This window comes from Procambarus clarkii, chromosome 94 (genome assembly GCF_040958095.1).
Source record: "Procambarus clarkii isolate CNS0578487 chromosome 94, FALCON_Pclarkii_2.0, whole genome shotgun sequence".
In the NCBI taxonomy this organism is placed as follows: Eukaryota; Metazoa; Arthropoda; class Malacostraca; order Decapoda; family Cambaridae; genus Procambarus; species Procambarus clarkii.
This window is the reverse complement of record NC_091243.1, coordinates 11129136-11201224: the sequence shown is the minus strand read 5'-3', so window position 1 is coordinate 11201224 and position 72089 is coordinate 11129136. Positions and strand designations below refer to the sequence as shown.

Genomic DNA, 72089 nt, shown 5'->3' with positions numbered 1-72089 from the left:
GACTTCCTCCGGCCCACAGCAATAGGTGGGACTTCCTCCGGCCCACACACCAACACATGGGACACAATACATAAAATAACACAACATGTACAGCGATAGTGAGAGAGGAAATGACATGGCTGGCTGGCAGATGAAAGATTTCCATTATTTCCTATCTTTTACACCCTCCTTCTCCTTCTCCTTCTCCTTCTCCTTCTCCTTCTCCTTCTACTCTCTACATCATCTTACCATTCCTCATATCTTTATCCTCGCTCTCTTCCACGTCAAGGCGATGATACCATCGATAAACAAACTTGAGAATCCATAGCGAATCTTAAAGTAAATATAATAAATATAATAAATATATCACCAAAAAAGGGTGATCAACACAGGGAGATTAACGCACAAGAATGATAATAAAACGTTCGTTGACACGTTAGATAGAATTAGAAGATTTACAAGACTTGAATTACATGCATGAAGGAATAATTACATTATTATGGGGTATAGCCCTGTTACTTAGCAGTAAATAGGTACCTGGGAGTTAGTCAGCTGTCACGGGCTGCTTCCTGGGGGTGGAGGCCTGGTCGAGGACCGGGCCGCAGGGACACTAAAGCCCCGAAATCATCTCAAGATAACCTCAAGATATGAGAAGACAAGTACCCACATGTGTAGCTAGACAAGTACCCACATGTCTTGTGTTGTGTGAGTGTTCCTTGGTGGTCACTTTCATCGACCAGAGTGTTCCTTGGGTGTCACCTTCATCGACCAGAGTGTTCCTTGGTGGTCACTTTCATCGACCAGAGTGTTCCTTGGTCTCACTTTCATCGACCAGAGTGTTCCTTGGTGGTCACTTTCATCGACCAGAGTGTTCCTTGGTGGTCACCTTCATCGACCAGAGTGTTCCTTGGGTGTCACCTTCATCGACCAGAGTGTTCCTTGGTGGTCACCTTCATCGACCAGAGTGTTCCTTGGTCGTCACCTTCATCGACCAGAGTGTTCCTTGGTGGTCACCTTCATCGACCAGAGTGTTCCTTGGTGGTCACCTTCATCGACCAGAGTGTTCCTTGGTCGTCACCTTCATCGACCAGAGTGTTCCTTGGTGGTCACCTTCATCGACCAGAGTGTTCCTTGGTGGTCACCTTCATCGACCAGAGTGTTCCTTGGTCGTCACCTTCATCGACCAGAGTGTTCCTTGGTGTCACCTTCATCGACCAGAGTGTTCACGTTCGTCAAACGGAACAACCTTGAAGTAGGCAAAAAGTTACTCAGCTCAATATCTTTCAAATTTTAAGGTAATTTATCATTTCGATTGTTCAAAGATTATTATAAAAAAAAAAACAATATATTTGACATATATGATCCGGGTCCATTGTTTAAAGCAAATCAAATTGTATTGTAATTGATTCAGTTATATATTTTATCCATGAATGAATCATTTATCTCTGACTGGTAACTTTTTTACCAATACCTGTGTGAGCAGCATTTAATTAACTTTGTACCACCTGTATGTGGCGGATAATTAACTTTGTACCACCTGTATGTGGCGGATAATTAACTTTGTACCACCTGTATGTGGCGGATAATTAACTTTGTACCACCTGTATGTGGCGGATAATTAACTTTGTACCACCTGTATGTGGCGGATAATTAACTTTGTACCACCTGTATGTAGTGGATAATTAACTTTGTACCACCTGTATGTAGTGGATAATTAACTTTGTACCACCTGTATGTAGTGGATAATTAACTTTGTACCACCTGTATGTAGTGGATAATTAACTTTGTACCACCTGTATGTAGCGGATAATTAACTTTGTACCACCTGTGTGTGTAGCAGATAACTTGCAGATATTATTATTATTATTATTATTATTATTATTAGTAGTAGTAGTAGTAGTAGTAGTAGTAGTAGTAGTAGTAATATTAATATTTAAGCCCTAGTCCCCCTGACCTGGTCTCCTCCCTCTTTTCCAAGGAACGACTAATAGCTAGTTTAGGCAAAACTTCCTTATCAGTCTCTTAATATCTATGGTATTTCCCGTTGGTGATAAGGGCTTGTAAAGGGTGCTCGGGAGGCAGGTATTGGAGCACGATCTTCCTCTTTTGCAAGATCGAATTCCACTTAGATATGATATTTACCGCACGTTTGAATCAATGATGATATTAAATTTATCAATGTAACTAGGAAATGTTTATATATATATATATATATATATATATATATATATATATATATATATATATATATATATATATATATATATATATGTCGTACCTAGTAGCCAGAACGCACTTGTCAGCCTACTATGCAAGGCCAAATTTGCCTAATAAGCCAAGTTTTCCTGAATTAATATATTTTCTCAAATTTTTTTCTTATGAAAAGATAAAGCTACCCATTTCATTATGTATGAGGTCAATTTTTTTTATTGTAGTTAAAATTAACGTAGATATATGACCGAACCTAACCAACCCTACCTAACCTAACCTAACCTATCTTTATAGGTTAGGTTAGGTTAGGTAGCCAAAAAAGTTAGGTTAGGTTAGGTTAGGTAGGTTAGGTCGTCGAAAAACAATTAATTCATGAAAACTTGGCTTATTAGGCAAATCGGGCCTTGCATAGTAGGCTGAGAAGTGCGTTCTGGCTACTAGGTACGACATATATATATATATATATATATATATATATATATATATATATATATATATATATATATATATATATATATATATATATGTCGTACCTAGTAGCCAGAACGCACTTCTCAGCCTACTATGCAAGGCCCGATTTGCCTAATAAGCCAAGTTTTCATGAATTAATTGTTTTTCGACTACCTAACCTACCTAACCTAACCTAACCTAACTTTTTCGGCTACCTAACCAAACCTAACCTATAGAGATAGGTTAGGTTAGGTTAGGTAGGGTTGGTTAGGTTCGGTCATATATCTACGTTAATTTGAACTCCAATAAAAAAAAATTGACCTCATACATAATGAAATGGGTAGCTTTATCATTTCATAAGAAAAAAATTAGAAAAAATATATTAATTCAGGAAAACTTGGCTTATTAGGCAAATCGGGCCATGCATAGTAGGCCAAAAAGTGAGTTCTGGCTACTAGGTACGACATATATATATATATATATATATATATGTCGTACCTAGTAGCCAGAACGCACTTCTCGGCCTACTATGCAAGGCCCGATTTGCCTAATAAGCCAAGTTTTCCTGAATTAATATATTTTCTCTAATTTTTTTCTTATGAAATGATAAAGCTATCCATTTCATTATGTATGAGGTCAATTTTTTTTATTGGAGTTAAAATTAACGTAGATATATGACCGAACCTAACCAACCCTACCTAACCTAACCTAACCTATCTTTATAGGTTAGGTTAGGTTAGGTAGCCGAAAAAGTTAGGTTAGGTTAGGTTAGGTAGGTTAGGTAGTCGAAAAACAATTAATTCATGAAAACTTGGCTTATTAGGCAAATCGGACCTTGCATAGTAGGCTGAGAAGTGTGTTCTGGCTACTAGGTACGACATATATATATATATATATATATATATATATATATATATATATATATATATATATATATATATATATATATATATACATATATTGCCCCAAGAGGGAGTATACTAGGCAGCGTCACTCATCCATTGAGTGAACACACCGCCATAGTAGCCTGGTATGTTGCTAATGTTTTTTTTTCGTGAATGATGTCGAAATATTATAAATTGAGGGGAATTTTCTTTTGGGCTGGTTCTTCGGAAGTCCCCGGCTACAGAGACGAAGAATCGCTACAACTAGCGCTCGACGCGCTAGTTGTAGCGATTCCTGGAACTGGAACAGGATAGCAACAATTGCCTTGTCAGCTGACTCACAGCAACCCGCGCACCTTCGGGAATACCAGCATGATTTATGGGTATTCGCCTCGCAACTGTCGCCCACGGTGTATTGGGGAGTCTCGGGGGGGGTGTATCCCCGCGGGTCTTCCGGTGAAAATAACTCCGGTTTGTGTTGGGGGGATTTGTCTTGGGAACTCAACCAGGGAGTTCTTGGAACTGTCAGCTCGGGTGTCATAGCGACTGTCAACTCCGGTGTCATAGGGACTGTCAACTCCGGTGTCATAGGGACTGTCAACTCCGGTGTCATAGGGACTGTCAACTCCGGTGTCATAGGGACTGTCAACTCCGGTGTCATAGGGACTGTCAACTCCGGTGTCATAGGGACTGTTAGCTCCGGTGTCATAGGGACTGTCAGCTCCGGTGTCATAGGGACTGTCAACTCCGGTGTCATAGGGACTGTCAACTCCGGTGTCATAGGGACTGTCAGCTCCGGTGTCATAGGGACTGTCAACTCCGGTGTCATAGGGACTGTCAGCTCCGGTGTCATAGGGACTGTCAACTCCGGTGTCATAGGGACTGTCAACTCCGGTGTCATAGGGACTGTCAGCTCCGGTGTCATAGGGACTGTCAACTCGGGTGTCATAGGGACTGTCAACTCCGGTGTCATAGGGACTGTCAACTCGGGCATGCTGGAGATCCACCTCTCCACATCCCCACACTTCCGCTTAGAGCCGTCTTATCTACGCTTGGGTCAGTTCCTCAAACTGATATCGTTTATCACACAATATCTAAACCATCTTGGACCATTAATACACTTGGCATCCGGATCTAAGTCCACGAGAAGACGGGAGACGTCACTCTGTCCCCGTGAGATACAGTAGACCCGATCTTAATGACCAGACTGGAGGAACAGCTATAGAGTAACCTTCGGTTAATCGCCTGCAAGGCTAATCACCTCCATATAACACCCTCCTCTCCCCTATGTCCTCCTCGCCTGGGTGGACTAAATATCAGTAGCTAAAGTACAGAATCGTCTCGCCAGAAACATACCGATGTTGTTTTGTTCCCTGATCGAGCGCGCTTCTCTAAGAATCGCTAACGAAAAGGAAAGTCATGTCCCAGGAAATGCATCTGGCTGAGTATACTTGGAACCGCTAAAGCTAGCAAATAATTTATCAGGAATGTAGGCGTGGCAACATTAACATTCCTTCAAGTAGCTTTATAAGAGAGTCGTCAGTCATTGGTTGTGGGAGCAGGTTTGGTCTGATAGTGGGGCTTAATGGCTAGCTATATGGCTAAGGAATCCTGGAGGGTTGTTATGGCTACCAAGATGGCCTTCTGGCCAAGTGCTGAACATTGTCCAGGACTAAAGTAAACTCAATGTGTACACTCAGAGATGCTGAGTACATTCCTCAGTGTGTATACTCAAGAACTGCTGTGTACACTCCTCAGTGATATATATATATATATATATGTATATATACCACAGTGGTATATATATGTGTATATATACCACTGTGTGTATTTAAACCTCCTGTTGTAATGGTAATGTTCCTAATAATTCAATGATGTCACCTTCTGATTGGTCTACAAGAAGATAATGTTTTCCTCCCGTAAGATCACCTCCTCTATATAGACTATGATTTATTTTAATATAATTCGTATTTATAAACCACAATGCTCGTTCCATCATGATAACAGCCCATATTTTATCTTCGATAATCGCTGAAAAAATCTTGATAATTGTCATGAGTATTTCAATAACTTTTGTTTATTTTTTTTATTATGAATGGTGTTAATGGTCTGGTATACAAAAGTATTGTCACATCCCCAAAAAAACTTTTTTTTTCCTTGTCTCCGGATATTCTGTGTATTCTGACTTGCCGGTTCTGCTGCGCAACACTGCTGAAAGTCTGCTCGGTGGGCGCACGTTCTCTGCTGTCTGCAACTGGAGGTCTGCTCTTGTTTCTAACGTCGTACTCTTGTTTCTCTGCTGTCTAAGACCGAGGGGAACTCTTATCTACAGCTTTGGGAGTGTATCTACGCTATCTACAACGTGGGGGAGTGTATCTACGCTATCTACAACGTGGGGAGTGTATCTACGCTATCTACAACGTGGGGGAGTGTATGTACGCTATCTACAACGTGGGGGAGTGTATCTACGCTATCTACAACGTGGGGGAGTGTATCTACGCTATCTACAACGTGGGGAGTGTATCTACGCTATCTACAACGTGGGGGAGTGTATCTACGCTATCTACAACGTGGGGGAGTGTATCTACGCTATCTACAACGTGGAGGAGTGTATCTACGCTATCTACAACGTGGGGGAGTGTATCTACGCTATCTACAACGTGGGGAGTGTATCTACGCTATCTACAACGTTGGGAGTGTATCTACGCTATCTACAACGTTGGGAGTGTATCTACGCTATCTACAACGTTGGGAGTGTATCTACGCTATCTACAACGTGGGGGAGTGCATCTACGCTATCTACAACGTGGGGGAGTGTATCTACGCTATCTACAACGTGGGGAGTGTATCTACGCTATCTACAACGTGGGGAGTGTATCTACGCTATCTACAACGTGGGGGGAGTGTATCTACGCTATCTACAACGTGGGGAGTACATCTACGCTATCTACAACGTGGGGGAGTGTATCTACGCTATCTACAACGTGGGGAGTGTATCTACGCTATCTACAACGTTGGGAGTGTATCTACGCTATCTACAACGTTGGGAGTGTATCTACGCTATCTACAACGTGGGGGAGTGTATCTACGCTATCTACAACGTGGGGGAGTGTATCTACGCTATCAACAACGTGGGGGAGTGTATCTACGCTATCTACAACGTTGGGAGTGTATCTACGCTATCTACAACGTGGGGGAGTGTATCTACGCTATCTACAACGTGGGGAGTGTATCTACGCTATCTACAACGTCGGGAGTGTATCTACGCTATCCAAGAGCGTGTACTTGGGTCAGACGAAGGGAGATCCCAGCAGTGTGGAGCTGTAGACCCAGGTCACCTTGGCCAGACCTTGGTCCTTGGTCACCTAGACCTTGGTCACCTTGACGACCCAGTAACGTCATGATTTAAGAGCCAACATTATTGACAATATTTGTTGGATAATGCATGATATTGTTTACTGCCTCTATGCATATGTATTCTCTGCTGCCTCTATGCATGCTATGTATTCTCTGCTGCCTCACATTTTCTTGAGGGGAGGGGACTATCAGGGGAAAGCTCCAAGCTTTCTTGAGCTTCGTTTAATAATAAATGTTCCTGCTTTTTCGTTTAATTTTTATTGTTGTAAAATTTTATAGTGTTTCGGGTCAGTCGTGGGAGTATACCTGGAGGTGGTATACTACTGGCCATGGGAGTATACCCGGACATATTGACCATTGGCAGTGGGAAGGAGAAGGGAACTATCAGGGGGAAAACGCCAAGCCATTACGACTATATTACACTGGGAAGGGGGTCAGGATAAGGATTTGAGATGGGACGGGGAGAAGGAATGGTGCCCAAGCACCTGGATGAACGGGGATTGAACGCCGACCTGCATGAAGCGAGACCGTCCAGTATACCCAAGGATAATAGGAAGTTTGACCCCATTTGTGTTGATGAAGTGGTTTCAAAATTCTGTTTCTTCTGTCTAATGCTTAAAAGTTCTACCTTTTTTATTTTTGATATCCAATCTATAATTGAAAATGAAGAAACGATGACGCTTTGGTCCGTCCAGGGGCCAGATTCACGAAGCAGTTACGCAAGCACTTACGAACGTGTACATCTTTCCTCAATCTTTGACGGCTTTTCTTACATTTATTAAACAGTTTACAATCATGAAAACTTGCCAATCATCTGTTGTTATTGTTATAAACAGCCTCCTGGTGTTTCGGAGCTCATTATCCGTTTAATAATTGTAAACAAACCTGCCAAAGATTGGGAAAAGGTGTACAAGTTTGTAAGTGCTTGCGTAACTGTTTCGTGAATCAGGCCCCTGGACTTCGGACGTATTCCACCGTGTTTCTGACTTGATAATGGTCCACGACCGACCGAAACGTTCCTTCATTTTCAATTATAGATTGGATATCATAAATAAAACGGTAGAACTTTTAAGCATTAGGCAGAAGAAACAGAATTTTTGAAGCCATATCATCAACACAAATCAAAGCAAGTTGTCAAGTGGGTGCATAGAAAATAGAATTAATATTTTACACGTACTCGGAATTTATCGATAATGAGTATAGGCTTTCACCGCAATAAAGACTGTATCATACATAAAAACATCAAGGATACAGAAAATTCAAATCACCTACATCAGAATCATTAATCAGAGAACACTAGAGGGCTGCAGATGCGATTAGATTACTCTGATAGCCAAAAGGTTATATGAGAGAGTGGAGTTGTTTTGCTGGCCGCTGCTTATGTGATGGACTATTTCTTAGGGCTGATATGTTCCCCAACCTTGAGAGGCTACGTGAGATCTAAGGAAAATCCTCATCCTAGAAAGAGAGGCTACGTGAGATCTAAGGACAATCCTCATCCTAGAAAGAGAGGCTACGTGAGATCTAAGGACAATCCTCATCCTAGAAAGAGAGGCTACGAGAGCGACACATTATTCAACTCGACCACACATTACGCTTGTCAAGTTTATTGTTAATGTGAAGAGGGTTGGAAATATTTTGCCCAGAAGCGAAGCTGTGATGGGGGAGGTGGGGATGGTATTTGGTGAGTGGGGAAGGGTAGGGAGTGGTGGGGAAGAGTAGGATGTTGGGGGGGAGGTCAGGGAAGGGTAAGAAATGATGGGGAAGGGTAGGCATTAGAAGGAAAGGGTAGAAAGTGGTAGGTAAGGTGCAGTGATAGATAAGAGAGAGAAGCAGTCCGTATGTCATCATAACTCCCACGACTTTCCCCATTTGTATAACGTTTCCTTCCCTGTACCTCTCAGAGGTGTAGGAGGGAGACACGTTTCGGAGAACAAACGCCATTATTCGTGGAAAAATTATATATTTTTTTCACATAATTAATCAGCAAAGAAATAGCTTTAAATCATAAACAATAAAGTTCATATATTTATGGAAATCAATATCAGTTAAAAGACTAGAAAAAATACAATCCAAATCAAAAGACATACAAGATAAAGAACAGAAAATATATGAAGCGTGAAAAGGAACGAGCAATTTCGAGACATCAAACTGTCCTCAGATCAGGCTCGCTGCAGTCTTGGCCGTTCCTTAAGGCACATTCATCAATTTTAACATAGTGTATGCAATAAAGATAGGTTTATTCTCATATGCAAATTAATATTATTATATATTAAAATTCTATGTATAGTTAGGCGTAGGTTAGATTATATTAGGCGTTTAGGTTCCGTTAGCGATTATTCAACCCGTCCTCGACTCAAGTCCATTACATCCAGTGGTCGACCCCACAGACGCATTCATAAATTGTTACATGCTGTTCATTCAAAACAGGAATTTTCTTAAATATGAATTAATATTATAATATATTAGAATATTGTGCATATATAGGCATTGGTTAGGTTAGGTGTTTAGGTTCTGTTGGCGATTATTTGTATTTGTAGTACGTGGGTGAAGCATTTACAGCGTTGTGGTTCGAACAAAATTAGTCAGTGAAGCACTTGTTCCGGAAGTGTTCGAACGAAATCAGCTGTAAGTCGTGTGTAAACCGTTTTTCATTCATAAACAGGGGGTTTGGCGGGTCCATGGAATCACTTTTGGGTCTTTGTTTGTAGGACGGGCTGTTGTATTGTGTACGTGGGTGAAGTATTTACATCGTTGCAATTTGAGCAGAGGACGTGAGCGAAGCTTTGTTCGAGAAAGGTACATACGTCATCAGTTCTGAGGCGTGTTTTAAACCGTTTTTCATTCATAACCAAGGGGTCTGGCGGGTGCATGGAATGGACTTTGGCCTTTGTTTATGAGGACGGGGGTGCATAAACAGGGGGTTTGGTGACTGGATTAACAACCATTAGGCTTTTGTTGTTGAAAATGGGCAAAGAAAACTATATTTATTCCCTAAACAGTCGAGTTGAAGACTCGAAGCTGTGTAACTCGGGTCTCATTTGATCGATGTAAATAGATTCCAAGACGTTGAGATCAAGTCGATGAGAACTGGACGTCAGTACAATGAAATTGTTGTGAGTGAGAGGACGGCTCCCTGCTTGCTTCCCGGTGATCAATAGCAGGAGCGGACACAGCCTGCCTGAGGGGGGGACATTCCTGGACGGTAAGACTTACCTGTATGTACACGGATAAGCTGTTTAAGGCAGCGTCTGGGATGCTCTTGGACGTAGGTTCGAATTTTCGTCACGGCCCTTGTGGATTTTTTCATAAGCTGTTTAAGGTATCGAGAGATATTCTCCACATTTTAAACGGTATATTTCGAGCATATATAAAGATAAACAACAGCAGATCAAAGCGTAAAGGAATTTCTTATATTTAGAATAGTTTACAATATTGTGATTATTGGTATATGCAAATTGAAAGCTAATTCCATAGGAATGGCGAAAAAGTTGATGTAAACACCTGGCAGGACAGGTTTTCCTTGATTTGTATATAAAACGGTAACTCGTCCTCGTCAACAAATGCCAAATGGTCGTTACTCCAGCTGCCAAACACCTGTTACTGATTGGAAAACGGTTTACACCAACCAGTCAGTCCCCCGGCCACGCTCGTCAGAGGATTCATTTTTTATTGTTGACGTCGGAGGCGGCTAGTTTATTGTGCGCCCCATACTCATCCTGTGAGCGGTAGCGCAAAACAGGATTACGGAAGGCACAAAAGATCTTTATCAGAGCTCAACGGAAATTATTACATTAACAACTGTTTCATGGGGCTCTGGGTGGATGTGTGTCTTGTGTTATGACAAGTGCATCTAATAACAATTTTGTCCTTGCTAGTGAGAACTCAAGAGTTGCATCTGGGGTGAGACTTCAGTTATCTCGCTCTTCTTGTACCTTCTTCTGTATTTATCACAAGCAACTATACCACCCTCAACACCAAGCATACCATATACCCATCCACAATCGATGGATGATTGTCGATCCCATCATCATCGACAATCATCTTCCTAATTCACCCACACCTTTCATAGTCACTGTTAGATTCATCATTACCATTGTCAACATCCTAAACGATCTTATCCATAGCAATCACTCACTGATGATTACCCCTTCACTGAGACTCGACACGACCTCCCTCCACACCCACACACACAATCACACTTTTATCTATCAGTAACAAGGTACTATCACACCCACACACACTTCTCGTCACTCGATCACCCTAGTGTACACCAACACCTACACTCTGTCACCCTAGCATACACCTACACCATCTACACCCTATCACTACCTTGTCCTCCTGGCCCCTATACATTACCCTGTACACGTGACCCCTTCAACCACCTCTTAAAACTGACCGGCATTATTACTTTATTCCCTTAAAACAAAATAAAAACCTGTCTCGTTCCACATTGACTATCATCATCTCAGACCATCTCCCTATTCCCCCTACACACTCCTGTGACCCTCACCCACTTCCTCTGACCCCCAATGCACCCCCCAGAGTGCCCAAGCAGCTATCTATCAGTTCCTGGAACAGCTCTGCTAACAATATGCCGGTATCATGGTCCCTTTTCTTGGAACTGTTATCTGCGCAAGATTACCAATCACTCCACCGGTGCTGGCCCCTCTGCGCCGCCTTTGGGCTCGACCTTTACCTGTGTACCTTGACGGGTGGAGTGCCAGAGCCAGGAAATGAAGGGATAGGTAATGAGGAAAAGGATAAATGATTTGGGAGGGAAGGTGATCTTACTGATGGTGTAAGAAGATTCTGTGGGCTGGTATATACGTGTCTATAGAGGTAGGTGTGTTGTGACACATGTGTCATAGCATTTGGGCTGTGGCAGGTGGTGTGACACGTGTGTACCTAGCAGGTGTAATTAGTGAAATGATCTCGTAGAAGGTAATTAAGAATAAAAATACAATAATACGTAGTTTGTATCCAGTGACGTGGCAGAGGTGCTCGAGGCAGAGGTGAGGCAGTTCAATGTTTCAACATTATGATTTCTCCGAATATTCTTATGTCACCGCTCTAGTTGTCTTTAAGACCTGAAGATGAATATCAAGTCTCAAGAGATTATAACAGGTCGACTTTGACAAAAAGCTTGAACAAGGAGTTTCAACAAGGGTAAGAGAGGATATAGTAAGATTTTGATTCATTTGTACCTTCAATATCAAGCTGTGCCAGCTCATTTTGTCCCTAAATATTGTCAATAGTCTTGTTTTCACTTTGCTTTTGAATATCTTGAAAGTTGTGATCAGGTCTCCTCAGAGATTTTCCGTTTTCCAGAAATGGGAGTTTTATGAGAATCTGTAGTATGGCTTGTGTCTGCGGCGGCCAAGAATGCTGGTTCGATGCCGTCGTCTTCCTCCAAACATCTTCTCCGATATATCCCATTATTATAATAATCATTGTGTATGGGAGCTTTATTTCTCTTGATCTCTCCTCACACTCCAGCTTTCGTGGTTTGCCGTCCAGGGCTGTCACGTCTAGATTTTCTCAATTTGCATTTGAGCTTTAACCCCTAAACTGCGCAGCGGTTTAAATTTCTAGTCAAACGCACCATATCAAGGTGTGTGTGTGATTGGAAATGGTTAACAAAAAGGGGAAAAAATCGCATAGGGCACTTGGACACAGCATAAGGAGTTCCATGCCGGTTCCATACACTGTATCATTGGTCTCGTACGTTTTGTTTTTTTCAATGTTCTGATTGATTCCTCATGTTCCTAAAGGATGTTACTAAATTATCTAGCTTCTCACAAAGCAGGAGAACATAACAAAATAGACACTGGATTAGGTTGAATCCTACTATTGTTTCGTGGAAATGTCCAACCAAATTAATCTAGCAGGACAAGGCGAGGAATGTTCAAGTCACGGCAACTCTTTGTAAAGAAATTCAACTACATTAGTGTCAAAGGTATCCCTTGTGGGCCTTACAAAGGGTGGCTAAGGTTTTGGAAAGTGGCGGCCAACTTTATCAATATGTGATTATGATAGTTCAAAGAGCATTTTTGAGCTTTTGAGGTAAAGACCATTAAAAGGTTCTTAATACATTTCATCACCGCTACAAAGTTGGAACTATTGACACTACACATAATGCAGCCTTCACCACAGTTGTCTAACTCCTAGATACTCATTTACTGCTAGGTAAACTGTGACATTAGGTAAAAGAAAACGTGGCCACCCATTGATTCATTGTTGCCGCCGGAGGCGGCTAGTTTATTGTTCACCCCATACTCATCCTGTGAGCGGTAGCGCAAAAAGGAATACAGAGGGGCACAAAAGGTCTTTATCAGACTTCACCGGTGATGATTACGTTAACAATTTCATCTATCCTTCACACCTTATAATTATAATGTCAGCTAGTTACAGAGAATGTTCTAATTCAAGAGCTATATATTTACTGTTAATCATTATATATTCAGTTGTAGGTCATATCACTAATACGTAATTGTTTTCTCCCGTCCGGGAATCGAACCTGGGATCCGCGAATTTGAGTAGAGATCAAAGCTAACTGTACTAAGAGGCCCTAATTTATCAATATAAACATTAAAAAATATTCGCTTAATTAATGGAATTTAGGCCACTTTATTTCAAAAACAAAAATAAATTTTAGTATTCCAATAATTTAACATAAATTCTGCTTTTATCTCGGACAAAAACAACCTATTCATACTTTTTTTGCAAATGATAATTACAAAAAAAAAAAAATTAATAAGACCCATCAATAGAAACATGTTATAAAAGTATTTTGTTACAAGTTCGGTTTTCATCATAACAAAAGGAATCTAGTATATCTAGTGTCAGGTTGATTTGGTTCATGCTGACATTATTATGAGGGGCTATACCAGTCGTCAGCACTAATATACAGGCCAGTCTGTGTATATACCAGTCTTCAGCACCACTTTGTTCCACAACATTGGAACAGTCTCTGTTTCAAACCACTCCACTTCCAGCTCTCCTGATTCCATCACTTCCACAGCAGCAACTTGTGGTGAATTTGCTGAAACAAAACATAATACAAATGGTGATTCTTCACACTCGAGAAAACTGTCAATATTGGGTAAAAATTGTATGGTATTTTGTGTATTTTTGTTACTAAATACTAAACAAATATGTATACAGCATATATATATATATATATATATATATATATATATATATAATATCTCAAAGTATATTTTATAATTGGTAAATATAATTCACTGACATACTGAAAATTAGGATATTGAAAATTATGACATATATTCAAATGTAAGTATTCAATCCTTTAACCAATATAAGATGAATATAAAACACAAGAATACACGTTAAATAATCACAAATTAATAATTGTTTACACTAATTCATAAAATTCCAAAAGGCAATTTAACATGCTTTAAATAAGTATCAATATTTCATGACGTTACTGCAACAGAAGTTTCTTGCCAAAAACACTCAAATGGGTTCACCACTTAAAAACATCAACAAAAGTTTAATCATTTTCTCTTCCGAAGGGATTTTTTATTTTTTAATTTGAGCTTTCGGATTATACCTACCTTATGTTAGCCTGTTTAGACCAGCTGGCGGTGATATATTAGGAGTATTGTGCATTCAGAAGGGTACTTTTGTATTCCTAATTTACCTGCTGCCTCCCTTCAGGTTAAATTGTTCCTCTGGTCTCCATTCTCCTTTTCCCACCTTCAGTTGCTTGCATTTGCTGGGATTGAATGCCTTTAGCCACTTAACTAAAGTTAGTAGCGTGTTAAAATCCTGTATATTTTGTCTTCATTTTTCTTTCCTGATTCTTCACGTCAACTTCACGTAATCTGCAAACATCGGAATGTATGAGTTTATTGATAAATAGCAAGAATATTGAGGGTCGTATGAATGTCCCTTACAGAACCCACCTGTTCTGTGTCAATCACCTTCTCTCAATTTATCCCCCCCCCCTTCCTTGTACCAGTAAACTTTGCAAATACTTAACCCGGTGCGTTGTGATTCAGCTTCATATGTATTTATGAAGCTGTCTCTGGTACTTATATGGAGCAAAGACAATTACAGTACTGTACTAAGCTTGGAGTGCTTTAAAGGCGAATCTCACTCACCTGTTTTACATGCAACCCTTTATTTACACACATCTGCACTTACACATGTAAAAGATGACATTAGAAAACATTAATACATCTAGACAACTAGGTTTGATTTTCACCCAAAAAAGAGGAAAAGCCAGTAATCATTATCTCATGGTCTTTAACTGCAGTATATGGTTCAACACACAACAATGACCATAAGTTACATGGACAGAGAAACGACACTAAACTTCAGAAAACTCCCGTGTTAAATGATCTTAATGTTTGGGAACTTCCTTGCAAAATACATTATGAAATAAAGACATAAAAATCTGCTGTAAAACATGAATTCTTTGAGATATAAAATTTTACAGGCAGACTGTTCAAATAATTAGTTTTTTTAAGTTTTTAATTCAAAGAATTTCTCAGCGATTGCCCAGATGTTTCTATGTGTGTGTGTTCCATCTGCATTGGTACTCGCCATTGCTGACAACTTCTCTTTATTCATTCTGCGCCCTGACACAGTCGCTTATTTCCCGAAACCTATAATTTTCAATAATTTTATCAGGCAAGCTTCTCTGATTCGAGGGAAAAAAAGTTTCATCACCTTATAAATATAAAACTCCCATAAATGGTTGTTAAACGTGACTTTTAATGTGTTCTTAAATGGCCCTAAGTGTGTCTCGTCTCATTTACACTCGACGATTCACAGACAGTTCTTGTCTTGGCTGTGTTGTGTCTGATTCTAACTCTGGCAAGCCACCATCACTTGCCCTAAAATCATTTATTCCTAAATCCAAAGCTGACTGCAAACCTTCTTGCTCTATTCCATTCGTCCTCACCAAGGGTTGCTAGACCTACTGTGCAGTGCTGTGCAAGCTATTTACACACACGCACACAGTCTCATTTAACTGAGCGTGATGTGCACGCTCCAAGGTCTTTGTGTTATAATCTCTACTAGTGCTTGTCCCCTCACTCTCGCTAACTATATACTGTTCAGTATGTATTGTTCCTCTCTTCTACTGGCAGATGCAGTACTCATGGCTACCTGACCGGGTGGCCAACCTGTCATGATGCATCGAGTTTTGACGCTATGCTCCCCAACGGACTATATAAAGGGTACGATGAAAAGTAGCGGCTCACTACCAACCACGTTTTCTATACGTGGGTTAGCTAGGTTAGGACCGTTGGAGGGGGGGAGGAGTACTATACGTAAGCCATATGACACAAATTACTCTATTCTAGCAGGGCAGTACACTATACAGTCGGTACACGTTGTTTTGAAGATAATTATTTGTTATATCATTAGTCTTCCTTTACGTTATTAATGCATGGTTTTAATGCAGGCGATGAGTCGCAATAACGTGGCTGAAGTATGTTGACTAATCCACACACTAGAAAATGAAGGGACGACGACGTTTCGGTCCGTCCTGGCCCATTCTCAAGTCGATTGTGTCTTTTCGACTTGAGAATGGTCCAGGACGGACCGAAACGTCATCGTCCCTTCATTTTCAAGTGTGTGGATTAGTCAACATCGTTTTAATGTAATTTGTGTTGTAAACAAAGGCCGAAGTGTGTCGTTTATGGAAAACCCATTCTAAGGCTCTGCTCGTTCAGGCGGAGGTTGACACCAAAGGCACATTCATCAACTTTAACATATTTATTCAAAATAGGAATTTTTGTCATATATAAATTATTGTATATTAGCATATTTAAACGTAGGTTAGGATTAGGTGTTTAGGTTCTGTTAGCATTTATTTGCATTTTTAGTATGTGTAAGAAACATTATTTCGAGGGTTTCGATTCGAACGGAGGTCGTCAGCGAAGCACTGTTCGAGAAATGTTCGAACGTCATCAGTTGTCAGTCGTGTGTAAAGCGTTTTTAATTTATTAATGTTCGTATTTTGTACATTTTGGCACAGACTGTTGGAAAATATGATTCGAAACATGTTTCTCTCGCTTCCAGCCCTGTACGCCATAGCCCGTCCTCTAAACGAAGCGCAAATTCCATTCCATGCACCCGCCAGATCCCTTGTTTATGAATGAAAAACGGTTTAAACACGCCTCAGAACTGATGACGTATGTACCTTACTCGCACAAAGCTTCGTTCACGTCCTCTGCTCAAATTGCAACGATGTAAATACTTCACCCACGTACACAATACAATAGTCCGTCCTTCAAACAAAGACCCAAAAGTGATTCCATGGACCCGCCAAACCCACTGTTTATGAATGAAAAACGGTTTACACACGACTCACAACTAATGACGTCCGAACACTTCCGGAACAAGTGCTTCGCTGACGACTTTTCTTCGAACCACAACGCTGTAAATGCTTCACTCACGTACTACAAATACAAATAATCGCCAACAGAACCTAAACACATAATCTAACCAGTGCCTAAATATGCACAATATGATAATATATAATAATATTAATTTACATTTGATAAATGTTCTGTTTTGAATGAACAGTATGTTAAAATTGATACATGCGTCTTTGGGGTCGACCGCTGGATGGAATGGACTTGGTCTGAGGACGGGTTGGTACGGCAACACCCTAAACTACTCAGCGAAAGAAAATATTAATAAATATAACTAAAATATATTTTAAAATGTAGTTAAATATATTATATTTTAATTATATTATATTTTAATATTTAATTATATTTAGTTAAAATATAATTTACTGTTATCAGGGACAGAAAACTTGTATTTAAGCTTAAGCTTATCGAGTTAGATTTTTATTATCGAATTACAGAATTACGCAATTATTTACAGATTACAGCTAGGCGAATTACAAACCCCCAGCATGCAACCCCCACAACAGTTACCTAACTCCCTGGTATATATATTTTCACTGCTAGGTGAACAGAGGCATCAGGTAAAAGGAATTGTTCCCAACAGTCTCTGCCCCCCCCCCCCACCTTTCCTACCATCCCAGAAAACTGAACCGGGGGGTTGGTTGTAAGCCGGTTGTAAGCCGAAAACGTAGACCACTATAGTGCTACCACAGGACTCCACTGGGTGATGTGTTCTTACATACACAATCCTCAAGTACAGTAGTAAAGGTGTGACCCATGTAGCGAGGAGCTGTTCGCAGCTTGACTCCGGTCTCCAGGTGCTAGGTACCCGCAGATCGAAGTCTCGCACACGGGGCGGGAGTCGGGAATTCCTCGACCTACCACCACTATGCAATCAATACATGTAATTTATTACATATAATATATGTAATTGATTACATATATCGAGAGACACATACCCGTTGACCTCCTGGCTCAGGATTCGCTAAGCATTTATGCAAACCATTGATGAAACATATGCATCTTTTCCCCCCTAATCATAGCGGCTTTGTTTACATTTAGTATACAGTTTACGTGCTAGGAAACCTCACAACCCAAGTTTATAGTTGATGTAAACAACCTCAGAGTGCTTCGGAGCTCACGAACTGTTTAATGTAAACAAAGACGTCATCATAATTAAGGGGGGAAATACACAGGTTTTCTAAGAGGTTATATAGATGCTTGAGGAGATGTGGCCGAGAGGACTAGTGGCAACACTTGGCCACAAGGCGACAGGGGCGACCAGCAAGCATTACTCCGCCACCAAGCATGAGGCAACATTCATCATGTGAATCATGGCGCAAAAGGACTTGCCGCCACTCGAGTAGGGTCTAAAACCTGAACCAGCAGGAACACTGTAACGTCACATTGACGTCTCACAACTTCTACACATCATACATGTAGCACCGACTTGAGAATGGTCCAGGACGGACCGAAACGTCGTCGTCCCTTCACCTTCTAGTGTGTGGTCTATAGCACCAAATTGTGTATCTTTTTTTCATCGTTGGATTAAGTTAGATTTGGACAGTTTAAGTTAGGTTAGGTTTGTTTATAGAGAAGCGAGGACGTAGTTTTCTCGAGTCAAACACTTTACTCAACCCATCCCTTAACCTGGTCCCTTCCAAGTGCTATATAGTCGTTGTGGTTTTGCCTTTCCCCTCCTGGTAATTCCCTCCCACTCTGGCCTCTTGCTGGGGCAGAGGCCAGCAACAGCCGGGGCTGTGGTCCGGCCCCCTGGGAGGGTGGTGATGTGTGGAGGGGACTCGGGAATGCATCACGGCCTGGTGATGGAAGTGCTCTTGTCACGCCATGTGTTGGCTGCACCACGCTCTTCTCATCGTTCTGGTGTAAACGAGGTCTTAGTCTAGTTAGAGATGAGCTTTTTGATGTTTGGTGTTAAACGAAATAATTTTGCATGTTAAGCTCTTGAGAACGCGCGACCTGACGACAGGTCAGGTCGGTCAGGTCGTGATATTGTGTTAAATATCTGGTTTATACCCGGAATGGGTTCTGGGAGTTCTTCTACTCCTTCGAGCTTGACTCGGGGCCCAGTCTGTGGTAACTTGGTCCTACAGGCTGTTGCTTGTGGCGGCCCGCAGGCCCACATACCCACTGGTCTTATGGTTTGAACAGTATGTCAGCCCAGTGGGTATGAGGGTACACAGAGGGTCTATGGGTCTGATGACCCACTGGGTCTGGAAAAAGGTTTAGTAATACCTTTTTAATTTAACATATTTAGGTACCTGGTCATTTCTCCGTTTACCATAGACTATATGTAGGGCTACACAGTCTGTATCAAGAGCTGGGTATGAGTTACTAATATATATATATATATATATATATATATATATATATATATATATATATATATATATATATATATATATATATATATATATATATATATATATATATATATATATATATATACCCTCTCCCCGGATGGTCAGTCATCAACTGCAGCTCTGTGCCTTCAATGATGGCTCATTCCGGGTCTCGTTTAGTAACACAGACAGTAAGTCACTTGTTTTTTTTAGTTCTTGACGCTCAAGTCATCAATCTACTGATCCAGGACAGACGGAAAAGTCGCTTCCTTTATTTCCAGATTAATTTAGTAACACTGGGACGGGAGCTCTGGGTACTTGATGGGGTTTACCACAGGAGAGTAGGGAACTCCAGACAGTTTACCTCAGAAGGTAGGTAGTAGCTATGGAAATACATTAATTTACACAACATGGAGACTACTGGAAACTGTGTACATTCGCAAGGAAAATGTATATGGTTAGTGCAAAATAATATTTTTAGGTTCTTTTAATATTTCCATATGTTCTATAATACATAATGTAGCTCAAGCCTGCTTGTGTGATATCAGCTCAAGCTTGCTTGTGTGATATAAGCTCTTTACGTGATATCAGCTCTATATATGTCTTTACTCTTTCTGATCTACATTTATCTTTATTTCTTATCTCTTGGATACCTTTTCATTATCTCCCTCTCAATAAATATAACTGAAGCAAAGTGGTCAGCCGAAACTCACATATATTTTTGTGAGCGCGTTCTCAAAGGTTGCCTGTTGCGCGTTCTCAAGGGTCGTCAGGTCGCGCGTTCTCAAGAGCTTCCTGCTCAACACAGTGGGATACGTGTTAGAAACACCAACTGAAGTTTATTTGATCTACTTTTATTATTGTTATTATTATTATTACTCTATTCAGTTTTATCATGTTCAATAGTATTGTATATTCGAAAAAATTGTATGGAGAAAACAAAAATAATTTTTGTCGGAAGATATTTCAAATTACTTTTAATATTTCAAAAATCATCAGAAGTTATTTTGATATATTATTTTTTTTAATTTGTATGTAATATACTCATAATAGATATCTATAATCATATATATATATATATATATATATAACTGAAAACTCACACCCCAGAAGTGACTCGAACCCATACTCCCAGGAGCAACGCAACTGGTATGTACAAGACGCCTTAATCCACTTGACCATCACGACCGGACAAAATGAGGTGATAGCCGAGGCTATTTGAACCACCCCACCGCCGGCACTCGGATAGTAATCTTGGGCATAGCATTTTACCAAATCACCTCATTCTTTGGGGCACACATGAGGAACACAAATGCGAACAAGCCTGAATGGTCCCCAGGACAATATGCAACTGAAAACTCACACCCCAGAAGTGACTCGAACCCATACTCCCAGGAGCAACACAACTGGTATGTACAAGACGCCTTAATCCACTTGACCATCACGACCGGACAAAATGAGGTGATAGCCGAGGCTATTTGAACCACCCCACCGCCGGCACTCGGATAGTAATCTTGGGCATAGCATTTTACCAAATCACCTCATTCTTTCAGTTGAGGCAACTGAGCAACTGAGTTTTCAGTTGCATATTGTCCTGGGGACCATTCAGGCTTGTTCGCATTTGTGTTCCTCACGTGTGCCCCAAAGAATGAGGTGATTTGGTAAAATGCTATGCCCAAGATTACTATCCGAGTGCCGGCGGTGGGGTGGTTCAAATAGCCTCGGCTATCACCTCATTTTGTCCGGTCGTGATGGTCAAGTGGATTAAGGCGTCTTGTACATACCAGTTGCGTTGCTCCTGGGAGTATGGGTTCGAGTCACTTCTGGGGTGTGAGTTTTCAGTTGCATATTGTCCTGGGGACCATTCAGGCTTGTTCGCATATATATATATATATATATATATATATATATATATATATATATATATATATATATATTGATTAGAACGTATCTCTGATTTTATATCTACATTTGAGTGAGGTGGGAGGGGTGATGTGGCATTAACACAAGACAGAACAAGAGGGGATATTAATCAGTCCACTTGGGGACTGTAAGCTCCAAAAAACCCAGTATATAGGCAAGACAACAACATCTCTTTCTAGGCGTTTAACGATGCATAAGCAACAGGGCTCCATTAAGGAACATATAATCTCTTCCCATAACCAAACCATCGCCAGAGAAATCCTAGTAAACAACACAGAAATCATCGATAGATACAGCGATAGCAGGCGGCTTGACGTTTGCGAGGCACTACACATCAAGAAGTCAACACCAGCAATCAACAGCCAATTATTGCACAACTATATTCTACCCACCTCAAGACTCCGCTCCAATATAGAAGCATCAAGAAATATGGACCAATAGGCTTTCTACAAACACTTCTATTCAATACCCATTGTTTCTGTTCTGTCTTGTGTTGATACTTTTAATACCCTATTAATATCCCCTCTTGTTCTGTCTTGTGTTAATGCCACATCACCCCTCCCACCTCACTCAAATGTATATATATATATATATATATATATATATATATATATATATATATATATATATATATATATATATATATATATATATATATATATTATTCGTTGTAAATTATGAATAGTTGTGATATATAATTATGTATGTTACTTGTTCATGATCAACTCACTATAATCATCTTCAAGCCTCACAATAATCCTTATACATCATTAATCTCAATAGCTTACGAAGCGGTTAGATCGAACTGCTTCGAGCAACAATCTGTTTGATCAAGCAATCAGAATCCAGGCCTGGTGCCAACCCAGGCCTGGTGCCAAGCCAAGATAGGCCTATGTGTTGCCCCACACACAGGGCGCCTAACAGCTGGGTGGACAGCGCTTCGGATTCCTAGTACTGAGGTTCCGGGTTCAATCCCCGGAGGAGGCGGAAACAAATGGGCAGAGTTTCTTTCACCCTGATGGCCCTGTTACCTAGCAGTAAATAGGTACCTGGGAGTTAGACAGCTGCTACGGGCTGCTTCGCATCCAACATTTGTTACCAATGTGAGGTTCAGGTTGTGATCTTATGCTTTAAATAATGGAGTATCAGGATGAACAACCCAGCGGGTTTTCTTCCTATTGGGGAGTGTTGTACATGCTGCTATGGCGGTGTGTCCACTCACAAGATGAGTGGCGCTGCCCAATAAACTCGCCCCTCGGGGCAAAATTTAAATTTAAATCAACAAAATCTGCAAAAAAGAACCAGCAAAATTTTCTAAAGTAATTCTGCATTTGTGTTTAGTAATCCGTTTAATGGGAAGCGGCCCATGAGCTGCTGTTACCTAGGAAGGGCTAGGCAGCGTGGGGGTGGGGGGGGATAGGCTGTGGGAGGCTAGGCTGTTTATGGCTAGGCTGTGGGATGGTAAGGCGGGGAGACTGTGGAAGACACGAGGTGGCAACTCACGCTTCCTCTCCAAGCATGAGGCAAGGCACTGCTGCTATCAAGCTCTGTCCTCTGACTCACGGCGTCACAGGCAATCATGGAGACATGGGAAGTCTGGCATGTTCGCAGGCACTCTGACCGTGTGTGTGTTTGTGTGTGTGTGTGTAAACACACATGTGAGCAACATCTCAGACAACATGTGAACAACATCGTAGACATCCGCCATCAAGGACAAAGACATCTCTGCCCAACAAATGGAAGGCTACAATAGTATCTATAAATAGCATTGAAAAACAATGAAAAATAATAATTTGCTAGATATGGAAGTAGCCAGGACACCGGGACTCGGGATTAACAGAACCGGAATAAAAAATCATGTAAATGCAAGAATAAACAAAGCAAAAACTGGCTTAGTAAAAGTAAGGAGATTGTTCAATCTAGATTCGAACCCTAATTAGGTCGAGTCGGCTGCGCGTCAATCCTTATCTACGCCCCTGTTCACCCAGCAGTAATTATGGACCAGACTGTATATCTATCGGTGGGAAGTGTTCCAGGGAAGACTCGTAGAGCAAGGATAGAAACTCTAAACTTGCTATGAAGGTCCAGAAGTGGTTTACTCCGGTACCCATATCTGTCTAATAATAATTAAAAAGGAATCTGTTTACATGAATATCCCCCAGACCCACGGACTACCTTAAACCGGCATGCAAGAACTACAAGCAGTTTTATTATTATTAATATTATTATTATTTTCTACCACAAACGTGGCCACACATTTACAATGCTAACCAGCATATATACATTTTGTTCTGTCCTCCATGGACAGGGTTAGAGATGTGTTAAACATATAGTTCAAGGGTTTATTGAACAATCAACAATCAACCACAAGCAGTGTAAAACCAAGGTACAAAACCAAAGCAAAAGCTGCAAGACACCGTCTCTCATATGACCAAACAATCCACCAAGCAAGGAAGGGTAAGTTTACCTGCCCCAAACACACACACAGGCAATATGTGAGCGTAGACAGCCTCATATTACATGATTACATGAGTGACCCGTGAAAAGAAGAAGTGGTTGTGTATTAATGAACTGATGTACAGTATAGTGGTATTCAAGGCTCGCCTCCTATCATAACTGTCATTATATTCAGCATTTCAACGAACTTTACTTCATCTGTGCCTCTCCCTACTTAGAAACAGAGGTAGTGGTGGGGAATGGGGAGGTGGGTAGGCAGGAGGCGAGGGGAAATATGGATATGGTGACAGGGCAGACAATGAGGAATGGGCAGAGATGGGCCTGGAGCCGTGGCGATGAAGGGTAATAAAGTGTCCAGACGCTGAAAAGTACACCAGTAAGAGACTTTACTGGTCAGACCATTCGCTCAACCCTCATCGTTCCCTCTCCTGTCCCATGCTTTCCAACCCTCGTATGAAATACTGCCCCACCGCACCCACCTGTATACAACAGCCACTCGCACCAAGAGTGGGAGTGGGTGAGTCCCACCTCGTGGGCCCCCCATCACCACAAACGCCAACCTCATATACTCTAGTGACCCCGAGCTGCGTGTTTACTCCTGTGGTGGTGTGTGTGTGTGTGTGAGTACCTACTTGTACTCGACTGTCTGTGCCTCCAGTGTGGAGCTGTCTGCTCATAGATACGGTCTTTCTTACCGTCGGTCGTCTAATGTAGTGACTCCTGATGCGTGAGACCACATACTCAGAAACCGAGAAGCAGTACTTGGATTTTTGTTCTTATAGGAAGCTCTCTCAACTCTTTTTTGTTGTGTGTGTGTGTGTGTGTGTGTGTGTGTGTGTGTGTGTGTGTGTGTGTGTGTGTGTGTGTGTGTGTGTGTGTGTGTGCGTGTCAAGGGAGAAGGTACAGAAGCCGTCGTTCTATTTGAAGCAGCAACATATGAAGAGCACTTGGGGAAAATCCAGTAACAGTATTGAGTTAACGAACGCACACAGTCGCCCCTTCTCTCCACACACACACACACACACACACACACACACACACACACACACACACACACACACACACACACACAACAAAACAAAAGAGTTGAGAGAGCTTCCTATAAGAACAAAAATCCAAGTACGGCTTCTCGGTTTCTGAGTATGTGGTCTCACGCATCAATACGCACTTCATCAATAATTCTGGTTGATGGTGGTGGTGGTGGTGTGTGTGAGTGCAAGCAGCGCTCCTCCCTCCCACTGAAGGAGGACAGTGTTCAGCAACCTCTGACCTTGAAAGCGTGAGCTGGGAATTTGGATATTTCAGTGAATTCGTGTTCGTGTTTGTGTGTGAGTGTGTATGTGTGTGTGTGTGTGTGTGTGTGTGTGTGTGTGTGTGTGTGTGTGTGTGTGTGTGTGTGTGTGTGTGTGTGTGTGTGTGTTTCCTCCTTGCTGCGAGTACAAACATAAACACACACACTCAGGGGGGGGGGGAGGCTTCGTGGCTGAGTGGCCAGCGCTCGGGGGTCGTAGTCCTAATGGTCCGGGTTATATTCCCGGCGGAGACGGAAACATATAGGCAGAGTTTCTTTCATCCTGATGCGCCTGTTCATCTAGCAGTAAATAGGTACCTGGGGGTTAGACAACTGCTACGGGCTGCTTTCTGAGAGTGTGTGTGTGTGTGCGTGTGTTAGAAAGCAATATATGTAGAAGATAATAAAGGAAAAATAGATTGGTTAGAAAGGCGGAGTCCAAGAGCTCGATTCTGCAGACACAAATAGTAAATACAAATAGCAAATACACATACACGAGTTACATTGAGGGTACGCGAACAAGGGGACACAGATGGAGACTGAGTACCCACATGAGCCACAGGGACGTTAGAAAGATTTTTTCAGTGTCAGAGTAGTTAACAGGTGGAATGCATTAGGCTGTGATGTGGTGGAGGCTGACTCCATACACAGTTTCAAATGTAGATATGATAGAGCCCAGTAGGCTCAGGAATCTGTACACCAGTTGATTGACAGTTGAGAGGCGGGACCAAAGAGCCAGAGCTCAACCCCCGCAAGCACAATTAGGTGAGTACACACACACACACACACACACACACACACACACACACACACACACACACACACACACACACACACACACACACACACACACACACACACACACATACACTCACACACACACATACACTCACACACACACACACACACACACACACACACACACACACACACACACACACACACACACACACACACACACACACATACACTCACACACACACATACACTCACACACACACACACACACACACACACACACACACACACACACACACACACACACACACACACACACACACACATATTTAAACACCCAAACACTCGCTGCACGGTTTCCAAGGTCACACGAGGACTTATTTTGTCTGCTAAAGATTAGGTGTAGCCAGCCGCTCGCTATTAGTGTCGGCCGGGTCGAGCTCCAGCTCCCGAGTCCCGCCTTTCCAACCTATGATCAGAGTGCGAAAGCACATTCATACATTATATTTATCGCGTATTGCCTTTTTGAAGTTGAATATTGAATTTGCCTCGGCAGTTACTAATTGAAATTCGTTCGCCAATTAGCTTTTTCTGACATTTCTCTACCTCCTCTGTCTCTTGCTTCCACCTTTGTTTTCTTAACCCTTCCATTTACCATTTACCGCTTTCTTTACGCTGTCAATTCCATTTAATTTCTTATCCCCCAATTTCGCCTCTCCTCTAATGGGTATTCTTTCTGTCCTGTGGCAAATCTTTGGGCATTCCCTGCTTTCTTCTTGTGCTTTAAAAGGCCTGGCTCAAGATGCGCCTTGTGTGTTATTCTGAAGGATTCCTTGGTTAGGGTCTTGAAGGCCAGTTTCATCAGCTGCAAACGTAAATCTTAGCAATGATAATGTTCTTTTAATGTGTGCTTCTGGTGTTACATCAACTCTCAAGCTAATCTTACCGTTCTCACTACAGCAGCTGCCTGCCTGCCTCCTATACCACCCTGTCTTCCTCGGCTTCTTGGCCTTATTACTCTACCTCTTGTGGGAACTAAACTACAGTATCGAATTGTGTGTGTTTCTGCGGCCCGTGAAGGTCCTGACATTATTAGGTCCTGACTCCGTGGTCCTTCTCACCAGCTTATCATATGCACACATTTACATGTATGCTTCTGAGGAAGGTCATTTACATAAATGAGGAATATGGTGGTCTAAATACCCAGGCTTGGAGGGGAATTGGCATCACTCGTTCCCATCCTCTTCCTGTCTCACTATAGCCTTCTGGTACCACGAGAGTCCCTACTTGCTTTTCCAACTTGTGTATCAGTCATTTTGTGTAACTTTTGTGAGAGTGTATCTTCCCTCATTATGAGAAATAACATTTATGTCTCTGACAAACTGAGGTGCACTAATGTAGTGTATCAACACAAATGCAGCTCTGGAGGTTATCTTGAGATCTTGAGGTTATCTTGAGATGATTTCGGGGCTTTAGTGTCCCCGCGGCCCGGTCCTCGACCAGGCCTCCACCACCAGGTAACTGGGGCATAGGGTGAAAGAAACTCTGCCCATTGTTTCTCGCCGGCACCTGGGATCGAACCCAGGACCACAGGATCACAAGTCCCGCGTGCTGTCCGCTCGGCCGACCGGCTCCCTGAAGACTGTGTACTCCGGAATATATGCTACATTGGACATACCACGAATACACTGAGTAGTCGTCTTACACTTCATTTGGAAACTGGAGGTATTAAGCACCATCATTCTCAACACCACAACACCTTCCTGAATCGCCGAGACATGGTGAAAGATACGACAATAACCACACGCACCGACGACGGCTTCATACGCATGAGGCTGTGTTCATTCGGTAGCTGACACCAGTAATCAACATCCAAATGAATTCGACCTCGAGCACACAACTGCTCGATGGTCCTCCATTGACCTAGAGGGAAGATGGAAGATCTAGCGGACAGCTAGAAGCCGGAGTCAGGCAACACTCCCCCCATTAACTAGGATCACCACTAAGCCTGTACAGTACCAGGATCACTGCACCATTCATCGTTTAACGATCAATCAATGTGGTGGTCACGGTATTGTGTGCGTTTAGGTGATTGATTAATTGATGAAGATTAAGCCACCCAAAAGGTGGCACGGGCATGAATAGCCCGTAAGTGGTGGCCCTTTTGAGCCATTACCAATATCAAGAGATGATACTGGAGATCTGTGGAGATGCGACTCCACCCTGCGTGACGGGAGATGTCTCCCATGTACGTTTAGGGATTGATTGATTGATGAAGATTAAGCCACCCAAGAGGTGGCACGGGCATGAATAGCCCGTAAGTGGTGGCCCTTTCGAGCCATTACCAGTATCAAAAGATGATACAGGAGATCTGTGGAGGCGCAACTGCACTTTGCGTGACGGGAGATGTCTCCCGGACCAAGTGGTGACCAAATGGTGACGTTTAGGGGTGATCCTGGACGTCATAGGTTCGAATCCTGGCTGCGTCATATTGAATTCTTAATAATTATGTAAATATATGGGTACCACCTCTTTCATTAGTGCAAGAGCCCATATAGACAAAGAATTATTATTTTCTAAAATTAATTTTAAATTTATTTTTGCCCCGAAATTGTGTGAATATATATTTTTTTAGCTGTATCTGCGTGAAAATTTATATAAATATATTATAATGATGACATATTTGAATAATTAGTTATTATTTAATATCCGTCGATTGGTTATATTATTAAAATTTAGGGAGTATTGAGGAACTATTTAAGAGATGCGTAATCCTTCACAACTGACATTTGTACAAATCACTTTAAGGAATTATTAATTGTTTAAAATTGTCTGTCAATGTATTTGTGAATACATAAAAAAAATAAAATATAGAAAAATAGTATTAGTAAGATAATTAGGTTTATTCTGCACCTTATTAATTAAGACGTGGCAACAGCGCCCGAGTCATGGTGTAAGAGGGGGGGGTGTTTGGGGGGGGGTCTTTGTGGGGGTCCTGTTATGTTGGGGGGAGAGGGGGAGGGGTGGGGGTGTTGTTATAGGGGAGAGGCTGCCCCAGACAGGTTGATACTCACTCAATGGGGAGATGAAATATTATTATAAAGTGTTTTAAGCCTCTTAAGATGACTTTGAAGAGGTATATAGCGATTTGCCTGAAGCTGCCGGCGAATGAACTAGCTACGCGTCACGCCTTCTTAAGAGATATTGTAATTCTATATTAACTCTACATATTCCCTGAGGGATGCTGCACATATAATCATAGCCTCAAGTACTAGCTCTAGGAGATATTGCTATCTACTCCTGATCAATTATTAGATATTGATCAGGAGTAGATCTGATCAATATCTAAACTTTGTCATCAAAAGCCATTCACACATCTTACGTATGTAATGGAATGCGATACCATCCGGCAATTAAGTGACAGCTCTTTGACGTTTCTTGAGTATCCGGGTTAATGTAGTTTACCCTTTGACATTTAATCCTTAGGCAGGTTTGCCACGTTTGTTTACGGTTGACAATATGCACTCGAGGTCTGTATGTAGGTTTCCCACGAGTCTCTTACTAGTCCCATCCCAAATCCTTATTCTGACCCCTTCCAAGTGCTATATAGTCGTAATGGCTTGGTGCTTTCCCTTGATAATTCACTATGCACTGTAATGCTAGCTACATTTATACACGTAGATCAACAACTTGTATCGGTGTCTTAAATTTCAGCTAATACAACTAGTACACCACAAATATAAATTATTTAGCGTAAAGAACTTTGCGGTTCAGTTCCTGAACTCATTATGTAACCTTCAAGTAAGTTAAACTAGCTTAAACTGCGACTATAGGCTGTTGATGTATTTTTTAACATAATGTACAGTTTATCAATACTGTGACTTAGCTAAACGAATATTGGGGGTTTAGATCCTGAGCCCATTATGTGCCTCATTCGAGTTTTACACCACCACTCAAAGAATGGGTATGGGGCCACTGCGACTCACAAGATGAGTATGTGGTTCACTACGACTCACAGGATGGGGTCCACCATCACTCACAGAATGGGTATGGGGCCACAACGACTCACAAGATGAGTATGTGGTTCACTACGACTTACAGGATGGGGTCCACTACCACTCACAGGATGGGTATGGGGACCCCTACCACCCACAGGAGGGGTATGGGGTCTACTACCACTCGCAGGATGAGTATGGGGTTCAATACCAATCACAGGATGAGTATGGGGTCCCCTACCACTCACAGGATGGGTATGAGGACCCCTACCACCCACAGGATGGGTATGGGGTCCCCTACCACTCACAGGATAGGTATGGGGTCCACTACCACCCACAGGATGGGTATGGGGTCCACTACCACTCACAGGATGGGTATGGGGTCCACTACCACCCACAGGATGGGTATGGGGTCCACTACCACTCATAGGATGGGTATGGGGTCCACTACCACCCCATAGGATGGGTATGAGGGCCCCTACCACTCACAGGATGGGTATGGGGTCCACTACCACCCACAGGATGGGTATGGGGTCCCCACCACCCACAGGATGGGTATGGGGTCCACTACCACCCACAGGATGGATATGGGGTCCACTACCACCCACAGGATGGGTATGGGGTTCACTACCACTCACAGGATGGGTATGGGGTCCACTACCACCACATAGGATGGGTATGAGGACCCCTACCACCCACAGGATGGGTATGAGGACCCCTACCACTCACAGGATGGGTATGGGGGTCCACCACCACTCACAGGATGGGTATGGGGTCCCCACCACTCACAGGATGGGTATGGGGTCCACCACCACTCACAGGATGGGTATGGGGTCCACCACCACTCACAGGACGGGTACGAAGAATATTATACATGAAATACACGATGGTAGCTTTCTTCGCCTTGAGAATCGTCTAGACTGACACTTGCAGTTATGTTTGACTGTCAGTTATGTTCCTTTCTCCTGTGCCCGTAGAAAGGGGAGATGCTTAGCACCCCTCTCAGCCCCCTTTGACAGCTTTCCCCTCGAAAACTTTCTTTTCGACAGCCTACCCTTCCCAGTACTATGCCACAGAACGCATGCGTATTACTTTATATAAAGTAATATGGAATCGTAATATAGACATTTTGTAACCCCTTGACAACACAAGAATTATGTCTCCAGCTCTGGCCATTTACCAGGGCTAAAGACCATGAAAAAGGTACAGGGGAAGGAAAAGTGGTGAGAATATGGAATAAAGAGTGAGCTATGATAGCAACACGTGAACTGTCCGGCTTGCTGACGTGTTGCACGCGCGTCTGATACCTACTAATCATGTTCTGTTTTTTTGGGGCAAGATGGTTGGTGAGTGTTTGTAAGGTTCTTCGGCCCATGACAGACTTGTACAGACGATTGGTTTTGACCATTCATTTTGTGTACGTGTGGGTGTGTGTTTGTTTTGGTTGGGTGATGTGGCACCAGCGCTCGAGTCATGGTGTAACAGCTCAAGAGGGGTGGGGGGGGGGGATTCACAGTTGGGGGGGATTGGGTGACAACGGTGGTGGGGGGGGGGGGGACGGGGTTATGTTGTGACGGGGAGAGGACACACCTGCCTCTGTGCACCAGTTTATACTATGGAGGAAATTAATTCATTTTGTTCGGCATTTGTTTTACGAATCAAAAGAGGATTTGAGGATATTGGGTTGACGGTGAATGAACTCTGCTTCATCTCCACGGAGAGAAATGCTGCAATTCTGATGCATTTATTTTCTTCCTGGTCAATATAGCCACAGTTCTTATACAACACAGGTGACGATTCCTATAAGACAGAGGTGACGATTCCTATACAACAGAGGTGACGATTGAGTGAGGGAAGGGTTAACCAGGCACCAGACACGAGGACCAAGAGCTGGAGCACCACTGTAATCCATAACGGTATGGCTAAACACAATTTGCTTCTCAGTAAAGCCACAATCGCCACGCAAAACACAACGTTTGGATTTAGTGTTTGTGTGTGTTTACAGACCATGCTGTTGCCCCCAGCCCTTGAGTTTTGTTCCCGTACATGTCTTGAGATTTGTATTCATATCTCGTTCACTCGTTATCTCACTCTTTCTACTACCTCTCTCTTTTTCTCTTTCTCTCTTTCTCTATCTCTTTCTCTCCCGCTCTCTCTCTTTCTCTCAACACACACATACTGTGTCTATTTCAAGACTACGAGGAAAATAAACATCTGAAACTGCCAATGAAGCTTTGTTAAATCTGTCTCTCAAACGGGGCACTTTTCCTAGCCTGTAACTCACCTACTCGTTCTATCTGCTCATCTCTCTAACAACGTGGTGGGAAAATCATATATAAGCTTTTTATATTGCCTGGGAGTGGTAAATATGCTGCTAATTCGGGGTAATTTAATGATGGATAGTGACCGGTTAGAAACGTTTCGCTTCTAGGAACTAGTGGGCAAGACGGCGCTAGAGTTAAAAACAGAGCCTCTTGATGGCAACAACTGCGTACCAGAAGCCATCGAATGCCCATATTTAAGTTTTATTCAGCAGCTTTACATTGATTGATTTAAAGAATTAATGTTGCGTACAGAACGTTAATATAACTATGAACTTAAAGTACATGAATTTTATTGTGTTATGTATTTGGATTTTCTATATTCTATGAGCAAAGTTGAATATATAAGAGAATCTGGTAAGGACGAATCATGGTGAAATCGTAGTTTTCTATGACGCAGACACTTTTAGGGGTAACTAGCGGTTTTATGGACAATACAAATTTGTTTAAATAATTCTAACATTTTCAATTTTCTCGTATGATTCCACGTATGACTAACCATCCTGTGAGACGGGAATATTAGAATATTAGATGAGAATAACTTATAGCTAGTTTTTGATCTACACTGTTTAATCTCTCATATAGAATAGTGTAGCTTCATAGTGATGAGTATACCTCCTTGAGGTCATCTTGAGATGATTTCGGGGCTTAGCGTCCCCGTGGCCCGGTCCTCGATCAGGCTGCCATTTTTGTTACCCCCCCCCCCACAAGGAAGCAGACCGTAGCAGCTGTCTGACTCCCAGGTACCTATTTACTGCTAGGTAACAGGGGCATCAGGGTGAATGACACTTTTTGCCCATTTGTCTCCGCCTCCACTGGGAATCGAACCCGGAACCTCAGGACTACGAATCCGAAGTGCTGTCCACTCAGCTGTCAGGCGCTTTATCAAGCTTGTTAATAAAAAAATCTAAACTACACGAAGCTATGAGAAAAGAAAGGAGATGAAACATGGAGTCCTTTTATAATAATAAAAGTATGATAATAATAATAATTTGGATTTAGGGAAAAGTAGGTACATAGAAAACGGGATACAAGAAGAATGTTGGATTCTAGTTAAGTACACTAAGTGTTTCTAACATGATGTTGACAAATAAAAACACTATAAACTAAGACTTAGACTAGAATTTATCTATATAACCTCCCTATATCATCGCCTGTAGGGCAGTAGTCGACGTCCTCACCTCACAAACAAGGGTCCAGGGGTTCGACTCCCGCTGTAGTATAAAAACAAAATTGTGGCGGACGCTTATTTCCAACTAATATCTCTATTCATCTAACAGTAGATAGGTACCCGGGAGTTAGAAAACTGTTGTGGGCTGCATCCTGGGGCATCCTCGATAAACCTAAGTACAGGTTTCCTGTGCCCCGACAATGGAAGGTGTTAAGAGAGATATTTCATCGTAGTTCAAGACAGGAGGTGCCCAGTCGGAGGGCCGATTGGGCACCAATCCTAAAGTGTTTGCCCCAGTTCACCCAACAGTAATTGGAACCACGGTTGTAAATAGATTAGAGGGTCGTGTTCCAGGGAAAACTAGTAGGGTAATGCTTGTGTAAAATTAAGTTGGAATAATGATCCCTCGCTAGAGGTATACCCATTAATCGGTATACAGTTTACTTTGTTTAATAATTTACGGTGTGAGTTTACTTTAATTAGCCCCAAACTATGTCCAAGACAATAGTATACTGACAGCCCCAGTACCAAACCAATTCTCAAGTTGTGAATGTGTTAGATACAGGATCACATGGGGCAATGTGCATAAAGTTACCGGGTTCGATATCGAGCCTAGACGAAGACGTTTGGGCACGTTTCTTTAGACTTGCAGTCTGTGTTGTGTTCATCGAGTTATGAATAAAAATTGGGAATTAGCTAACTGATGTAGCTGGGAATGCTCACCACAACATAAGGGGAAGACTGGGCGCTTCCAATTAGTGATAATTCTGCGTTAGGCTATTGTATCTTAAATTATTTCAGTGTCATTCACCTACAAGCCTTTTAACTAAATTTAATTCACCAGAGCCTAAAATTCCTTATACTTCTGTTCAATTTCGTTCTATTTTCTATTGTGTATAATTTATTATATAATTGTTCACGTGATGAAATATGCATAAATTAACTAATTTCTTATGTGTGTTCATTAATTTATCTGTGTTAATTCAACAAATATCATTTTTCTGGTTTACATAAAGTAGCATTAGTATACAACAGTTTTAGAACATAGAACTTGAGAAGTTATTAAGTTGTAAATTTAAGTCTGAATATAATTTTCGTCTTTGGGGCCATGAACAGCGAATATTTTTCAAGATATGAACAAAGAAATGTTTTTCAAAATCAGTAATTTTGATACATTTCAGCCGCATTTTAATACAATTTCTTCTATGTAAGATTACTAAAGAAACAAATATGTAAATATAATTCATACGAAATCACAAAATATTCATTAAAACCCTTAATTTCGAGGGTGCTGTCAATACAGTTGGGATCGTTCCCGACTCATAACTATGTCTCCAAATCTTGCTTATGTTTTGAGCAAGAAACATATTTCATGCCCCTCTGCATGACCATGACAAAATAGTGATGCGAAAAGGGCGTGGTAAGCCTTCTACAGAGGTCTCTCTTGATGCATACTCTGTAAGTCATCCTGTATCTTATACTAGCCACTTAAATATCAACGTGCCTTTTTTACGAAAAAACGTATTTTGTTGTACAATTCTCATTATTCAATAAGTTCCGTATCTGACGCAGATACATCGGGAGACCAAACCCTTCATGCAAACTGCATCTACTATCAATAAGATGAAGAAGACCACGGAAACTATTCCATGTGAGAGCAAGTCCTCTTGAAAAGCAAAGGTGCAATTGATACGCTGAGACAACTTTATAAAGGGCCAAAGGCCTTAATATATATTATTATTATTTATTAGGGCCATTCTCCCTATATACATAAGCGGTATAACTAGCTAACCTCTACGGTGTTCAAGAGAAAACTTGATAAAACGCCTCCAAAGGATACTTGATCAATCGGGCTGTGACTCATATCGGAATACGAATAGCTGCGTCTAACAGCCTGATTGATCAGACCACCAACCAGGAGGCCTGATCAGAGACTGGACCGCGGAAACATTGATCCCCAGAATCATAAACAACAAATTATCGATGAGAAAACAAAAATATCGTTATCGTCTAAAGGACCAATTCTTTATTACTATAGTCTACCCCATAACTGCTTTCTTCTGTGATTTATTTTAAGAAAGAAAATGGATCTCATTTTGTGAGTAACATATTTATTTTTATGAATATGCTTGTAGCGACTTATTCACACTTAGGCATTCACAAAATCATGTGCAATTATACACTTAACCTCAGTTATCTTTAGCAATTAGGGTCTTGAGTTCACTGTTATTAGCACTTCAAATTTTCAAGTTTAACTCGTTGAAGTGACCTTGTGAAATGGTCGCAAACCTCAACAAAACACACAATTATGCCTATTTCTGAAAACTAACAATTTCAGGTGTAAGAAAACGTGCCTAAGCGTTTCGCCCTGAACGGAAATTCAAATAGAGATCAAATGGCTGTCAGCTGAATGTATTAACCACTATCGGTCATCTATGAATTACATGTATATATCAACACACACAGAGATCACACTAACGTGATGCATCTAATGCATGTATGGGATGCTCCCGGACGCAGGTTCGAATCCTCGTCACGGCCCTTGTGGATTTGTTCATGTATATATCAAGTTTTCCTAACCATATGGCAGGTATAATTATTTACCTGAATTTACCCAAGGGCCATTAATACCAGTGGCCTCGACGAGGACAGGAAGCTGGCGGCTTGTCAAAGGTCCCATTCGCTTTCTAGCTGTATCATAAGGTTAGAAATCTTGATATATACATATCAACGACTTGAGAATGGTCCAGGACGGACCGAAACGTCGTCGTCCCTTCACCTTCTAGTGTGTGGTCTGGTCAACTTACTTTAGCCACGTTATTGTGACTCCTCGGTAGTACATATTGTTCCTCCGTGAGAGAAACATTTGAGTGTCGTGTGAGAGATCCCACAACTCCAGGAGACTGACATCAGTGAATTAACTTCTACGCGAAGGTCACATAATCTCCTGAATACTTAGTGTTCACACTAGAAAAAAAAGATAACATCTTAGTTTAGTTCATTTATTATGCAACCACTTGGACTGGACGGTAGAGCGACGGTCTCGCTTGATGCAAGTCGGCGTTCAATCCCAGACCGTCCAAGTGGTTGGGCATCATTTCTTTCCCCGGCCAATCCCATATCCTAATCCTGTAGTCGTAATGGTTTGGCGCTCTCTCTTGATAGTTTGAGTTACCTTCCCTTCATTTATTATTCACCCCATACCCATCTTGTAGGCAACATCCTAATTACAATCCGCACAGATGTTTGAAGAAGAATAGGATGCTTTAAGGGATATTCCCGTAACCTTCGAAACAGCCAGGATGAGCATTGGCAAAGTAAAGGATTCAAAAGCTTCAAGTGTAAATGGAATTCCCTCCATAGTTATAAAGGAATAGACAGATGAACTGTGTCTCCAGCTTAAACACGCATTCAGAAAAATTTCTGGATGGAAATTAAAGCACACGGAATAAATAGTAACGTACCAGAATGAATACACTTATGGTTAAAGCAAAGGCAGCAAAGGGTCGTCCTAAATGGAAACGAATCAGACTGGAGAAATGAAGTGGAGCACCGCAAGGTTCCATCTTGAGGCCAACCCTTTTTCTCGTATACATCAATGAGAATGGGAATACTACAAAACGCAATATCAAATCTGCAGATGACACAAAGATCTATGGTATAAAGTAAGACGCGAACATGATATTGAGGCCTTATAAAGAGGACTACATAAGAAGACTGGCAAATGCTTTTTCATGTTGAAAAAATGCAAGACCTTCTTGTGGGATATAACAATACACAACAAAACAATCAAAGTAACATTACACTGCAACAGATTGGTGAAAAGGGGCCTAGGAGTCACAGTCCACCACAGTTGACGAATCTTTTACGTCAAGGACAAGAAAGTGGTTATTGAACTACAAAAATCTCTAATGTGCCCACATTAGAGCTACTGTATCCAAGCAGGGAAACCGCATCTTCAGAAGGATATATCTTCCAGAACTTAGTACTCATAGTAACGATGTGGGCCATCGTTCATATCTTGACGTAACAGACAATTAGAAAGTAGAATTTCATAGCACTGAATTTGGACAAACCGGAAAAAGGTTTGTATTCATGTTAATAACGTGTATATCAAATAATATACACGTGGAAGATACTGGAGGTCCAAGTACCAAATCTACACAGTAAAATAACAACATACTGGAGTGAACGATATGGAAGAAAATGCAAGATTGAACCAGTGAAGAGCAGGGGTGCCATAGGCACAATCAGAGAACACTGTATAAACATCAGAGGTCCGCGGTTGTTCAACGTCCTCCCAGCGAGCATAAGAAATATTACCGGAACAACCGTGGACATCTTCAAGAGAAAACTAAATCTTTTTCTCCAAGGAGTGCCGGACCAACCGGGCTGTGGTGGATATGTAGGCCTGTTGCGGAGACAAATGGGCAAAATGTTTCTTTCACCCTGATGCCCCTGTTACCTAGCAGTAAATAGGTACCTGGGTGTTAGACAGCTGCTACAGGCTGCTTCCTGGGGGAAGGGAGTAACAAAAAGGAGGCCTAATCGAGGACCGGGCCGCTGGGATGTTAAGCCCCGAAATCATCTCAGGATGGATGGGTTTGGTAGTAAGTTCACATATGGTTGAAGTACAACAAATTTTGACTAGATGTCATAATAATTATAAGGTGTACAGATTAGCTGAAATTGTAAATGTCAAAATACCAGTTGAGTTCTAATTATGACTTGCTCTCTCTGTAAGCCTTTTCGCGTCGCCGCTCACAGGATGAGTATTGGGTGAATAAACCAAAGACAATCAGATCAAAAGCTTGATCTGCGTGTTTTCAAGATGGGTACAGTGGAATTATTCTTCAAGTGGGTATTATAAGATTATATTGATTAACTGGTGATCTTGGCTGAGGATGTGAGAAGGACCTCTAAATACCTTCTCTATTGTACCGTGTCCTGCCTCTCTAATGTTTATTTCTTTAGATTTAGACGCGGCTTAATCTCAACTCCGTTTCCCGATGCTCACTCTCCATTTTCATCTTTCTCTTGACCGTCAATGGCCTCGAAGTTTACATCATTTCTCTACCCATGGCTACCTTGCGTTACCTTGCGATGATTTCAAGGCTTAGCGTCCCTGCGGCCCAGTCGTCGACCAGGCCTCCTCGTTGCTGGACTGGTCAACCAGGCTGTTGGACGCGGCTGCTCGCGGCTTCAGAGTTTTCAGTTTTATCTGGAGGCACATATCTTCCTGTGGTACCTCGCTTGACTATCTGGTTCTCTTCCTCTCTTGTGTTGTCTCGCTCGCTGTTAGTGTCAGAGGGAGGGACCCCCCCCCCCTCTCTCTCTCTCTCTCTCTCTCTCTCTCTCTCTCTCTCTCTCTGGTTAGTGTCAGAGGGACCTGTCTCTCTCTCTCTCTATCCTCTGGTTACAGTGTCAGAGGGACCTCTCTCTCTCTCTATCCTCTGGTTACCCTTTGGTTCTTCCGTGACCTTCCCGCCGCTTCTGACGACTGTTTAATGATACTGACTTTCATCTCTGCATCTCCATGCATGGTACGCTACCTGCTTAGTTTTATTAGCCTCTAACAAGCCTGTTTGGTTGCCATCTCGGCTTCTCTGCCTTTATGCCACAAAAGATTTCGTTGTGTCTCGTTGTGTGACAATGGTTTCTTCCACTGTCTGATATGTATTTTAATTATTATCATATATATTTCTTTCTTTATATCCTCCTACCCCACAATACCTATCGTTAAATCTCACTTGTTTTTAGCTTTTCTCTTACACCATTAACGAACTCTATCCTCTTATTCAACTTTCTCCTCAAACATTCTAATGCTCGTAGCACAATCACCTAACTTCCCACTCTCTCTGTGGACCCACGTTAGCTTCGCTACTTCCCATTGAAGACCATTGATCGTCTCTATGAATTCCACACTTTCCTTCCTCTCCTTTCGTCACTTGAATTTTGTCTTTCTGGCTCGCTTAACTTCTCCATTAATTGTTTTGATTCCATTTAGCCATCAATTTAGTCGCCTCCTCCTTGCACTGCTTTCTCAGCTCTTCCACTTACTCTTAATCATTTCTATTATAAGACTCATTCCATTCATCAGAAGTTAGTCTCCCTCGTTATTCCTCACTTCGAACCTGGCTGGGGTGTCATGTCTCACCTTTTTCCGTCCCTTTTCTTTCCCTGTCTCTGGTCATTACATACATACATACATACACACACACACACACACACACACACACACACACACACACACACACACACACACACACACACACACACACACACACACACACACACATATATATATATATATATATATATATATATATATTTATATATATATATATATATATATATATATATATATATATATATTTATATATATTTATATATATATATATATATATATATATATATATAAACTAAACTAAACAACTTTATATATATATAAGTCCTATCCACTCTACATTATCGTAATTATTTACATTAGGTGCTGTAGCTGGGTGCTTGAATAGTGGCTCTCCAGAGTTCCAAGGTCACGCCCCTCCCCATGCCAGCCCTGACTCCCCCAGTCCCTCCCCCTGCTAGCCCAGACTCCCCCAGTCCCTACCCCATTTTGTTTTGTCTTCTAGTAATATTTCCACCCTTATACAGTGGTAAGTATTAACAAACTTCAAGAAACTAAACTCTTTTTATTTGCCATTATATGAAAAAATCCTTATTTCACTCAATCATAAACCTTCCATTCGATTTAATGCCAAAATATATTGTTGGGAAATCCAAAAGCGCTTTATTTAGTTATCAAATATATAAAACAAGAAGGTAATAACGAAATCCTCACCACACAAGACTTCCATTTGATTTAGTGATGACTCTAGCCAGCATGCAGGGGAACTAAACTAGACGAACTAAGGAACAAACCCAGTCACTTCTGCCCTTGAACTATATGTTTAACACTTCTCTAACCCTGTCCATGGAGGACAGAAGAAAACGTATATATGCTGGTTAGCATTGTAAATGTGTGGCCACGTCTGTGGTAGAAAATAATAAAACAAAAAAAAACTGCTCGAAGGTCACTCGGCACAAAACACAATTATAAGTGTAAAACACTAATATGAAAAAGGTATGAAACACTAACATACAAGACTGTAAAACAACATTTAAGTGTAAAAATACTAACATCAGCAGCTGCGTATTAGCATCAATCTGTATTACAATATATATACACTACAACACTAAATAGCTTATTGGGGGTAAGGTATCCCGTTTTCTTTATAATTAGGCACGCTGTCGTGGCATGTCTCAAGAATGTGCATCATCACTTCCATCACCTGCAGCCTATACTGCTCTAAAATGACCGAAAATCTCACTAAAATAAATCGCCACTCTCCCAAACTTCCCCGAGCCTGCCCACTTCGCCAGATCCAAGACAACAAACAAACTTTAAAACTTACTGACTTGACAAATAATGTCGTTCAAGCACTTGTAAATTTCCCGCCACACTACTGCGTAATTCTTACACGTTAACTGTAATATCCAGCGTATACACACACACATATACACAGGCACAATCTCTCTCGGCGTCGTATAGCCAAGCTCGACTGCGGACTGTGTATGTGGGACGCCGCGGAGACTGGCGCTACTCCCTCCCGTACGTGAAGCGTACCTGTCCCTCCGTTCACCCGTCTTGAACCGTACCGGGGGCGCCTGAAACGTACCGGGGGCCCTGAAACGTACCGGGGGCCCCTGAAACGTACCGGGGGCCCCTGAAACGTACCGGGGGCCCTGAAACGTACGTGGGCCCCCTTCCCGTGTACGTCGCTGCTGCTACTGCCAGTCAGTGACCAGGGGAGACGAGAGAAAATATGTATCAAGCGGTACTTGTTTATCAGTGACTTCGCTTGGCATATCCTACTTACTAACTTTGTTCTTCCTGTCGTTGTTGCTTCCTGCTGCTGTTCCTGCTGCTGTTCCTGCTGCTGTTCCTGCTGCTGCTGCTGCTGCTGCTGCTGCTGCTTGCTGTTGTATGGTGTCGAGTGTACATTTTTTTGTTTTTTTGGTTTGGAGATATTCGTCTGATTGTAAATTGATGCTTCGTTAGTACCTGGTGAAGCACCAGGTGACCTGGTCAAGCACCAGGTGACCTGGTCAAGCACCTGGTGACCTGGTCAAGCACCAGGTGACCCTGGTCAAGCACCTGGTGACCTGGTCAAGCACCTGGTGACCTGGTCAAGCACCTGGTGACCTGGTCAAGCACCTGGTGACCTGGTCAAGCACCAGGTGACCTGGTCAAGCACCTGGTGACCTGGTCAAGCACCTGGTGACCTGGTCAAGCACCTGGTGACCTGGTCAAGCACATGGTGACCTGGTCAAGCACCAGGTGACCCTGGTCAAGCACCTGGTGACCTGGTCAAGCACCAGGTGACCTGGTCAAGCACCTGGTGACCCTGGTCAAGCACCAGGTGACCCTGGTCAAGCACCTGGTGACCTGGTCAAGCACCTGGTGACCTGGTCAAGCACCAGGTGACCCTGGTCAAGCACCAGGTGACCTGGTCAAGCACCTGGTGACCTGGTCAAGCACCAGGTGACCTGGTCAAGCACCTGGTGACCTGGTCAAGCACCAGGTGACCCTGGTCAAGCACCAGGTGACCCTGGTCAAGCACCAGGTGACCTGGTCAAGCACCAGGTGACCTGGTCAAGCACCTGGTGACCCTGGTCAAGCACCAGGTGACCCTGGTCAAGCACCTGGTGACCTGGTCAAGCACCAGGTGACCTGGTCAAGCACCTGGTGACCCTGGTCAAGCACCAGGTGACCTGGTCAAGCACCTGGTGACCTGGTCAAGCACCTGGTGACCTGGTCAAGCACCAGGTGACCCTGGTCAAGCACCTGGTGACCCTGGTCAAGCACCAGGTGACCCTGGTCAAGCACCTGGTGACCTGGTCAAGCACCTGGTGACCTGGTCAAGCACCAGGTGACCCTGGTCAAGCACCAGGTGACCCTGGTCAAGCACCAGGTGACCTGGTCAAGCACCTGGTGACCTGGTCAAGCACCTGGTGACCTGGTCAAGCACCAGGTGACCTGGTCAAGCACCAGGTGACCCTGGTCAAGCACCAGGTGACCTGGTCAAGCACCTGGTGACCTGGTCAAGCACCTGGTGACCTGGTCAAGCACCAGGTGACCTGGTCAAGCACCAGGTGACCCTGGTCAAGCACCAGGTGACCTGGTCAAGCACCTGGTGACCCTGGTCAAGCACCAGGTGACCTGGTCAAGCACCTGGTGACCTGGTCAAGCACCAGGTGACCTGGTCAAGCACCAGGTGACCTGGTCAAGCACCTGGTGACCTGGTCAAGCACCAGGTGACCTGGTCAAGCACCAGGTGACCTGGTCAAGCACCTGGTGACCTGGTCAAGCACCAGGTGACCTGGTCAAGCACCAGGTGACCTGGTCAAGCACCTGGTGACCTGGTCAAGCACCAGGTGACCTGGTCAAGCACCAGGTGACCTGGTCAAGCACCTGGTGACCTGGTCAAGCACCTGGTGACCTGGTCAAGCACCAGGTGACCTGGTCAAGCACCTGGTGACCTGGTCAAGCACCAGGTGACCTGGTCAAGCACCAGGTGACCTGGTCAAGCACCAGGTGACCTGGTCAAGCACCTGGTGACCTGGTCAAGCACCAGGTGACCTGGTCAAGCACCTGGTGACCTGGTCAAGCACCTGGTGACCTGGTCAAGCACCAGGTGACCTGGTCAAGCACCAGGTGACCTGGTCAAGCACCAGGTGACCTGGTCAAGCACCTGGTGACCTGGTCAAGCACCAGGTGACCCTGGTCAAGCACCAGGTGACCTGGTCAAGCACCTGGTGACCTGGTCAAGCACCAGGTGACCTGGTCAAGCACCAGGTGACCTGGTCAAGCACCAGGTGACCTGGTCAAGCACCTGGTGACCCTGGTCAAGCACCAGGTGACCTCAAGGGTCAACGAGGTTTCGAATTCGAACTTCTAAAATACAAAGCTATTATTCCCTCTAACTACACATAAGCAACACTTTCTAACAAAACTCTTTTTCTCGTTACTGCACAACCATCTCTCCTTACTTTTTGTCCAACACTATCTCCCCCTTCCCCCTGTCCCCACACCATTTCTCACCCCCCTGTCCCCTCTATCCCCCTCCTTCGATCCCCCATATCACCCCCCCCCCCCACTTTCCCCCCCACACTAACACAGCCATAAAGCTATACTTAACTCATCGGGTAGACACACCAGTGAGCTAAACACCGCCTCTTTCCTCTTGCCAGCTATTTTTTTTTTTTTAAGCAGTGTTTCGAACATATTTTTAGTACCATTGTGCAAGGCTAATGATGGGGTCGAGTGACATTAAGGTTCTCAGCTTAATTGGCTGTATATCATTTAGGGGGGAGGTGGGGGGGGGTGTACGGGGGTAGGTGTGTGTTGTTTGGGTACGGGGGAGGTAGGGAAAGCACAGCTATAATATCTAATTCCTTTCTAGTAACAAATATGCAGCTGGTTATAACTCTGGCTGAACTGAAACGGTACAACGCCATTACAAAATTTCTCAAGTTTGTGAAATATGTTGAATAATATATATCAAAATGAGCTATTAAAAATTGAGTGATATGTTGACATAACGGAATTTTTTTTTAATGATGTGGCTTGCAATCCAGTGGACGGCTTGGGGAAGGTTACAATCTCCTGCATGTACTAGGCGTGGGGAAGGTTACAATCTCCTGCATGTACTAGGCGTGGGGAAGGTTACAATCTCCTGCATGTACTAGGCGTGGGGAAGGTTACAATCTCCTGCTTGTACTAGGCGGTGGGGAAGGTTACAATCTCCTGCTTGTACTAGGCGGTGGAATGGTCACAATCTCCTGCATGTACTAGGGGTGGGGAAGGTTACAATCTCCTGCATGTACTAGGGGTGGGGAAGGTTACAATCTCCTGCATGTACTAGGGGTGGGGAAGGTTACAATCTCCTGCATGTACTAGGGGTGGGGAAGGTCACAATCTCCTGCATGTACTAGGGGTGGGGAAGGTTACAATCTCCTGCATGCACCAGGCGGTGGAATGGTTACAATCTCCTGCATGCACTAGGGGTGGGGAAGGTTACAATCTCCTGCATGCACCAGGCGGTGGAATGGTTACAATCTCCTGCATGTACTAGGCGTGGGGAAGGTTACAATACCCCTGCATGCATATGTGTTATGTTCACTTCGTACATGGTTTCCGGGGGGCACCAGCTTGTAGGTGGCAAGCCAGTCTTTCCGAGAGCTTTGTAATCATTCCAATATAGGTAGATCGAGGGTGACAGTCATCATTGGAGCATGTAAATTGGTATACCTCGTTTGATTTTTAGAGAGGGTTGAATTGTTTTTTCCGAGCTGTTCTTAAGTTTTAAGTCAGCAGTCCTTTTTGTTTTGTAATAAATGAAGAAGTCCAATGTTTGGTCTGGGGCTGTCGGTTTCACTTCATTTGAAATAATATTTTATATTATTATTTCTTTTTATTTTATACTATGAACTCGTAGAGGATTTGTAATAGTTTCATGTGAGTGGTTGCTTGCTGTTGTAACCTTTCGAGGATTGACTTGTCATTCACGGAAGACATCTCCCGTCACGCAGGGTGCAGTCGCACCTCCACAGATCTCCAGTATCAGCTCTTGATACTGGTAATGGCTCAAAAGGGCCACCACTTACGGGCTATTCATGCCCATGCCACCTTTTGGGTGGCTTAATCTTCATCAGTCAATTAACTGACTTGTCATTTACAAGCTGGAGCCCTTAGAAACCATATACGAAATTAGCGTAAGACGACAATCGCTAGTAGGTAAAGCAAAACTCCTGAAATCTGTCTCCATGTCACTATGCCTCTGTAACACACTGTCCCATGCTAATTGAATAAATGATTTTCCAAGTACTAAACTTTGTAACACAGCCATTGCATATTTTGTTTTAATTACAGCAAAATTGTATCTGAGCGTAAATAAAATTATAAACAGGTGAGTTGGTGCTCAAATAGATCGAAACTGAGTCTTGACTTTCATAGAGAACGGTACTAATTTATGGGATAACTTTAAATAAGTAGTATATAAGTGCCAGCATGAAACTATGTTGATCTTGCATACATTGTCAAAGAACAGAAAACTGTTACGCTTATCGAATCATCTTTAACCAAGGACAAAGCTGACAGCACGGTCACCAAATCAGTTAATGACCACACCCATCAGTGTTTACCAGTAACGCGAATACCATGTACAGAGATGGATGTTCCCATAATTCACTTAATATCACTCATTTGCTGTTGGGTTTGGCCAGTAACTGAAAGGGTGACCGCGGTAACATCCTTACCATTAACTAGGGTACCTCGATAAGCCTAAAAGGCTTCATACCCCAGACAACAGGCTGCCGGATATAATGAAGGAAACTGCTGATGACCAAATGGCTCATAGGAGACGTCTTCTATTTAGGTTCACCCAAACTCATACATATATATGTCTAACCAACGCTTGAAACAATCCAGTGATCCCGCGTCTATTTGGTTATCCGGTAATTTATTCTATAAATCGACAACACTATTTGATCTTTCCTGGATCCAAACTTATTTAATTTATATCCATTGTGTTTTGCTCTACTTTGTGTCCATATATTTAAAATTATATTTATATCCTCTTTATTATAGCTTTTCATCCATTTATATACCGAAGCCAAACCCTGAAACCCAAAACTCTGTTGGGTTTTGAGGGGAACTTTGACAAGCCGTCGGCTTCCTGTCCTCATCGAGGCCACTAGTATTAGTAGCCCCTCAAGTAAATTCAGGTAAATACTTTATTCATATATCACCCTTTTACTCTCCTTCTTCCTTGATAATGTAAATTAAGCTTTTTAAATGGTTCTTCATAAGAGATTTACAATTCCTGGGATTAACTGAGTCACCCTTCTCTGTACGCGATCAAGTGCGTTTATGTCCGTTCTCTATGACCAGACCCAAAACTGCGTAATATAAATGGGACCTAACTAGTATTAAATATACGCTTGATGTTATTCTTAAGGCTCATCAACCGTTATTAAAGCATCACAATAGTCTACTGATTATCCTTCAAGTATACTTTAGTCCTGTGCATATTTGAGTAGTGTACACTGAAGACTGTGACGTCCTAAGTGCAGTAAGTAGTGTGCTCCAGGGGTAGTATATCTCAAGGAAGTGTACCTCAGGGTAGTAGTGTACCCCAGGGTACTAGTGTACCCCACTACCCCAGGGTAGCGTGATTGCACCACTTCTGTGGTTGATTTACCTTGACAAAATCTCTAAGTTAATTCCGCATGTCTGCCTTCCTAACTTTACAGCAGCCATTAAAGAGAACGTGAGTCACATAAATCATGCAACTAAGACTATTATATCTTGGGGGATGTCGTTGGCAAGTTTCTGATGCCCAAGGAAGCCCTCAAATGATGGTTATCTGACCATCCTACTCTCTTGATTTGCCACTGCGTATAAAATTCAACTTTCTAATCTAACCAGAAACGTACAAACCTAATCAATCCACAAATGTGGTAGATAGGGTTACTGCTTTTGAAGTCTCATGTACGAGGCTCCGATGGCTCAAGTAAATAAAATGAAACAGACAACGAGCCTAAACGAACGAGGCCGAGGCATATAACGTCTATATTACGGTGTTTTATTTGTTTCTAACACGTCACATTTTTATTGGATTAGTCGATTTAGTCGAGAGGTTGGGTTAGGGCACATAGATGCTAAGAGATATTAAACACTATCAGTCAGTTACGACCAGTCGTAGAGAACCTTCCACTGCTGTTGAACCTTTTATTGATATAATAATATACATATATATTAAGCTGTGTAACTTGCTTACCAAGATTGTAACTTTCTTGCTTAAATGAATTTTGTTGTTCAGTCCACGAGCCCAATATGTGTCTTGTAATATTTTACATTACCACCCACGGGATGGGTATGGGGGTCACTACCGCCCACGGGATGGGTATGTGGTTCACTACCGCCCACGGGATGGGTATGGGGTTCACTACCGCCCACGGGATGGGTATGGGGTTCACTACCGCCCACAGGATGGGTATGTGGTTCACTACCGCCCACGGGATGGGTATGGGGTTCACTACTGCCCACGGGATAGGTATGTGGTTCACTACCGCCCACGGGATAGGTATGTGGTTCACTACCGCCCACGGGATGGGTATGGGGGTTCACTACCGCCCACGGGATGGGTATGGGGTTCACTACCACCCACGGGATGGGTATGTGGTTCACTAAAGCCCACGGGATGGGTATGGGGTTCACTACCGCCCACAGGATGGGTATGTGGTTCACTACTGCCCACGGGATAGGTATGTGGTTCACTACCGCCCACGGGATGGGTATGGGGGTTCACTACCGCCCACGGGATGGGTATGGGGTTCACTACCGCCCACGGGATGGGTATGTGGTTCACTAAAGCCCACGGGATGGGTATGTGGTTCACTAAAGCCTACGGGATGGGTATGGGGGTTCACTACCGCCCACGGGATGGGTATGGGGTTCACTACCGCCCACAGGATGGGTATGGGGTTCACTACCGCCCACGGGATGGGTATGGGGTTTATTACCGCCCACGGGATGGGTATGGGGGTCACTACCGCCCACGGGATGGGTATGTGGTTCACTACCGCCCACGGGATGGGTATGGGGGTCACTACCGCCCACGGGATGGGTATGGTGTTCACTACCACCCACGGGATGGGTATGGGGGTTCACTACCGCCCACGGGATGGGTATGGGGGTTCACTACCGCCCACGGGATGGGTATGGGGTTCACTACCGCCCCTTTTTTCCCACGGGATGGGTTTTTGGTCCACTACCGCCCACGGTATGGGTTTTGGGTGGATACAAAATTCACTAAATTCTAAAAACTAATTTGGTATTAGTTTAACCAATGCCTCACCTTAATCAGCTGAACCAAACACCAGACACAACCACTCGTCTTGCAAGAACTAAGTTAATTTTGTCGTACCCAATGTATTATGTCCAGATGCAGGCGATGAGTCACAATAACGTGGCTGACGTATGTTGACCAGACCACACACTAGAAAGTGAAGGGACGACGACGTTTCGGCCCGTCCTGGACCATTCTCAAGTCGATCAAGACAATCGACTTGAGAATGGTCCAGGACGGGCCGAAACGTCGTCGTCCCTTCACTTTCTAGTGTGTGGTCTGGTCAACGTCTTATATCCAGATTCTCCAACACAGAACATGCGTGGGGCTGTTTACATGCGTGTTGAACATGCGTATGTGTTTACAATGACCAGGAAAGGATACCCTCCCCCTCTTTACGCGAATATTTTCGACGCACGTTTGAGTTTACTTCGAAGTTTACAAGCTAGAAATGCATTTAGTCTGTTCAGGTATCTTAATTATTGCTGGTGTGTTAAAATTGCTCTGTTCGACAAGAGGGAACATTTAATTGGTAGTTACATGCTGTGGTAGTTCTTGTGGGAGGGGGCCTGTAGAGAACATGTTATTTTTGAGCTCTGTAGAACATAGAGCGCCACGGCTCTAATGTGCTGGAGAATCTGGGTGCTCAGCGCTGGGTCAAGTTAGGTTAACTTTGCTTCTTAGTAGTTTGGGTGACGGTCTCGCGGAGAAAGCCCCGCTGTCAGCTTCATACAGAGAGCCCCGCTGTCAGCCTCATACAGAGAGCTCCGCTGTCAGCTTCATACAGAGAGCCCCGCTGTCAGCTTCGTACAGAGAGCCCCGCTGTGAGCCTCATACAGAGAGCCCCGCTGTCAGCTTCGTACAGAGAGCCCCGCTGTCAGCCTCATACAGAGAGCCCCGCTGTCAGCTTCGTTCATAGAGCCCCGCTGTCAGCCTCATACAGAGAGCCCCGCTGTCAGCCTCATACAGAGAGCCCCGCTGTCAGCTTCATACAGAGAGCCCCGCTGTCAGCTTCGTACATAGAGCCCCGCTGTCAGCCTCATACAGAGAGCCCCGCTGTCAGCTTCGTACAGAGAGCCCCGCTGTCAGCTTCGTACAGAGAGCCCCACTATCAGCTTCATACAGAGAGCCCCGCTGTCAGCCTCATACAGAGAGCCCCGCTGTCAGCTTCATACAGAGAGCCCCACTATCCACCTCACACAGAGCCCCGCTGTCAGCCTCATAAATGAGTGCCTCACCTTCCTGGGGAAACAACTCACCCTACAAGACGGATGGCGCAAGGAAATAAAGGGTCACTTAAAGAGGGAAAAAAACCTCGCTGAATATTTTAACAGCCGAATATATATCAACGCAAAATTCAACACGGAAAATTGGCTGCAAATTAGGTAAGTTTAGGTTCAGGAGAGACCTGGGTAAATAACTGGTTTGGTAATAGGGTTGTTGATTTATAGAAAAGATTATTGAATAACTTAATAGACGTGAGGTCGCCGGTGTTGTTTCAAGCGTAGGTTAGACATATATGTGAAATGGTTTAGGTGGGTACACATAGGAGCTGCCTCGTATAGGTCGATAGGTCAAACTCGTGTAGTTGTGAAATTTATGTAAGGAATTTACACCAAGTCTTTCGCACTCTCCTGAGTGCTTTGTCAAGGTCTGAGTGTGTGTGTAAGACGAGACTTACGTCTTAATGACTAATCTGAAAAATTTCACAAATAATTTCACAATAAAAATAATCTCAGATTTCATAAATATACAAATGTGGGTTTTATCCTATAATATTATTATTTTAAATAGTAGAAACAGTATTAGTACCAGAAATAGTAGAACTATTATTCTACTATTATTACTTTGTATTGTTATAGTATGTATAAATTACTTGGTATTTATATTACGTATTAGTAATAGTAGTATTACGGGCTCACCATAGCCCGTGCTACTTGGAACTTTGTTTCAAGTAACGAATCTTTAATAACAGCATAATAATAGTAGTACAAGTAGCAGGAGCAGCAATGGAAAGTAGAAGTAATTCTACCTATTCACATTTTCGTCATAATTGGCATTTCGCGCGCTAACTTTGACATGAGGAGGCTGACGGGCGTAAAGTGATTATATTTACTTCTAAAGCCAAAAAGTAATTCACTCCGTCCTCACTGGCCGGGACGCGTACACACCGTTGAACTTTACGAGCGTCGTTTAAGTGATATATACACGTGGAGGCAACTGTAAACCTATTTTAGTCGCAAACATAAAACTGAGGAAAACAGGAAAACCTGCGCAAAAGCGAGAGTTTGATAGAGAGAGAGAGAGAGAGAGAGACAGAGAGAAAGAGAGAGGCCGATCTACCTTCGAAATTATTTTATATTTGAGGTGTGATCACATGTTGATCACATGTGATTGCGACAGTGTTGATTTTTTACTAAAGTTACTCCTTTTATTTCTAATTGCGCGAGCAGTTAAATGCCTATCACAGCGGCGATATACAACAGAAAATGGTTCGAAACTAATTTTGTTTTATCATTGAGTCTTTTTTTATCGTGCGATTTCTTTCTTAATGATACAAGTGAACAAATGATGCTCCCGGACGCAGGTTCGAATCCTCGTCACGGCCCTTGTGGATTTGTTCATTTGATGCATCACGTTAGTGTGATCTCTGTGTGTGTTAATAATACAAGTTTATTGTATCTTTTTAACTCTCCTCGCTTTATTGACTGTTTTTGTTATTTGGAGATCAAATTTGTAGGTGTATTATAGGCGAGATCTGACTAATGCATTATGTTGGGTCAATACGCTCTTCCGCGTTTTATAATCAATATTTCTAGCTCTGACACCCATCATAGTGTTGTATTATCCGCAGGATAAGTATACCTTGTCTACTCCTCTTTCTCATTCCGCAGGAAAAGAATACCGGGTCTAATTCTTTCTCATTTTCATCAATGATCTTCCACCTTTTTTTATCTTTTCCAACTTCCACCATTCTTCCACTTGACACTCAACACGTCAAGCCATTTCTATTTAATGCTTACATCAAGACACTGGTGGGTGACTCTAAGATCTCCACAGACGACAACTCTCAAATCTTTCTCTTAAGTTGCCTTGAAAAGTGGAATTTCTCAAAATTTAATTCTCGATGTTTGGAACAGGAATGGTCCAGGACGGACCGAAACGTCGTCGTCCCTTCACCTTCTAGTGTGTGGTCTGGTCAACATACTGTAGCCACGTTATTGTGACTCATCGCCTGGAAAAGGAAGGTATTTTGTATTTGTGCACTTTAGGTTTGTATCGAGGATTCCCTTCCATTGTCAAACTACTGTTCCTCCCAGTAGGATGCAATGTCTTAACGATATCTCATGGGATCCTCGATTGCGAACCAGATACATTGGCCACTGATATTATTACAGGATAAGGTAAGGTGGGGTGAGAATGAGGCGCTGAGTCACTATGACTTCTGCACTCTGAAGAGACATCAGGATAAGAAATATGGTAGGATTTTCAAGTTATGTTTCGTCTACAAATTAACATTTTAGGTGTTAGGCCTTGGTCGTACGTCTTGGACTGGTCGGTTCAGCGACGACCTCACTTTATTCAGGTTAGAGTTCGACTCCCAACGGTACAAGTGACCGTTCCTTGAAGCCTTCTTCATATCCCAGTTCCCAGTTAACTGCCTCACTCGCACTTACGATCTCTGTAGCTGTGTGAAACACTTGCCATCTATGGACAAATCCACAAGGGCCGTTATGAGGGTTCGAACCTACGTCCAAGAGGATCCCAGATGCGCCTTAATCGACTGTGCTACGACATTTATCCAGCTGGACTGGTCACTACAAGAACGGTTGTGCTTCTTGTTGAGCTGAGAGCAGATAAGAATGAGATCAAAAGCTTCAGAGCAAACTATTCTCAGACTCTGTACCTCCTTATCTACTCCCACTAGCCTTCTCAACCCTCCCTGTCCCTTCTACCCACCACCCTCCTAACCCCTGGTAACTATCATCCAGGACAACAACCCCCATCCAATTAGCCCTACCCACGGAAGAACTTCCTACTCCAGTGGAATGGTCGTCAAGGGTGAGTGAAAGTGAGGATGGAAAGAAGAAAGTGAGCTTCAAGGTAATGCACACAAACATTGATTGGATTACAGAAACAAAATTGTCAGGCATCGGAATAAATGCAGTGATTCCACAGGTCTACCATGAAGTAAGGAAAGAGAAGTAAGAGAAGGAGGAGGAGGAGATGTTCTGCTGGTAAGGAAGGACTGAAACTTTTAAGAGATGAATATCCCTGGCTGTGAACGGTTAAGAGACTACATATCAGGTACTATGACCATGAGAGGACCATAGATAATTGAAGTAGTAATATATATATATATATATATATATATATATATATATATATATATATATATATATATATATATATATATATATATATAACCACTAAACGACAGAACACCTAAAAAGGAGTATGATAGAAACAGCATGAGCACCATTAATATAATGGAGAGAGAAGTTTCTGTCGCCGCCAGCTATGGTTCCAGCCTGTTAATTAAAGGAGACTTCAACCATTGAAAGATAGACTGGGAGAACAGAGAAACACGTGGAAGTTCCGGTTCATAAGAGAGGTAAACCACTGGACGTGACAGTGGGAATCCTTCTAATTTAACATGTCAATGGTCCCATAATAGTTCCCTTCCCTTCCTCTCATTATCATGGGAACGCACCAAGCCATTATGACTATATAGCACTTGAAAGGGGTCGGGATTTGGGATGGAACTGGGGGAAGCAATGGTGCCCAACCACTTGAACGGTCGGAAATTGAACGCCGACCTGAATGAAGCGAGACCGTCGCTCTACCGTCCAGGCCCAAGCCGTTGGGTAATAATGAGAGGAAGTGATGATCTAGACTTGATCTGATATTCACCCTGAACGAGTCAGGCATAATAGAAGTTTTCTCTCTCTCTCTCTCTCTCTCTCTCTCTCTCTCTCTCTCTCTCTCTCTCTCTCTCTCTCTCTCTCTCTCTCTCTCTCTCTCTCTCTCTCTCTCTCTCTTTCTTTAAACAAGCAGCCCCCATGGGAATGAGTGACCAGTGTTCTGACATTTCAGTATCTGGTGGAAGTATGGTTGACCATCCCAAAGAAGAACAAGAAAGCAAAGGACTGGCATACTGAGGGGATCAGTATGGTGAGACGAGAAAATTCCCAGAAAGAATACCATGGGAAACAGATCTTAGAGAAAAGGTTGTATAAGACATAATGGACTATACATCACCCAGAAGCGTCAGTAGGCAAATTATTCTGGCCCAAAAAGGAGAAAAAATAAAAACCCAGAGAGGAATCCTTAGTTCAATTTGGCATGACAAGAAACAAGGCAATTAAAGACTAAGTCGGGGTAAAAACCAATAGGCGGTCACTCTTTCACCTGATGCCTCTGTTCATCTAGCAGTAAATAGGTACCTGGGAGATAGACAGCTCCTACGGGCTGCTTCCTGGGGACCTGTGTGTGAGAGACAAGGAAATATGTCGTAGATTTGAAGAAAATTAAGTCGGGAATCAGAACATTAGACAAGCGACGGTTTGAAAGGCGGGGTCCAAAAGCTAACATCTCGACCCTGCAAGCACAAATAGTAAATACACAGACACACATACACATAAGTAGACAATTAAAAGTAAAAATAATATAAAAAATTTAGTAATCAATCCAGCGTAATTTGAATCATAATTACGTAGAGAGAACAATGACATAAAATACATCAGTATATAACAATGCCAGTACTTTATCTACTTATCTACACACCTACTTTACATACCGAAATGTAAAGAAATCAAGAAAGATTTCCAAGGAATCAAATCTGGAGTTTTGTCGCCAAATCTAATTTCAGAATGTTCTCAGCTTCTGGTGAGGCGCTGAAATAAGATACAGAATTGACTGAAATATTGAAGGTGACGTCACAAGGTGTTTGTGACTCTTGCGTCTTAACTACGTCAAACACAAGTTTATCTTACGTTAAATTACGTTCATGAGATCAATGTAATTTTGGGATGAATTGAGTACTAGGATGTCGTAAGAGGTGGGAAACATTGCGTCCTGGAGGTCGTAAGAGGTGGGAAACATTGCGTCCTGGAGGTCGTAAGAGGTGGGAAACATTGCGTCCTGGAGGTCGTAAGAGGTGGGAAACATTGCGTCCTGGAGGTCGTAAGAGGTGGGAAACATTGCGTCCTGGAGGTCGTAAGAGGTGGGAAACATTGCGTCCCGGAGGTCGTAAGAGGTGGGAAACATTGCGTCCTGGAGGTCGTAAGAGGTGGGAAACATTGCGTCCTGGAGGTCGTAAGAAGCGGGAAACATTGCGTCCTGGAGGTCGTAAGAGGTGGGAAACATTGCGTCCCGGAGGTCGTAAGAGGTGGGAAACATTGCGTCCTGGAGGTCGTAAGAGGTGGGAAACATTGCGTCCTGGAGGTCGTAGGAGCTGGGAACACCCTATGGCTGTAATTTGCGAGGGTCGTCGCGAAGTCGTGAATCTCGGCGATAACTTTTGCGAGAATCATTCGGTATAACTGACACTCTATCACGACTGTGTCGTTCCGTAGGTCGAGTTACTCACCCCCCGGGTGATGGTACTCTAGCGGCTACCAGTGTTGGGTACTGTGGGAGGAGGCTACCAGTGTTGGGTACTGTGGGAGGGGGCTACCAGTGTTGGGTACTGTGGGAGGAGGCTACCAGTGTTGGGTACTGTGGGAAGGGGCTACCAGTGTTGGGTACTGTGGGAGGGGGGCTACCAGTGTTGGGTACTGTGGGAGGGGGGCTACCAGTGTTGGGTACTGTGGGAGGGGGCTGTCAGTGTTGGGTACTCTTGGGGGTTACCAGTGTTGGGTACTGTGGGAGGGAGCTACCAGTGTTGGGTACTGTGGGAGGGGGGCTACCAGTGTTGGGTACTGTGGGAGGGGGGCTACCAGTGTTGGGAACTGTGGGAGGGGGGCTACCAGTGTTGGGTACTGTGGGAGGGGGGCTACCAGTGTTGGGTACTGTGGGAGGGGCTACCAGTGTTGGGTACTGTGGGAGGGGCTACCAGTGTTGGGTACTGTGGGAGGGAGCTACCAGTGTTGGGTACTGTGGGAGGGAGCTACCAGTGTTGGGTACTGTGGGAGGAGGCTACCAGTGTTGGGTACTGTGGGAGGGAGCTACCAGTGTTGGGTACTGTGGGAGGGAGCTACCAGTGTTGGGTACTGTGGGAGGGGGCTACCAGTGTTGGGTACTGTGGGAGGGGGCTACCAGTGTTGGGTACTGTGGGAGGGGGCTACCAGTGTTGGGTACTGTGGGAGGGGGCTACCAGTGTTGGGTACTGTGGGAGGGGGCTACCAGTGTTGGGTACTGTTGGAGGGGGGCTACCAGTGTTGGGTACTGTGGGAGGGGGCTACCAGTGTTGGGTACTGTGGGAGGGGGCTATCAGTGTTGGGTACTGTGGGAGGGGGCTACCAGTGTTGGGTACTGTGGGAGGGGGCTACCAGTGTTGGGTACTGTGGGAGGGGGGCTACCAGTGTTGGGTACTGTGGGAGGGGGGCTACCAGTGTTGGGTACTGTGGGAGGGGGGCTATCAGTGTTGGGTACTGTTGTAACACGGGTAGGGTTCCTCTCTCTTTACTTCCTTCTTTCTACTCCCTCTACCCGTATTCTTACTTTTATTTCTAAACCAAGGGACTCCAAAACTTTTACCAAAGCCAACTCCACGCCACGTGGTCCTAAGACGATTGACCGACTTAGGATTCTACACCCAGTATGACGTGACCTAAGCTCTGAACAAAACCCTAGAGTCACCTCTGCTGCCACCACCAGACCAGTAATACAAGAGCAATGATCGAGGTCTGGATCGATCACGCTAATTAATCAACCTAGGGGCTTGATCCCCACTATAAACGATGACCTTGAGTGTGGAATAAATTACACGGTAATGATAATTCCGATTCGATGTTAGAATCGGCGCCCAATGCAACTCTGCCTCGTGTGGACCACGTGACCAGGACAAGTATACACATAAAACACATGGAAACAATAAAATGCAAATTAATAACAAATTTAATTTATTAAACGAAAACTAAAACAAAATCTAAATATGTTCACTCCCTATCAATTTAACACTCCCTACTTGACCTGAGTGGCAAATGAGACTATTTCTATACTTAACAATAGCAACTATACCTTGGGCGACCACAGTTCTAGGTGTTGGGCCTGTTCTTGGGGAGAGGTAAGATGTTTGACCTCTCCTAGCTGCTTCCGTGACCACACTGATTTTTTCCTTGTCTGGACTACCCCAGACAGAGTATTGTATTGTTCCGCATCGCTTACCCAGTTACTTTAGCAAGGTTAAGTTATAACAATTAAACTCTGTTGTACTTAATTGATCCAGACTGGTTGAATTATTTTACTGAATTAAATTACAAACATCTAACGGCAGAGCTGTTCCCGATCACAAAAATGGTTATTAAAACTTTGAGAAATATTAGACATGTCAACCCTGCTGACCTATGACCGCCGGTCACTCCGCCTCAAAAGTTAGATCTGATTCGTGACGTCACTGATGGTGACTTAAACTCAATAATTAGAATACTCTTGATATTGTATCCAGTACTATTATACAATACAATTTTAATGCAAAATGAATAAAGGCTAATTTTCTCTAAATTACTGAATACTATAGGATGATTCATTATACGCAGATATGAACAAAGCGTCGGTTATTTCCACCGCGAATTCCCCTGGGGGTCAGGTCACCATGCGGCTCAGCTTCCCATTCTCTTTTGTCGATAAACCACTCTGGATAATTCTTACAACAGCCTAGTCTGTTACACTGTGGGAGGGAGCTACCAGTGTTGGGTACTGTGGGAGGGGGCTACCAGTGTTGGGTACTGTGGGAGGGGGCTACCAGTGTTGGGTACTGTGGGAGGGGGCTACCAGTGTTGGGTACTGTGGGAGGGGGCTACCAGTGTTGGGTACTGTTGGAGGGGGGCTACCAGTGTTGGGTACTGTGGGAGGGGGGTTACCAGTGTTGGGTACTGTGGGAGGGAGCTACCAGTGTTGGGTACTGTGGGAGGGGGGCTACCAGTGTTGGGTACTGTGGGAGGGAGCTACCAGTGTTGGGTACTGTGGGAGGGGGGCTACCAGTGTTGGGTACTGTGGGAGGGGGGCTACCAGTGTTGGGTACTGTGGGAGGGAGCTACCAGTGTTGGGTACTGTGGGAGGGGGCTACCAGTGTTGGGTACTGTGGGAGGGGGCTACCAGTGTTGGGTACTGTGGGAGGGGGCTACCAGTGTTGGGTACTGTGGGAGGGGGCTACCAGTGTTGGGTACTGTGGGAGGGGGCTACCAGTGTTGGGTACTGTGGGAGGGGGCTACCAGTGTTGGGTACTGTGGGAGGGGGCTATCAGTGTTGGGTACTCTTGGGGGTTACCAGTGTTGGGTACTGTGGGAGGGGGGCTACCAGTGTTGGGTACTCTTGGGGGCTACCAGTGTTGGGTACTCTTGGGGGCTACCAGTGTTGGGTACTGTGGGAGGGAGCTACCAGTACTGGGTACTCTGTGGGGGCTACCAGTGTTGGGTACTCTGTGGGGGCTACCAGTGTTGGGTACTCTGTGGGGGCTACCAGTGTTGGGTACTCTGTGGGGGCTACCAGTGTTGGGTACTGTGGGAGGGGGCTACCAGTGTTGGGTACTGTGGGAGGGGGCTACCAGTGTTGGGTACTCTGTGGGGGCTACCAGTGTTGGGTACTCTTGGGGGCTACCAGTGTTGGGTACTCTTGGGGGCTACCAGTGTTGGGTACTCTTGGGGGCTACCAGTGTTGGGTACTGTGGGAGGGGGCTACCAGTGTTGCTTACTGTGGGAGGGGGCTACCAGTGTTGGGTACTGTGGGAGGGGGCTACCAGTGTTGGGTACTGTGGGAGGGGGCTACCAGTGTTGGGTACTGTGGGAGGGGGCTACCAGTGTTGGGTACTGTGGGAGGGGGGCTACCAGTGTTGGGTACTGTGGGAGGGGGCTACCAGTGTTGGGTACTCTTGGGGCTACCAGTGTTGGGTACTCTGTGGGGGCTACCAGTGTTGGGTTAGCATGGCTATCTGAGCCACACTAACGACCGTACCATGGGCATCGTGGGCACTATGGGTATATATATAAACCGCTCTCATTTCATACCCATTTCATATCAAATGGTTTTTTCCCGTGCTTTTGTTGTCATATATGTGTCTCCGCCCACCGTCAAAATGGCTTTTGCTATTGGTTACTCCCTCGAGCATGCCCGTCGCTGATTCGCTGAGACGCAGGGCGCACTAGAACGCTGCCCTTCCCATTGGTCTGGCACTGTGGGGTGCCAACACTTGAAATAAACAAATATTATATATAAAACAAACATTTTAATATTTCTCGAAAGTCTATATTAACAGTCCTTCATTTCCATTAATTAAGAGAGGTGTTGGTATGTACAAGTCATCGGTGATGAGCGTGGGAATATATGATGAGATATGAGTGTTGAGATGCTCCGGGCAGTATGGCCCCCTCGAGGCGTCGCCAAGACTTGGTGGGTGTGCCAAGTGACCCCTCAGTGTCGCTGGTGATGCCAGTGCCAGCCTGTGCCCCGTGTGAGTGTGTGGCACTGATCGACAGGCCATGTGATCATCCGACACTGTGTTACTGCCCACCCCCCGCCCCGCTGGCCGCCCCACTCTCCTCATAATTGGAAAATTCACTTTTTGCCAAAAATGGTTTATGAGGCAGCGATGGGACGATGTTGAACAAGGTGTGCTCGTGGTTAGTGACTTGGTACACCGAGTGGATGGAGCCGGGTGCGCGAAGCTAGAGTCTGTGACAGGAGAAAGCACTATGGCCAGTATGATTATACAGAAGAAACAGTGACAGGAGAGACGGGGATACCTAAGCCTGCCTGCGGTAGGTGCTCAATGTGAGACAATATATAGACAGGCTCGTCCCAATGGCTATCGCGGTGATGGAGACGTGAGATACCGACGTGGCTTCCAGGTGGACGGTACAGCAGCTGGTGGCTGCAGCAGGAGACGGAGGGAGGGTGGGGGACACAGCAGTTACAAAGGGGGTTGGGAGGCTGTGGCGCCTGAGATCCATCTCCCACTATGATGCCCGAGCTAAGCTCCTGCCGCTACGAGCCGCGTTACTCAGGCAGCCTCTCTCCTGAAGCACGCCCACATTCCGTGTCTCCGAGCTACCCCAGCCATGCCCACAGCCACGCCCACAGGCACGCCCACATCCACTACTCTCCCGCGCACGACGCCCGCCCGTCATCGGCAGACCTGGCGGAACCTTTCCTAACCAGCTCCCAGCAACACTCTCACGGCCATCACAGCGATAGTAACTACGACATCAAATCAGAAGATGACTACCTCGACGACGACGACGATCCCCACGTCCCGCACGTCCTGGCGCCCTCCACGCACGTCACGGGGCACGCCCACCCCCGCACGTGCTTGCTGTGGGCGTGCAAAGCCTGCAAGAGAAAGAGCGTCACTGTGGACAGGCGGAAAGCAGCCACTATGCGAGAGAGACGAAGACTGCGAAAGGTAAGACATTCTACACATGCCCTTAGGCACCTTAGTATTCTCAGGGGGGGCCCTAGTACCTTTCTCAGCGTAGCCCCTAGCACCGTTCTCAGGGGCCCCTAATACCTGTCTCAGCGTAGCCCATAGCACCGTTCTCAAGGGCCCCCCCTAGCACCTGTCTCAGCGTAGCCCTAGCACCGTTCTCAGGGCCCCCACTAGCACCGGATCACAGATACAATCAAAGGAGAGGAAGAACAACTTTGTAGGGTAACCCGTGAGATTACACCCTTGGGGGCGGTGTGTATATGTATGGGGATTCACCCATGAGATTACACCGTGAGGGTATTAGTAAGGAAATACACTCATGGATTTCATCTATAGACAGTAGTGTTGACTTGTCACAAGCCCCACCTGTTTACACAGTGTAGTTTATAGACAATATATAAAATTCAATATTTTGATCTTCATCTGTTTTGAAAAACCAAAATTTTCTGTATCAGCCCATCCTCCTAAAATGATAGTGTACTTATAGCAATTATTTGGTCAAAAGTATAAAAATGGATTATTGGACCCCATATAGATAATGTTGACCAGACCACACACTATAAGGTGAAGGGACGACGACGTTTTGGTCCGTCCTGGACCATTCTCAATCGACTTGAGAATGGTCCAGGACGGACCGAAACGTCGTCGTCCCTTCACCTTCTAGTGTGTGGTCTGGTCAATATACTTTAGCCACGTTATTGTGACTCATCTCCCCATATAGATAATTTTGTTGTATTTTTGAATTGCCCCAAATGGCACAACCAGACAATGGAAAAACAATGGAAAGCACCTAACCTAATCTATTCAAGCAATCCTAGGCTTAAAATAGTACATATATGTGCTATACTACATATAGGAATGTGTTGGTTTGACTTTCGACTTCTTTATCGTTTCGTTCTCGTTACAAAATTATCAGTACAAAAAGTGAACATTATTTTTTATAACAGGATAATTTTTTTGCACCTTCGATCTAGTTCGGCTGTTACAAGTACAAAATCTTTTGGACGATCGCATTAAATTTTGTGATAATTTAAAATACAGGTGAAAATTTAAATCTTCACAAAAATAAAAAATAATACAAATGATAGTAATAATAATTTAAAAATTAATAATAAAAGCACAAGTAGGAGTAAATAAAGTTACATCGTTCTACTAGAAAAAAATAGCGATGAAAGCTAACGATATGAATTATCAGTTGGTGAAGAACCCAATGTGTTATTTATTGTGAAATAACAATTAATAATGCAGTGAAATGCAATATAAAATGATCATGCCATCGATCTGATAATGTTACGACATTATTTTTGAGCTCATGTTCATGTATATATATATATATATATATATATATATATATATATATATATATATATATATATATATATATATATATATATATATATATATATATATATGAGACAGAGAGAATTCTGAGATAAAACCCAAGAAAGGTTAAAACGTCTTATGAGAAAGAAATTTATACGATCAAGAGTCATATATCATATTATATAACCCATTCATGAAAGGAGGTACGTGGTTAATATAAGATGAAACACAACCTCCCTGGAGTCGTTGGGTCGAGCACACCACAGTTTGATTTATACTAAATGCGCGTTTCAGGCTCCAATTTTGTCTTACCCTAAGATAAAGCAATGATGCAGACGTCCTACACTAGTAGCGAGCAATAAATAAAAGATTTATTTCGCGATTTGCAGCATTAAACAACTTTTAGCATCTAGAACTCAAAGGAAATTTTCTTACCTCCGCACACATGCAAATTCACTAGAGCATTTAGCTGCAACATGTCTAGTTGAGAACAAATTGCCATAAATAGATGTGCCAAATTTAATAATTTATGTTTTCTTACATTTTTCTTGTCTAGTCTTAGGCCAGGTCACAAGTAGTTACGTCAGGGCGCAAGTAGTTACGCCAGGGCGCAGGTAGTTACGCCAGGACGCAAGTAGTTACGTCAAGGCGCAAGTAGTTACGCCAGGACGCAAGTAGTTACGTCAAGGCGCAAGTAGTTACGCCAGGGCGCAAGTAGTTACACCAGGGCGCAAGTAGTTACGCCAGGATGCAAGTACTTACGCCAGGAGGCAAGTAGTTACGCCAGGACGCAAGTAGTTACGCCAGGACGCAAGTAGTTACGTTAGGGCACAAGTAGTTACGTCAGGAGGCAAGTAGTTACGCCAGGGCGCAGGTAGTTACGCCAGGAGGCAAGTAGTTACGCCAGGGCACGAGTAGTTACGTCAGGGCGCAAGCAGTTTCGCCAGGGCGCAAGTAGTTACGTCAGGGCGCAAGCAGTTTCGCCAGGGCGCAAGTAGTTACGTCAGGGCGCAAGTAGTTACGCCAGGGCGCAAGTAGTTACGCCAGGGCGCAAGTAGTTACACCAGGGCGCAAGTAGTTACGCCAGGGCGCAAGTAGTTACACCAGGGCGCGAGTAGTTACACCAGGGCGCGAGTAGTTACACCAGGGCGCGAGTAGTTACACCAGGGCGCAAGTAGTTACGTCAGGGCGCAAGTAGTTACGTCAGGGCGCAAGTAGTTACGCCAGGGCGCAAGTAGTTACACCAGGGCGCGAGTAGTTACACCAGGGCGCAAGTAGTTACGTCAGGGCGCAAGTAGTTACGCCAGGGCGCAAGTAGTTACACCAGGGCGCGAGTAGTTACACCAGGGCGCAAGTAGTTACGCCAGGGCGCAAGTAGTTACGTCAGGGCGCAAGTAGTTACACCAGGGCGCAAGTAGTTACGTCAGGGCGCAAGCAGTTTCGCCAGGGCGCAAGTAGTTACACCAGGGCGCGAGTAGTTACACCAGGGCGCAAGTAGTTACGCCAGGGCGCAAGTAGTTACGTCAGGGCGCAAGTAGTTACGCCAGGGCGCAAGTAGTTACACCAGGGCGCGAGTAGTTACACCAGGGCGCAAGTAGTTACGTCAGGGCGCAAGTAGTTACGTCAGGGCGCAAGTAGTTACGCCAGGGCGCAAGTAGTTACACCAGGGCGTAAGTAGTTACACCAGGGCGCAAGTAGTTACGCCAGGGCGCGAGTAGTTTCACCAGGGCGCAAGTAGTTACGTCAGGGCGCAAGTAGTTACACCAGGGCGCGAGTAGTTACACCAGGGCGCGAGTAGTTACACCAGGGCGCAAGTAGTTACACCAGGGCGCGAGTAGTTACACCAGGGCGCGAGTAGTTACGTCAGGGCGCGAGTAGTTACACCAGGGCGCAAGTAGTTACGCCAGGAGGCAAGTAGTTACGCCAGGAGGCAAATAGTTACGCCAGGGCGCAAGTTGTTACGTCAGGGCGCAAGTAGTTACGTCAGGGCGCAAGTAGTTACGTCAGGGCGCAGGCAGTTTCGCCTGGGGGCATGTAGTTACGCCAGGGCGCAAGTAGTTACGCCAGGGCGCAAGTAGTTACGCCAGGGCGCAAGTAGTTACGCCAGGGCGCAAGTAGTTACGCCAGGACGCAAGTAGTTACGCCAAGGCGCAAGTAGTTACGCCAGGAGGCAAGTAGTTACGCCAGGAGGCAAGTAGTTACGCCAGGAGGCAAGTAGTTACGCCAGGAGGCAAGTAGTTACGCCAGGAGGCAAGTAGTTACGCCAGGAGGCAAGTAGTTACGCCAGGAGGCAAGTAGTTACGCCAGGAGGCAAGTAGTTACGCCAGGAGGCAAGTAGTTACGCCAGGAGGCAAGTAGTTACGCCAGGAGGCAAGTAGTTACGCCAATATGGCGCTGAATTTACCGCCTCTGTGAATCTGTCTCAAGAAAGTAGACTTAAATTGAGGAAAACGTCAATGTGATCTACGTTTTATTTTATTAATGGTGACATTAAGGCATTAATAATAATAATAATAATAATAATAATATCAATATATATATAAATATATATATATATTTATATATATATATATATATATATATATATATATATATATATATATATATATATATATATATAATGTTACACGTGTTATAATTAAACTTATATAACTTTATTATATATAGTTAAATATAAACTCGTACATGTAAATGTCTAGCTGACGCTCGAAACAATTAAAAGGTCCCACGTCAGTTGTGCTGCCTGGCAATCTATTCCTATTCTATAAGTTAATATCCCCTATTTCCAAACAAGTATTTACCCAGGTGTTTTCTGAATCTTAATATATTCAGTTTATTAATCCATCATTTATCCATTATTAAGTGTTTGGTTCAGTGGATAATATATTAGCAACATATTAATATCACCCATGTAACACCCGTTTATAAATTTGTATCATTCAGTTGTATACAGAATGATACAGTTGAAACTGTATCATTCAGTTGTACTCAGAATGATACAGTTGAAACTGTATCATTCAGTTGTATTCAGAATGATACAGTTGAAACTGTATCATTCAGTTGTATACAGAATGATACAGTTGAAACTGTATCATTCAGTTTCCCCGTTACTCTTTCAATTTTTAGAAAAGGTCAGGTAATAAAAAAAAATAACAAAAGAGGTCCTAATTATAGATGTGTTGTTAATCCTAAATTTTTCAGTTTTTTTTTTATTAAAATGACTGGATTTTTGTAATCATTCAATTAAATTTCCCAAAAAAGACTAAGATTTTTGGCCTACAGTTCAAGTGATCTCTCCCTTCCTTCTTAATGATCTACACCACAATTGAGACGATTGGTTAACTATGCAAGACAAGGGCGGCTTGCTAAAGTCATCTTCACATTCTATAAAGATTCAGGAAAATACTTCACCTGAATTTGGGGTTGAAATTGTTCTGTTTAATAATTTCCTCCCTGGTAGCCACTATATAGACTTGTTCAGCTACGGACATCTAGGTCATCTTCAAACAAATAAAAAAGTTTGTATTTGCTTATTAAAAGTTTGAAAAAGTTTATTAGTTTCCCATATTTCTTTGTCATCAGAAGTTACTTGACCTGTCTCATTCTTCATTGATCGATTCATCGACATTGATCTTTATACAAGATATCTCGACGATCAATGTGGGATTGTGGATAACATCTCGCTTGGGTTGAGGCCTCAGGTCCCGGAACCGGCTATGTTATTTACTGTTATTTTCCCCCCAAAGAACACAACCCACCAATTGCTTAATAAGTCTATAGTTACTGCTTGAACCACATGAGTGAACTTATCGACGAAATGGCGCCCACGCTTCTCTTTCCAGGGTCTCGAACCCGGGTCCTCTCTTCTCGCCCTGCCCAGGGACTTGGTGGAACATGAGGTCACTAGACGGAACATGAAAGCCTCCAGTACAACCCCCCCCCTCCCTCCCCCCTGGTCAGGGCCGACACCTTTCAGAGCCTTTGCAAACTCTGCCAATTAACCAGCATTCTGTAGTTAATACTGGGGCAATTAACGACGAATTTAAACTGCATTATTGGCACTTGTGTCGTGTACTGGTGATTGGTCGAACGTCAATTATTTCGTCTTTCCGCTAAACGTGCAAAGATCTTAAACGCTTCAGTGTCTCTGTTTGCTTTTCAACATTTAATTTGTTTTTTTGATTTCGAGAACTATTCTAAGGCAAGATATATATGTGTTCTGTCTCCTCTGTATTCCTTAATTATGTGAAAATACAGTGTGATATATATCCCTCAGCCGACGTAAACTGTATTTGCCAGCGGAGAGGATACATGTGTTCAGGGTATCACCAGTCCATTATGTATTGTTCCCCCCCCCATGTTACACTCTGTATCACAGAGGTATCTCCCATGCCTCATTACTTTCAATTTTGTCAAAATATCTAATGTTTACATATGAATCCATATCTCTTTCATACGGGAACTTGTTGTCTCTTCATATATGCTTTGTTCTATTCGTAATAATTTATCATTATAAATACCTATTGTGTCTCTCATAGATAATATTTTAAGATAATTCCGACTTATAATTTTTGCTTCCTGATATTACAACACCTGTAACTCTATTAACAACTTTATTTGTTTTAACCATTATTTAATTTTTAATTATAGAATTATATTTCTCAGTATTCTGAAAGTAAGGTAAGGTATTCCTCGTAAGGGGAATATGCATACATCAAGATGTATATCCCTATTTCTCGGTATACATACACTGAGAGTATACATAAGAAGACTAACCAAGGAAGACTTTCTCTTAACAAAAGGTGTCTGAAAGATCCTGTTATCAGAAGGAAAATTTTCACCAATTGTCTATAATAAAAGTTTTCCTTAAATATTTGTCTCTATACAAATAGATCAATCACATTTTTTTCCCAATTTTCCACACAGCTTCCCCTAAAAAAATGATTAATTTCATGATTTTCATTTTATGGACTTTAATATCACGTTTTACTATTTTTATTTCACCTAAAACATGTAATTAAGATTGCGAAATAACATTAAGAAAGGTATGTGTTCAGTCTACAAGTTCTGGCAGTGGTGCGGAGAGAATACAAAGAATGGTGAGCAGGTTTACAAGCATTCTTGTCTATCAGCCAGGCAAGGATGCCTTTACACGATTACCGTAGCACTCCCAGGACTCTCTGTCTCTCTGTGTCTCTCTGTCTCTGTGTCTCTCTGTGTCTCTCTGTGTCTCTCTGTCTCTGTGTCTCTCTGTGTCTCTCTGTCTCTGTGTCTCTCTGTGTCTCTCTGTCTCTCTGTCTCTCTGTGTCTCTCTGTGTCTCTCTGTGTCTCTGTCTCTCTCTGTCTCTCTCTGTCTCTCTCTGTCTCTCTGTCTCTCTCTGTCTTTCTGTGTCTCTCTGTATCTCTGTCTCTCTGTCTCTCCCTCTCTCATGATCTCCATTGCTACTACCTCTCTTCTCCATTTGGATTCTTATCTTCCTCACCCCTCACTTTATTCTCCTCCATACTTCCCTCCTCCTCAATCATATTCATCTCCCAAACCTCCAAAATGCCTCTAAACGCGATTTCTAGAGTTTTCTTTAGCGAAGTTGATAATTAATGTTAATATATTAATTTTACTCCAATGAGCGAATTTATTGGATAGGGTGACGCATCAAGTGAGTGAATATGTCGCTATAGCAATATGTTCACCCTCCTTCCCCGGTAATTTGTTCCATAAATCAACAACTGTGGTTCCTACCCAGTATTTACCCAGGTCTTTCCTGAATCATTGATTTTCTAATTTATATCCATTGTTTCATGATCTTATTTATGTTATATATATATAAATATATTTATATTTATATATATACATTTATATATATATTATTAAATATGACCGAAAAAGTAAGATTAATAATTCTAACACGAATTTTCTCAATCTTTCGTACATTACGCTTCACTGTTGGAGGTAAATCAAAAATTAATTCTCCAAAATTCATTTTTATTTCTAGTCTGACGCGACACGGGCGCGTTTCGTAAAACTTATTACATTTTCAAAGACTTTAGTTCACAAATACACAACTGAATAGAACTTACGTATCTCCGATTTTATATCTACATTTGAGTGAGGTGGGAGGGGTGATGTGGCATTAACACAAGACAGAACAAGAGGGGATATTAATAGGGTATTAAAAGTATCAACACAAGACAGAACACAAACAATGGGTATTGAATAGAAGTGTTTGTAGAAAGCCTATTGGTCCATATTTCTTGATGCTTCTATATTGGAGCGGAGTCTTGAGGTGGGTAGAATATAGTTGTGCAATAATTGGCTGTTGATTGCTAGTGTTGACTTCTTGATGTGTAGTGCCTCGCAAACGTCAAGCCGCCTGCTATCGCTGTATCTATCGATGATTTCTGTGTTGTTTACTAGGATTTCTCTGGCGATGGTTTGGTTGTGGGAAGAGATTATATGTTCCTTAATGGAGCCCTGTTGTTTATGCATCGTTAAACGCCTAGAAAGAGATGTTGTTGTCTTGCCTATATACTGGGTTTTTTGGAGCTTACAGTCCCCAAGTGGGCATTTGAAGGCATAGACAACGTTAGTCTCTTTTAAAGCGTTCTGTTTTGTGTCTGGAGAGTTTCTCATGAGTAGGCTGGCCGTTTTTCTGGTTTTATAGTAAATCGTCAGTTGTATCCTCTGATTTTTGTCTGTAGGGATAACGTTTCTATTAACAATATCTTTCAGGATCTTTTCCTCCGTTTTATGAGCTGTGGAAAAGAAGTTCCTGTAAAATAGTCTAATAGGGGGTATAGGTGTTGTGTTAGTTGTCTCTTCAGAGGTTGCATGGCTTTTCACTTTCCTTCTTATGATGTCTTCGACGAAACCATTGGAGAAGCCGTTATTGACTAGGACCTGCCTTACCCTACAGAGTTCTTCAACTGAAGAACTTGAACAGAGTTGAAGAACTCTGTAGGGTAAGGCAGGTCCTAGTCAATAACGGCTTCTCCAATGGTTTCGTCGAAGACATCATAAGAAGGAAAGTGAAAAGCCATGCAACCTCTGAAGAGACAACTAACACAACACCTATACCCCCTATTAGACTATTTTACAGGAACTTCTTTTCCACAGCTCATAAAACGGAGGAAAGGATCCTGAAAGATATTGTTAATAGAAACGTTATCCCTACAGACAAAAATCAGAGGATACAACTGACGATTTACTATAAAACCAGAAAAACGGCCAGCCTACTCATGAGAAACTCTCCAGACACAAAACAGAACGCTTTAAAAGAGACTAACGTTGTCTATGCCTTCAAATGCCCACTTGGGGACTGTAAGCTCCAAAAAACCCAGTATATAGGCAAGACAACAACATCTCTTTCTAGGCGTTTAACGATGCATAAACAACAGGGCTCCATTAAGGAACATATAATCTCTTCCCACAACCAAACCATCGCCAGAGAAATCCTAGTAAACAACACAGAAATCATCGATAGATACAGCGATAGCAGGCGGCTTGACGTTTGCGAGGCACTACACATCAAGAAGTCAACACCAGCAATCAACAGCCAATTATTGCACAACTATATTCTACCCACCTCAAGACTCCGCTCCAATATAGAAGCATCAAGAAATATGGACCAATAGGCTTTCTACAAACACTTCTATTCAATACCCATTGTTTGTGTTCTGTCTTGTGTTGATACTTTTAATACCCTATTAATATCCCCTCTTGTTCTGTCTTGTGTTAATGCCACATCACCCCTCCCACCTCACTCAAATGTAGATATAAAATCGGAGATACGTAAGTTCTATTCAGTTGTGTATTTGTGAACTAAAGTCTTTGAAAATGTAATAAGTTTTACGAAACGCGCCCGTGTCGCGTCAGACTAGAAATAAAAATGAATTTTGGAGAATTAATTTTTGATTTACCTCCAACAGTGAAGCGTAATGTACGAAAGATTGAGAAAATTCGTGTTAGAATTATTAATCTTACTTTTTCGGTCATATTTAATAATATATGTCTACAGGAAAGACTGCTACCAAAATATACTAATATTTATATATATATATATATATATATATATATATATAATGTCGTACCTAGTAGCCAGAACGCACTTCTCAGCCTACTATGCAAGGCCCGATTTGCCTAATAAGCCAAGTTTTCATGAATTAATTGTTTTTCGACTACCTAACCTACCTAACCTAACCTAACCTAACTTTTTCGGCTACCTAACCCAACCTAACCTATAGAGATAGGTTAGGTTAGGTTAGGTAGGGTTGGTTAGGTTCGGTCATATATCTACGTTATTTTTAACTCCAATAAAAAAAATTTGACCTCATACATAATGAAATGGGTAGCTTTATCATTTCATAAGAAAAAAAATTGAGAAAATATAATAATTCAAGAAAACTTGGCTTATTAGGCAAATCTGGCCTTGCATAGTAGGCTGAGAAGTGAGTTCTGGCTACTAGGTACGACATATATATATATATATATATATATACATTATTAATATTCCCTTTGTTATTCCCTTTTATCGGTCTATATACATCATCGATGAACCCTTACTCTTCGGCTGTCATGATAATGTATATTTGATATTTATACATGATTATGTATAAAATAAAAACAAAGTTTTTTTTAATTTCTTCATATGAGAAGTTCCCAATTCTTGGAATTAACTTTGGCGTCCTTCTCTGTATACGATCATGCGAATTTGTGTCCACACAGTAGTACGGTGACCAAAATTTGAGCTGCATCATCAAAATGGTGCCTTAGCAGCGCAAGGCTGATGGATAATATTAGATGTTCAATTTCTAGAAATATATCTTTGTTTTATTTCGCATATAGGCCATTATGTGCCTCTGTAACCCTTTCCACTACCGCCCACAAGATGGGTATGGGGTGCATAATAAATGAACTAAACTAACTAACATATTTATGCGTTTATAGTTTGGGTTAAAATCTCTACTAATTATTCCTAGATCTGTTTCACATTCTGATTTTAGATTTTTTCATCACTGTCCAACTGATCTCTAGTAACTATATTATTGTTACCAGAGCTCAGAACTCTATATTTTTCAGCATATATTTACATCAGTCAATTTTTCGTTCAATTTAAAAGCCTGTTTAGATCGTCAAAATTCTGTGTTCAAATCTGTTCAAATAGTTAATGTGCTGTTTATTTTAATTATTCCCTCTTTTGTCACATTATTCTAAATTTTCCACATCACATTGCATCTCCACTTAGTTGTCTAATCTGTCCAGCAATGGGAGATCATTTATAGCCTGTAATTTTATATTCAGCTATGTTCCCTGTTTTCTAAATTCACCCATGTTTCTCTTAGTGCAATAATATACTGCTAGTGTGGCTGTTTAGCCAAAAAAGAAGCCATAGTTTTGATTACTCGTCTAGGGTAAAAATTACAAGTTATTAGCGATAAAAAATTGACTTGATTTTCCTATTCAGTACAAATAAATATGATTACTTTGAAACCTATTTCCTTGCCTTCAGTAAATTCTAGTAAAAGTTTTGAATTATATTAAATTCTAGTATAGCTAGAGATGTCTCTAAGGGTGCTTAAGTTTACTATTGCCTACTTTACAATTCTAACCGTGCTTAGCTTGTACCTAAACTTAGCGGAAGTAAAAACTAATAGAGAGGCTGAGTATATATGTGAGTGGGTGTACATGATCGCAGCGGGCCCTCGTGTGCGTGGAGTTGTGCAGTGTGTTCTCGGTGTTAATGTTGGGAGCTCGAGTGAGTTCGCGGATCACCGTCTCCTGGTGACACTGAGTCTCTGGTGTTTACCTTTCTTGGAGAGTGACTGATGGAGGCCAGGCCGGAGACGCTCTAGTTTTCCCCGGTCTTCGTCTGTTCCTGTTCCTCCCCGTCCCGTCTCCTCTTTCTGCTTCTTTTCCTCTTGCTTTCACTCTTCCCAGCCGCCTTCTCCGGCTTCTGTTTTTTCTCTCCTCATTTCCTTCTCATATATTTCACCTACTTCTTTTCTTTCTACTAGTTCTATTCCTCTTCATTTTCACTCTTTCTTCTCTTCCTTCTCAATTCCTTTCTATTCTTTTCCTAAGACTTCCCTTATTCTCTTTTTTCTCCTTTCCTCTGTTACGTCCCCATCTCCCTCTTCCCCCCGACCACGACAACATCTCTACCTCTGATATTGAACTTAAATCACATGTAGGACTTAAATGCCGCCAGGCTAATGGTGGTTATTTGCGTGTCGGGAGGTCTGTGTGGCGGCAGACATCTGAGTGGCCGCACCAGTATTTCAAGAATGGCTGGCGAGGCTTGGGAGTCTGAGTGCGGGGGAGCACTCGAGGCGTTATGGGTAGTAAACCCATTTTCTCGAGAGTTGAAGAAGTATAATGGGTTGCAAAATGGGGTTTTTGATAGGGGGGGGGGAAAGTGGAGAGGGTAATGAGAAAAAATAGTAACAGGAGAGAGGAGAATAAAGTGGAACAAATAAAGTGTGGAAAGGAATTAAAAGAGAATGAAGAGAAACAGTCACAATAAACAGATGCTTTACATGTAAACACACGACAAAAATGTTTCACGAGCAACAGTTAGTGGACATCAGGGAGTTTTTATTCTTTGTCGATCAGGAAAATAAACTTATATATCAAAATAGTACATACACGTTAGACGTCTTTAACAAGCTGCTAAGCTAGAGTGATTGTCTCGTCG

The 72089-nt window shown here is 43.1% G+C and overlaps 3 protein-coding genes and 1 long non-coding RNA gene across 6 annotated transcripts in view; 1 reads left to right on the top strand and 3 right to left on the bottom strand.

The window, feature by feature from the left end:
* Positions 1-3901: 3901 nt before the first annotated feature.
* Positions 3902-6926, bottom strand: LOC123747241 (clumping factor A-like). The gene is made up of 3 exons (XM_045729276.2): positions 6810-6926; positions 5711-5827; positions 3902-4519 (listed from the first exon to the last, which is right to left on the bottom strand). The coding sequence occupies exons 1-3, from the start codon at positions 6924-6926 to the stop codon at positions 3902-3904; spliced, it is 852 nt and encodes a 283-aa protein (XP_045585232.2).
* A 6188-nt stretch (positions 6927-13114) lies between these two features.
* On the bottom strand, positions 13115-41192 carry LOC138359931 (uncharacterized). The gene is made up of 3 exons (XR_011226161.1): positions 40989-41192; positions 14462-14731; positions 13115-13926 (listed from the first exon to the last, which is right to left on the bottom strand). It is a non-coding gene; the product is annotated as an uncharacterized lncRNA (long non-coding RNA).
* A 13293-nt stretch (positions 41193-54485) lies between these two features.
* Positions 54486-54923, bottom strand: LOC138360045 (uncharacterized). The gene has a single exon (XM_069319980.1). It carries the CDS (start codon positions 54921-54923, stop codon positions 54486-54488), a length of 438 nt encoding a protein of 145 aa, XP_069176081.1.
* Positions 54924-59075: 4152 nt separating this feature from the next.
* Positions 59076-72089, top strand: part of LOC123747364 (myogenic-determination protein nautilus) — a 106133-nt gene continuing 93119 nt past the window's right edge. For all 3 annotated transcript variants that reach the window (XR_011226163.1, XR_011226162.1, XM_069319802.1), the window contains exon 1: positions 59076-60051. Coding sequence is in view for 1 of the 3 variants with exons in the window: in XM_069319802.1 (XP_069175903.1) it covers positions 59608-60051 (444 nt within the window). In the remaining 2 variants the exon portion in view is untranslated. The remainder of the gene's footprint in view (positions 60052-72089) is intronic.

Bases quoted from the DNA above. Each gene is read 5' to 3' on its own strand.
- LOC123747241 (XM_045729276.2), bottom strand. From the start codon at position 6,926: ATGACGTTACTGGGTCGTCAAGGTGACCAAGGTCTAGGTGACCAAGGA. The intron at 5,828-6,809 runs GTACACGCTCTT...CCTCGGTCTTAG, and splicing joins TCTCCCTTCGTCTGACCCAA to ACAGCAGAGAAACAAGAGTA. The intron at 4,520-5,710 runs GTCAGAATACAC...GTGGATCTCCAG, and splicing joins TTGCGCAGCAGAACCGGCAA to CATGCCCGAGTTGACAGTCC.
- LOC138360045 (XM_069319980.1), bottom strand. From the start codon at position 54,923: ATGTTTCCCACCTCTTACGACCTCCAGGACGCAATGTTTCCCACCTCT.